The following is a 72,089-nucleotide window of genomic DNA, read 5'->3' as shown; positions in this document are numbered from 1 at the left end:
TGAATGTCACGTCACTTTTTTTCCACTTTTTTATAGAAGAGCGTGATGTCACGGGCGGGGTGACGTAAGCGACCAGGAAGCTGTAAAGGCACGAGCCGTGCAGTTGGCTTCAGCTTCGAGTACCAGAAAGCGCCGGTAGGGGTGCCGGGGGTATGGCCTCGAGATGCAGTGTCTCTTTCCCTCAAGGAACTAGGGTTACATACGCAACCTAGAGATGTTCCTCTTCAGGAACTCGAGGTGCGTCAAAAACGATATGGGGAACGAGTACCAACGCTGCCAGACTACCAAACCCCTGCCTAGTGTGTATCCGAAAAGCACAGCTTAGGACAAGAGGAATAAAGTGCCTGGAGTGACTGGCATGACCGCGCAGCATTGCAGATGTCCAGCATGGACACACCTGCTAGAAAGGTCTTGGAGGCTGCCATACCCTGTGTAGAGTGAGCCTTGGCTCCCGACAGCTGGGGATGACCAGAGGACTCAAAGTGACATTGATAGTCTCAACTATCCAACGACTAATAGTCTGCTTAGAAGCAGGAAACCCCTCTTGGGGGGACCGCAGCATACAAGCAATTGGTCTGTTTTTCTCCACAGGGCAGCTCTGTGGACGTATGCATACAACGCTCGAGCTGGACACACACAATTTAGCTTCTTTTGGTCAGGCTCCCGAAAGGGAGGAGGACAGAAGGCCTGCAGCACTACAGGTTCTTTGGTGTTATAGGGGCCACCATAGGAACATATCCCGCTTGAGGGTACGTATATAAACACTTTGGTCATGCCAGGTGCAAAATCAAGATAGGTAGGGGCCACTTAGCAGGCTTGTAAATCTCCTACTCTCCTCAGAGAGGTAATGGCCAACAGAAAGGCGGTTTTAAGAGTCAGATGTCTGCGAGATATCTTGAATCGGTTTGAATGGAGATTTGCAGAGAGCCTCTAAGACCACACACAAGTCCCAGGGGGGAACACGGGACCGTACTGGAGGTCTCAGCCTCAGCGCACCGTGGAGGAAACGTGTAACTAAGGGGTGTCTTCCCAAAGACTGGCCATCGAGAAGGGCGTGGTAGGCCGCAATGGTGGCCACGTAAACCTTCAGTGTGGAGTCGGTCAACCCTGCAGGGAGCCTGGCCTGTAGAAACTCCAGAACTGTACCAACTGGGCAGTTTGCTGGGTCTAGCTGGCGGTCTCTGCACCATGAGGTGAAGAGTTTCCACCTCAGGGCGTACAGTTTCCTCGTTGAGGGAGCTCTGGATTGGAGGAGGGTCTCAACAACCTCAGTTGAGAGACCAGCTGCTAATAGTTGTGACCCTTCAGGGGCCACACCCACAACCCTGCACAACTCCGGGCGAGGGTGAATTATCGTGCCCTGCACCTGTGAGAGTAGGTCTTTCCTGATTGGTATCTCCCATGGAGAGCCGTTGAGGAGCGAGACCAAGTCTGCAAACCATACTCGGCCCGGCCAGAATGGGGCTACTAATAACAGACGGACCCCGTCCCGGCGTACTCTCGCCAGAACTCCCGGGAGCAGAGCAATAGGGAGAAAGGCGTACAGACGAAGCCTCGGCCAGGTCTGTACCAAAGTGTCTAGTCCCTGAGGAGCTGGATGAACTAGAGAGAACCAAAGGGGACACTGAGATGTCTTTTGAGTCGCAAAAAGGTCTACTTGAGCCCTGCCAAAAACTCTCCATATCTGCTTCATCACCTCGGGGTGAAGCCTCCATTCCCCGGGCCTCGGCCCTTGTCTCGACAGTATGTCTGCTTCCTTATTTAGTTTCCCAGGAATATATACTGCTCTTAATGAGAGGAGTTTGCTCTGGGACCGCATAGGGATCTGGTGTGCCAGCTTGTACAAGGGGCGCGAATGCAGACCTCCCTGGTGGTTGATGTAAGAGACCACCGATGTGTTGACAGTGTGCACCAACACATGGTGACGCTTTAGGTCTGGGAAGAAGTGCTTCAGTGCACGATAAACTGCAAGCATTTCTAGACAATTGATATGCAATGTCAGATGGCGACCACTCCACAGACCACGGGCAGGGTGGCCAATCATGACTGCACCCCAGCCAGTGAGGAATGCATCCATCGCTAGTCAAGTCAAGTCACCTTTATTCAAATAGCACTTTAAACAAAATACATTACGTCATAGCAACTGAACAACATTCATTAGGAAAACAGTGTGTCAATAATAAAAAAAATAGTTAAAGGCAGTTCATCATTGAATTCAGTGATGTCATCTCTGTTCAGTTAAACAGTGTCTGTGCATTTATTTACAAGCAAGTCAACGATATGTGGAAGTATGCATCTTTGAGAGCTATTGTGACAAACCAGTCCTCGGACCTGATCTGACATACAACATGCGTGATCGTGAGCATTCTCATAACTGAGCGATTTAAGACCCTCAAGTCTGTAATCGGACACAACCCCCCATCCTTCTTTGTAACTATGAAATACCGGCTGTAGAACCCGGACTCCCTGTCTTGAGGAGGGACCACCTCGATGGCCTCCTTCTCTAATAGGGTTTTCACTTCCTGTTCCATAACCAGACCTTGCCTGGGGCCGGCTATAGTCGGAATGACCCCGAACTGAATACGGTAGCCTTTATCTACTGTAGGCAGGACCCATTGAGATACATTTGGCAGTAGTTTCCATGCTGCTAAATAATCTACTAAGGGAATCAGTCTCTCGAAACTGACCTCTGGTGTAAGAGGCCCCGAAGGGGTAGCGAGCATCTCAGCTCCGCTACGCACGAGGGCGGAAAATACTGAGAACATTGCTTGCTGGAGGCCGCTGCACCCTGGAACTCTGTCAGGGTTGGCAGACCGGCCCCTAGAGGGTGCTGAGGTGAAACGGGCACCGTGTAATGTGGTGTACGCCGCTCTACCCCAGTAGGGGCCGCCCTCTGCAGTCGTGACTGAAACGTGTCAGGACTTCTTAATCAAGGGCCTCACAGCCTGAAGGACGGCCCTCAGATCCGCCTTAGGCTGGTAAAACCCTGGTTCAGAGTGTTGCCTTGTTGGTATAATTCATATCTAACTTCTCATAGTCAGATAGATACTGAATTTAATTCCTCAGAATTAATGCAGTTGACCAATCAGACGAGTAAAGACGGTCTGGTTTTCGTAAGATTTGCATTAAAACGGAAAATTATGTAATACACGGGTTGCCTCGGCAACATGCGAGCCGCTTAGTCACACAAACAATATTAATCAATCGGAGATAAGTAGCTGCAGCTGCGAGTTAACAGAGGGGGAAGGAACTGCTGTGCATGCTTCCGAACCTCGAGAATGAACTATAAATCTTGGGAATATGGGTGGAGATAGGTAGAGCCGTCTTAACCCCGTCCTTAGATATGTGAGAAGCACAGTCAGCCCCCTTATTTTCTCCCAAGAGCTGACTGCGTGAGCTGCGCTCCTCATTAATGCTGCTCGCGTTGCCTCGGCAACACACGAGCCGATAAGTCACACAAATAATATTAATCTCCTCGGAGATAAGTAGCTGCAGCTGTGAGTTCACAGAGGGGGAAGGAACCGCTGCACGTGCTTCCGAACCTCGAGAATTAACTCTAAATCTAGGGAATACGGGTGGAGATAGGCAGAGCCGTCTTCGCCCCGTCCTTAGATATGCGAGAAGCACAGTCAGCCCCCTTATTTTTTTCCCCGAGAGCTGACTGCGTGAGCTGCATCATTAATGCTGCTCCTTATACAGTTGGGCATAATATGCTTGTGAAACTGATGCTTGTGTAACTGTTTGTCTGTGCAACTGATGCTTATGCAGCTTATGTTTGTGCAACTGCGAGCTCATCGATGCCCTCCATTTCAATCTCCTCAGAGAAAAAAAGGCAGTGCGTCACGGCCATCACTCGGGGAAAAGGACCGCAACACTCTGGCTTCCGCACCCGGAGATCGGGCAGATCTGGCGGGTGAGGTAGGAGATAGGGACGTGCCCCTCTCCATACCCTCCAGCAGATCTTATCTGAGAACCCAGCGATTGCAGGCGCCGCTCCGCCTCGGCGAAAGCAGGACCAACAATGCAAGGAACGCTGGCGAAGACTCACCCTCGAGAGAGTTTTGTTGTGTCAACAGATGCCTCTGAAATGGGCTGAGGTGCTATGTGCAATGGGAATGCTGCATCAGGTTCCTGGACAGGACCCCAACTTCAGTGCCATGTCAATTGCCTCAAGTTGCTAGCAGTATAGCTTCATCTGCACCGCTTCAGGGCCCTGCTGAGGGACAAGCATGTTCTGGCCCGTATGGACAACACTGAGACCATAGTGTATATCAATCGTCAGGGCGGTCTATGCTCAAGCCGCATATTGCAACTCACTCACCATCTGCTCTTGTGGAGTCAGAAGCATTAGAGGTCGCTTCATGCCATTCACATGCATTATGATTGCCAATCATGCAGCTGACGAGCTTTCATTTCAGCAGTCTCGCCCCAGGGAATGAAGACTCCACCCCCTGTCGGTTCAGCTGATTTGGGAATGTTTCAGACTAAGGGCACCCTAGGCATAGACGCTCTAGTGTAGGGCTGGCCACTGGGCCTGCGCAAGTTTGTGTTTCCCCCAGTGAGCAGATGTTGTCCTAGATCAGGGAGGACGAGGAGGCAGGTCCTCATGGTTGCGCCTTTTTTGCCCGGCCAGACCTAGTTCCCTGAACTTATACTCCTTGCGACAGCCCCTCCCTGGACCTTCCTTCTCAGAGATGGGGTACCCTTTGGCACCCACGTCCCGATCTTTTGAACCTACATGTGTGGGTTCTCGACAGGTAACGGAAGGTTTAGGTACCTTGCCACCTCAGGTGGTAGCTACCATCACTTCGGCTAGAGCCTTGTAGACATGCCTGTGTTTTGAAGTGGAACATCTTTGTCACTTGGTGTTCTTCCTGTTATGAAGACCCCTGGAGATGCCCGATTGGGTCAGTGCTTTCCTTTCTTATGGAATGAGGGCTGTCTCCTTCCACCCTGAAGGTCTAAATGGCCACCATTTCAGCTCACCATGACCCTGTTGATGTTAAGTCTCTTGGGAAGCATGATCTGGTCATCAGGTTCCTGAGAGTGGCCAGGAGGCTCAATCTGCCTCAACCTCATCAAGTTCCCTCTTGGGACCTCGTACAGGTTCTATCTGCACTGCAGAGGACTCCCTTCAAACACTTCCTCTCAGTAGAGCTAAAGTTTTTATAATTGAAAACTGCGCTCCTGACAGCTTTGACTTCAGTGAAGAGGGTTGGGGACCTGCAGGCATTTTCAGTTAACGAAGAGTGTCTGGAATTCGGGCCGGTCAACTCTCACATTATCTTGAGACCCCGGCCTGGATACGTGCCCAAAAGTTCCCACAACTCCCATTAGAGATCAGGTGGTGAGCTTGAAAGTGCTGTCCCCGGAGGAGGCAGACCCAGCCATGGTGCTGCTCTGTCCAGTACGTGCGCTTCGCACTTACATAGACAGAACTCAGTGCCTCAGTACCTCATACCAGCTCTTTGTTTGTTATGGAGGCCAGCAGAAGGGAAGGGCTGTCTCCAAGCAGAGGTCATCCCACTGGATAGTGGATACTATTGTCCTGGCTTATCAGGCTCAAGACTTGCCACGCTCCCTAGGGTTGAGAGCTCACTCAACCAGTAGTGTAGCCTCCTACTGGGCACTAGCGCATGGCGACTCACTAATAGACATCTGTAGAGCTGTGGGCTGGGCAACACCTAACACATTTGCAAGATTTTATAATCTCCAGGTAGAGCCCATGTCCTCCCAGGTACCCGCCCCTTCGGGTGAGTTCCTCTGTTCAAAACCCTGGGTTCCTCCAGCACTGTTGATGTCCATCACTTGCGTGCATGCCCCATCTGTCAGCCCTGTGTTGGACAAGGTGCCTCCATATGGCAATCCCACGTGTGTATTTCAACAGTAAGCCTCTTGCTCGGTCATTGAACCCTGCAGGCTGGGTACCTCAGAGTTTCATGTGTATCACCACCACACGGTTGATTCCTGTCTTGGTAAGTCCTCCTACAAGCAGGCGGCCTGCTAGCATACGTTCAGCTGGAATATGCTACCAAGTGCATTCTATGTCAAGTATAGGCCCTCACTCGTGCTGGACTCACGACAGGGTGCTATCACTCACACGGGTCACTGGAAAACAGCCATGTGGCGTTTTGTAAGGGACGTAACATTGAACATGACCGACTGAAAGGGAACGTCTAAGTTACGTATGTAACCTTCGTTTTCCCTGAAGGAGGGAACGAAGACGTTACATCCCTTAGCCACATTGCTGTTCAGCTGTTTGGCCGGGTCACTCAGTGAAGATTTGAATGCGAGTTGCTAGTGTTGCTCCTTATATACCCACACAGTGGGGCGGAGCTTGTGATGCAAATCCCACAGACCAAGGTACACTGTGTACCTTTGGCTCACAGCCACTCGAAGGTGACTGGGCTTTTAGGGAACTCCTTCAGAGAACGAGGGTTACATACATAACATAGATGTTCTTTCAGCTGCCTTCTCAAAATTTAATTTATATGGCAAGAAAAAACACACCTGCTGTCACGAAATTTTGAGAAGGCAGCTGAAATGCATGATTGTATTGTGTTATTGGCTGTTGCTCCAGAATGAATCATGAACTCTGGATCAAACCGAGCGTTTATAGTGACCTGATCTAACCTGGGTTCATAAATGCAAGTGTTGGTACTTTCAAATATTTCTGTTTTGACACAATCTGTATTGTTAAAAGCGCAATATAAATAAAGGTGACCTGACCTGACTGATCAGATTGTGATCCTCAGTAAAAACCAATCCTCACACTCACACTGTGCTCTATCTAGCTGGTTTTGCTGGCTCTCACTCCCCGTGGTTTCTGGCTGGTTTGCGGCTATGAGAGCAGAATTGGTCCTAATGTGCTGGAAGCAGAGGCAGAGCTGGTCTTTTGTTGGAGTCATTTTCTCTGGGTGATGAGGAGAGTGGAACTTAATCATGCATGGGGCTGTGGGATACAAGAAGCCTGATTTTCACAGCAGGCATGAGAGTGTTCAGATGTCAGTGGTAATGTTCAATTTGTAACAGAGAGAGGGAGAGAGAATATATACTGTTTACTCCATCTCAGAATGCTTGTTTTCAGCTGAAATGAACACTAGTGGCAGTAAAACACCAACCATTTTGAATTTTCACACAAATTATGATTACGGAGCAGATTGTCAATTAATAAAACCTGTTTTTCACACACTCCTTTTTTGTACAATATTATGTTATGACCTTTGTAACTTATTGTTATGACCTTTGTATCATATTTGCCTTTTCTGATGTAGTAAACTTGCTCGGGAGTGCACCCGATGCAGCATTCACTTGTCATGAGTTATGATAAAATAGCATTGTAGCTCCAGCAAAGATGTTTTTATCTCACTTTTGTTTTAGTTAACATTGTCAATTAGGTTTAGAGACGGGTTTCATTTCCAAAATGCTACAATATGATCAACAATCAACATGATAAAAGATAAATTATTCACATTTATCGGACAAAACTGAAAGTGCTTTTAATGCCACTCACTTGTCATTTCACTTTGAAAGTTGTTATAAGTGTAAGAAGAATGTCTTATTGTTTGAAGATGAAGTTGTTTTATTCTCAATCTATAATTCCTAAATATTTATTGTCCCTAAAATGACAGTGAAGTTGGGTGATTTCAAGTAAATTTGAAAAAATTTTGTCACGTCAAAAAATCCTGAAGTTGAACCAGTTTACTCTAAACTAGACTCCATGAGTCCTTTAGAGTCCTAAATTCACCCTTTAACAGTACATCTGTCAGTTTTACTAATTGTTGTAGGCTTTAGACTATTTAATTACAATGTGTCATGATGCTCTTGGTGCATTATGAAAGCTATCAAAACAAAATTTTTCATTATGCTAATAGTCATCAGATTTTAATTTTACAGCAGATAGTATGGCACCAGTACTCGCAGCATTGACTCTTGTTGAATCCAGAGAGTAGGTTCAATCCATAATAAAAGTCAATCGTTTAGTGTGACGAGAAATTTTGCTTTAGCTCAAGTATTCAGCGAAGATCAGAATAAATTAGAAGAAACATTATGATGCAAAAACCAACAACAGTCACAGTCACAGACATTTTCACCTAGACATGACTGGATTCTCAGAGTACACCCGCATTATTCAACAAACAATATGTCATTTGCTTTAGCATTTTTGCACAGCTTGTGTGATAAAAAAACGTATGTATTTGATTCCGGTGGGAATCACAAATATACCTGACCCCTTCTGAGAGAAAGTGAGAAAAAAAAGAAAAAAAAAGGAAAGTGACATGACATACAGCCAAGTATGGTGAGCCATACTCAAAATTCATGCTCTGCATTTAACCCATCGAAAGTTCACACACACACACCATGAACATCATTTATGCTGCGGTGCCTGTGAGCAGTTGGGGTTCGGTGCCTTGCTCAAGGGCACCTCAGTCATGGTATTGCCAGCCCAATACTCGAACCCACAACCATAGGGTTAAGAGTCAAACTCTCTAACCACTAGGCCACGACTTCAGAACTAGCTCTGAGTAGAGCTACAGCTGCTGCTGAACAGCGTTTTGTGTGGTTGTATTCAGTTTTACTCAGGCGCATGTGTGTGTGTGTTTCTGTGAGGACGTCTGCAGTAATGCTGAGCCAATCCCTGCAGTGTTTAACCTTTACCATGACTGCTTCTTATCCAGTAAATATGGTCATGTGTTTTTCTATATTAATAATATGTGTGTGATTCATCTTTTTATAACAGTTTTGTTCAGCTGTGCTCTGAAGTATGTACTGATCACTTTTTTAAGATGCATAATTTTACACAAAGCTTGATTTGCATTCTTTCTGAAGCTTGGGGAAGTCGTGGCCTAATGGTTAGAGAGTTGGACTCGCAATCGAAAGGTTGTGAGTTTGAGTCTCGGGCCAGCAGGAATTCTAGGTGGGGGGAGTGCATGAACAGTGCTCTCTCTCCCACCCTCAATACCACGACTTAGGTGCCCTTGAGCAAGGCATTGAACCCCCAACTGCTCCCCGGGTGCCGAAGCATAAATGTCTGCCCACTGCTCCGGGTGTGAGTAATCATCTGTATTTCCATTGGTGCGGATGTGTGTGTGTAGAGTTAGTCTGAAGGGGCAGTACAGTCATTTCTTTCCTGGTCTTCTTCTGCTTCTCAAGACTATCAGTTCATTCCCATATAACTTTGTCACCTGCGCTTATGCCAGGCTTTCTGTAATTGCAAAGCCTCAAAAACATCAAAATCAATCTGCAGAAGCTAAGAAACTAAATGTAGAAACTAAACATTTAGAACAAGTGAGTGTGAATTGTGTGAGTTCCTCAGGGTGTTTGAAAACATTAAAGTGATGTGAGAGGTCAAAGGCAGCGATCTTTCTATTTGAGTGATACTTTGATGCAGCCAATGGCCTGGGTTTAGAGGAGGGGCTATGTTTTGACAGAGAGGAGAACATTAATTAGTTTTCAGTTTGACTCAAATGACTTGCTTTACATTTGACTCGAAGCACTAGACCTGATTTACTATTATTCAGAAACGTTACGATGATTATAATGAATGTGTTATGAGTCGATTAGTGATATACTTTTATGTATTTATATATATATAAAACCCAAATGTCATGTGTCCATTAACCGACATCAGGCAGTCAATATATTATTAAAAATGTACTGACATTATGAATTTTTAAGCATTTTTTGCAATCCATTTGTAATTCAGATAACAAGTAATCAGTTACTAACCAGCACTGATGTGCAATATATATATATATCTTTTTGGGAAGGATGGTCAGGAGACCATTACAATAGTAATATTAGATGGATGGATAGTAATTTGATTATTAACTTGTCAATTATTTATATATATATATATATATATATATATATACAGTGTCTCAATAATGCAAAATGATAGTTAAAGGCAGTTCATCATTGAATTCAGCTATGTCATCTCTGTTCAGTTTAAATAGTGTCTGTGCATTTATTTGCAATCAAGTCAGCGATATCGCTGTAGATGAAGTGACCCCAACTAAGCAAGCCAGAGGCGACAGCGGCAAGGAACCGAAACTCCATCGGTGACAGAATGGAGAAAAAATCCTTGGGAGAAACCAGGCTCAGTTGGGAGGTCAGTTCTCCTCTGACCAGACGAAACCAGTAGTTCAATTCCAGACTGCAGCAAAGTCAGATTGTGCAGAAGAATCATCTGTTTCCTGTGGTCTTGTCCTGGTGCTCCTCTGAGACAAGGTCTTTACAGGGGATCTGTATCTGGGGCTCTAGTTGTCCTGGTCTCCGCTGTCTTTCAGGGATGTAGAGGTCCTTTCTAGGTGCTGATCCACCATCTGGTCTGGATACGTACTGGATCCGGGCGACTGCAGTGACCCTCTGATCTGGATACGGACTGGATCTGGTGGCTACGGTGACCTCGGAATAAGACAGAAACAGACAAATATTAGCGTAGATGCCATTCTTCTAATGATGTAGAAAGTACGGTGTTATGTGAAGTGTTTCCGGTTCCAGTTTACCTAATTAATGCAGCCTAAAAATCCTTTAACGGATTTGGATATTAAAAGCATATTAGTATGTTATGTGTATGCCAGGTTAAAGAGATGGGTCTTTAATCTAGATTTAAACTGCAAGAGAGTGTCTGCCTCCCGAACAATGTTAGGTAGGTTATTCCAGAGTTTAGGCGCCAAATAGGAAAAGGATCTGCCGCCCGCAGTTGATTTTGATATTCTAGGTATTATCAAATTGCCTGAGTTTTGAGAACGTAGCGGACGTAGAGGAGTATAATGTAAAAGGAGCTCATTCAAATACTGAGGTGCTAAACCATTCAGGGCTTTATAGGTAATAAGCAATATTTTAAAATCTATACGATGTTTGATGGGGAGCCAGTGCAGTGTTGACAGGACCGGGCTAATATGGTCATACTTCCTGGTTCTAGTAAGAACTCTTGCTGCTGCATTTTGGACTAGCTGTAGTTTGTTTGGCCTAATGGCCTAATGGTTAGAGGGTTGGACTCCCAATCGAAGGGTTGTGGGTTCTAGTCTCGAGCCGGACGGAATTGTGGGTGGGGGGAGTGCATGTACAGTTCTCTCTCCACCTTCAATACCATGACTTAGGTGCCCTTGAGCAAGGCATCGAACCCCCAACTGCTCCCCGGGCGCCGCAGCATAAATGGCTGCCCACTGCTCCGGGTGTGTGCTCACAGTGTGTGTGTTTGTGTTCACTGCTCTGTGTGTGTGCATTTCGGATGGGTTAAATGCAGAGCACAAATTCTGAGTATGGGTCACCATACTTGGCTGAATGTCACTTCACTTTCACTTTCACTTTCACACTTTCACTTTCACTTTACTAAGCGTGCAGAACAACCACCCAATAAAGCATTACAATAATCTAACCTTGAGGTCATAAATGCATGGATTAACATTTCTGCATTTGACATTGAGGGCATAGGCCGTAATTTAGATATATTTTTTTAGATGGAAAAATGCAGTTTTACAAATGCTAGAAAAGTGGCTTTCTAAGGAAAGATTGCGATCAAATAGCACACATAGGTTCCTAACTGATGACGAAGAAATGACAGAGCAACCTGTCTTAGACAGTTTTCTAGGTTATTACAAGCAGAGTTTTTTGGTCCTATAATTAACACCTCTGTTTATTCTGAATTTAGCAGTAAGAAATTACTCGTCATCCAATTTTTTATATCGACTATGCATTCCATTAGTTTTTCAAATTGGTGTGTTTCACCGGGCTGCGAAGAAATATAGTGCTGAGTATCATCAGCATAACAGTGAAAGCTAACACCATGTTTCCTGATGATATCACCCAAGGGTAACATATAAAGCGTGAAGAGTAGCGGCCCTAGTACTGAGCCTTGAGGTACTTGTGATCGATATAATACATCTTCATTCACTGCTACGAACTGATGGCGGTCATATAAGTACGATTTAAACCATGCTAATGCACTTCCACTGATGCCAACAAAGTGTTCAAGTCTATGCAATAGAATGCTGTGGTCTATTGTGTCAAACGCAGTACTAAGATCCAATAAAACTAATAGAGAGATACACCCACGATCAGATGATAAGAGCAGATCATTTGTAACTCTAAGGAGAGCAGTCTCAGTACTATGATACGGTCTAAATCCTGACTGGAAATCCTCACATATTCCATTTTTCTCTAAGAAGGAATATAATTGTGAGGATACCACCTTCTCTAGTATCTTGGACAGAAAAGGGAGATTCGAGATTGGTCTATAATTAACTAGTTCTTTGGGGTGAAGTTGTTGTTTTTTTTTTTGTTTTTTTTTTTTTTTATGAGAGGCTTAATAACAGCCAGTTTGAAGGTTTTGGGGACATATCCTAATGACAATGAGGAATTAATAATAGTCAGAAGAGGACCTATAACTTCTGGAAGCACCTCTTTTAGGAGCTTAGATGGTATAGGTTCTAACATACATGTTGTTGGTTTAGATGATTTAACAAGTTTATACAATTCTTCCTCTCCTATAGTAGAGAATGTGTCGAACTGTTCCTCAGGGGGTCTATAGTGGACTGTCTGATGTGATACTGTAGCTGACGGCTGAATGGTTGCAATTTTATCTCTAATAGTATCGATTTTAGAAGTAAAGTAGTTCATAAAGTCATTACTGCTGTGGTGTTGGGAAATGTCAACACTTGTTGAGGCTTTATTTTTTGTTAATTTAGCCACTGAATTGAATAAATACCTGGGGTTATGTTTGTTTTCTTCTAAAAGAGAAGAAAAGTAATCAGATCTAGCAGTTACATCGAGTGATTCGTTCGCGAACCGGATATCACTACACTGCAGCGAACGCGCTCACAACAGACCCTGGAAGAGAAGACAATGCTGAATAAAGTCATAGTTTTTGCAATTTTTGGACCAAAATGTATGCACTCTTCGCTGCCTGGCATCCCACAATCCCAACTACTGGTGTCAACAGCTGTCCTGGGTAGAATACACCCATAACTCCCTTCCGGCCTCTGCCACAGGTATGTCCCCATTCCAGTGTTCTGTTGGATATCAACCTCCCTTGTTTCCCACACTGGAACCTAAAGTTGCAGTCCCGTCTGCTTTGGCTTTTGTCCAAAGGTGTCGATGCACCTGCAAGAGGGCTAAGGAGGCCTTGACCCAGGCTAATAGTCGGACCAAATCATAAGGTGTGGCTCTCCACCAAGGACCTGCCTCTCAGGGTAGCCTCACACAAGTTGGCACCCAGGTTCATTGGCCCATACCGGATCACCAAGGTCCTGAGTCCGACAGTGGTGCAGCTCAAGCTCCCTACCACGCTTGGTTGGGTGCACCCTTTTTTCCATGTTTCTAGGGTTAAACCGGTGTTCCATTTCCCTCTTGTTCCCTCTGCCCCCCCCCCCATCTAGTGGATGGCTCCCCGGTCTATATGGTGCGGAAGTTGCTAGATGTCCGATGTAGGGGTCGGGGCTTTCAATATCTTTTGGACTGGGAGGGCTATGGCCCAGAGGAGAGGAGCTGGGTTCCGGCCCGGGACATCTTGGATCAGACACTGGTCGAGGACTTCTACCGGTGACGAGGTGAGCCCCTTCCTGTAGCGCCAGGTGGCATCCGTCGGAGGGGGGGGTCTTGTTATGTCCGCTGTCTGATCACCCTGTTCTTCGGTGTGTGTGTGTTTTTGTATATGTCTGCATTTCATGTACACATGGTGTTTTGTTTTGGTTTTGATCGTTTGTCTTGCACCTATCTGTGGTCTCTGCAAGGAGTGAAATGATCTCCTCATGAAATTAACTCCTCAGGAACTCAGAAAACAGATACCATGCAATAAAACACTAAAACTTAACTGGAGAAGAAATCTAAAAAAAAAGTAAACAACACCTCTCTCCTCGCTCATTTATGAAAGTATAGTAATTATAATTGAAAGTATAGTGAGTCCGGAACAATCAAATATCTAAATTAATATACAATAAATATTTGTGATCATTAAATTTAGGTAATATTTCTAATTAATAACTGATCACTTGAAATTGGAGCCTGATTGAACATGGAGCTAGACTAAAATTTAAACTAAATCCTTATCAATTCAAAAGTGCAAATAAAAGACCAAACACGTATTAAACCTTCGACCTGGCCGCTTGATTCTGCTTTTTTGGGCCGGTGGGTGGATTTCTTTTCTGAGCAACACATTTTTCTGTATAGCTGCATTGGGTAAGATGTGGGTGGCTACAGGAAACAAAACACTGTTGCTCTCATTAAGTAAGAACTGTGCTAATGCCAATGACAAGTCTTACCGATTCATTAAATTTGCAAGTTATAGAAAGAGACACATCATTTACAGAATCTGTGTATGATCATTGGTCCAATCAGAGAACATTCCTGCATGCAACAACTACTATTATTTTCAGCAAAGTGGTAACCACAAAAACGTTACTGAAGTTTTAGAGAACTGAAACATAGGCGATCTGATAGATCTCAGGTACACAAAAATAAAACATTGCATATTACAGCTGAGGCCTGAGCAGCATGCAATGCATCTGCAAGATGAAATGTTCAAAGCGGCCAGTTGATATGTTTTCTATTCTTGAGGTCTGCACAACTTCTTGGTTCTCTAGAAATTGACATGCAAGTAAATAACACCAGTAGGACACCAAATTCCAGTTTAAGGCTATTTTGACTTAGTATTTCATTACTTTGACTTTTAATTTCATGATTATGGTTGTCATAATTTGACTTCTTATATGATAATTTAGCATTTTTATGTGGCAGAAAGAGGCTTCTATATAAATGTCATTACTAAAACAACAATGTGCTCCACGTGTAGGGTGACCATATGAGCCATTTTCCCAGGACGCATCCTTGCCAGGATTTCTATATTGCCTAAAACATCCAAAGTAGTTTGACCAATAACATGCAGCTATGGTACATAATCAACCAATCGTGGTGTGTGAGAAGGTGAGATCTACAGAGAACGATCAGAGCAATGCAAATACACGTACATGTTAGGTGTTTGTTCGTTCATTCAACTTGAAGTGTCGCTGTGCACTGATCATTATAAGGCACCAAAGTACGCGTCCTGGAAAAATGGCTCATATGGTCACCCTACCACGTGTGCTGTGTTGGATGATTATCTTAACATCCTCTTCATGATCTTTATTAATAAAACAACTTTAAACTTTAAACACTGTCACACAGTATTTCAAGTTTTTTACACATGACCTGGATTTTCAAATGTAGTAAAATTTAGTCATTTAAATTCATTTGGGGCAAATAAAAGAGAGTAAAATGTCAATCTCATTTTTGATGATGACAGGGCCTGGATGGATGTCTTCATCGTTGTAGTGACAGGCAGTCATTTGCCACACATCCAGAATATAAACACCAACATCCTGAAAAGCCCACTGCAGAATTCTGTCCAACTGAAGAGAATACCAGTCACTGCCAAAAATATCCTATTAGAAAGACAGAAACCCAACATCAACCCTAAACTTGGCATCACAGTGTGACCTCCTTGTATGTAGACACTTGATACTGTGTAAGCTTACCTTTCTGCCAGTGTTGACAGTCTTGATTATAACTGTAGTTTCAGGTGCCCGCTGTAACAGTGCTAGAACAGCTTTGCGGATCTTTAACACTCTTTGGGTGAAGAAATCCAGAGGGTAAGTGGTGAAATGAGGCCCCAGATTGAATACAATGACCATGTGGGGTCCTCCAGCCAGGTCATCGATCTCATTACTGATGTAGTGCAGATCGGCAAATGCTGTTTTTCGAGTGCGCAGAGGAACACCGTGAGCTCTCCAGTGTAAGTCAATGTTGTTCTCCACATCCACTGCTAGGAGTGGTCCTGACTGATATTGGACATGCAGATTCATCTGCTTCAGCACTGAAAAACATGAAGTGACACCAATAAATACTGTATGACTCTACAGTTCCTGTATGCATAGCATGCAGAGCTGCCAACTTTGGGTGGGGTGTGTTTTGTTATCAAACACACACATGCAGTTAGCAGATTTTTATTTGACATCCAGATATGCTTTAAAGGCACAGTGACTGGTACAGTTTTTTATTATAGAATTGTGTAAATGCTGCAAAGCAAATTCCTTTCCACCATAATAAGAATAGCAATGCATAGAGAGAAAATTACAAGATTTACAAGTCATTACTATGGAGCTCCGATTACTACTGCATTCCCTCGATTTACTAATTTGTTCCCTTGATTTGCTGAATTGTGTGCACGGTTTAGCAAATCAAGGGAACACAATAGTAATCATGTGCACATTTTAGTACATTGAGGGAACGTATTAGTAAATCGTGTGCACAATTTATTTATTTTTTCTTGCATGTCATTTGCGGGGTTCCATACATTACTTTTACAAATAATTGCAAAATTAAATCTATCAGTATGCATTTACAATGGGGTCTATTTATCAGATTATATTTATAATCACTTAAAGCTGTTCATTGAAATCTCACAAAGTTATGTTTTAATCAATCAAGCCGGCACAATAGTGAAGTGACATTCAGCCAAGTATGGTGACCCATACTCAGAATTTGTGCTCTGCATTTAACCCATCCAAAATGCACACACACAGATCAGTGAACACACACACACACTGTGAGCACACACCCGGAGTAGTGGGCAGCCATTTATTCTGCGGCGCCTGGGGAGCAGTTGGGGGTTCGATGCCTTGCTCAAGGGCACCTAATTCGTGGTATTGAAGAGTATGTATATATTGTTCCTGTTGTCTACACTTAGTTATATTGAGAGGATTAGCAAACATGCTAATAAGGGTCAAGATCATGTTATCTGCATCTCCTGCGCTCCATCAAGCCACTTCAATAATATCTTTCAGCACTCAAATTAATGCAGCGCCTAGATTAACTGTACAGCATGTAATACACCAATTTACATTTATAAAGTAATTATTACATCACAAATACATTTTTCAACAACTAAACCTGGCTATGTCTTGAGGCAAGATGGCGCCTGTGTGTTTGGCATGCCGTCTGCAGCTCACGTGTTTTCTTCTCTTTCCGTTCTGATGGGTCGTTTACCTGCTGTACGCGGCTGGTGTACGCCCGTCAAGCTCTCCTAGACATCCGCATCTCCGTTGGGGATTCATTCGCGAACTTTCACTCCGTGGACGTGGAATGCCCACTTCACAAACCATACGAGCCTCCCCGAACCATCTTCCTGCACGATATCTGGCGGTGGCCGCTAAACACCGTGCGGAGAAAGCAAAGGAGGAAACGAGGTAGCCGCGGAGGTTACATGACGAAACTGAAAGCTTATTTACAAGCTGACATTTCGTTTGGACGCAGATCTGTAGCATGGCACCTGCGGGACGTGGTTTACCGATGTATTCGTCCTGTTTTCCCTCCCATCTGAGTCATGCCACTCAGGTTGATCTCCGCAGTGTTGGCCGACTTGCCCGGCGGAACGGACTAAATCACGGATATCTGTGCTCATTGAGAAAAGCACCATCATCTCACGTGTCTATTCCTCCACCTAAGTTGGAGCTAATAAACACCTGCTCCGTGGTGAATAAGACCTTTTTATTAAATTACTTCTACTCCTCACACAACTTGGACACAGAATTATGGATAAAGGTCGGTGATTTAACTCCCTTATCAGAACTGGTTCCAGCAAACTGTAAATTTTTTAACTCTCTTCGTCCTAATGGAAGCGGGGTGGGATTTTTGACGGCTGTACTGCGTTTGAGCTCCGTCACTATATTCTTTTCATTGACTATTTTTAACTTAAAAATCAATTTTATACATCATTGTTTCCATTTATATAATGCGTGAATATATCCTCTATTGTATTCTACAACAAAAACAATCAGAGCGCCTCGCTATCACTAGTTTTATTTTGATCTCCCGGGTCCGCTATTAGCTTTTAGCCAGTTAGCATCAGCAAGCGTGGTTGCTGCTAACTGCGCTTACATTGCTAATACTCTATTCTCACACATTACCACTGCTGTACTCACTGTTACTTGCTTTAATGGCGGATGAATGTCTCCACTCTGTGCAGCTCGAGCTCGAGGCCGTGGGGAAGCAGATTCGCGACCTGGAACATAGGCAGGCCCAGCTGAGAGAGCGGAGAGCCGCGCTGGAATCATCCCGGGCTGACACTCACAAGTCCGGGGTAAGTATACAGCGTGCTGTTAACAGTCCCACCACGTCTACTCCGTGTGTTTCTCTGCGCAGGCCCGGTGCACCCAGGACGCGATCTTCCCAGATGTCCTTCACTGCGACGCCGGGACACCACGGACCCTGGGTGCATCCACATTGGAGGACGCGAGCTGGGTCCCGGGCGACGACTTCTCCCCCTCCTGCCTTCGAGATCTCCATCCAGAACCGCTTCGCTCCCCTCCGCGAGACAGAACGCAACGCTGTGATCATCGGAGACTCCATCGTCCGACACGTAAGTGCTACGTTAGCCGACGGTAAAGTGCACACTCATTGTTTGCCTGGTGCTCGTGTTCTCGATGTTTCTGCGCAGATACCCGCGATCCTGAAGGACGGCGAGAGCCCCAGAGCGGTCGTGCTTCACGCCGGGGTTAATGACACCACGCTGCGGCAGACGGAGACGCTGAAGAGGGACTTCAGGAGCCTGATCGAGACGGTTCGCAGCACGACGCCCGCGGCGACGATCGTCGTGTCAGGACCACTGCCCACGTATCGACGAGGACACGAAAGGTTCAGTAGACTTTTTGCTTTAAATGAATGGTTGTTGTCATGGTGTAAAGAACAGAAACTGCTATTTGTTAATAACTGGAATCTTTTCTGGGAGCGTCCTAGACTGTTTCGCGCTGATGGATTACACCCCAGCAGAATTGGAGCGGAGCTTCTCTCTGACAACATCTCCAGGACACTTCGCTTCATGTGACTAGTAAGACAATTCTCAAATAACCATTATGATGAGTTTTGTTCTAACCGCTTAAATGCTAAAGGTACTTGCGCTGTAAAACCTATTAAGACTGTGTCTGTTCCCCGAATAGTGAGGTCAAAATATAAATATAATGTAGGATCTAGAAAAAATCTTATCGTAATTAAACCAGAAAAATGTAAAGTATATGAACAAAAACAATTTTTAAAGTTTGGGCTCATAAATATTAGATCACTCGCACCAAAAGCAGTTATTGTAAATGAAATGATCACAGATAATAGTTTTGATTTACTCTGCTTGACTGAAACCTGGCTAAAACCAAATGATTATTTTGGTCTAAATGAGTCTACTCCACCAAACTACTGTTATAAGCATGAGCCCCGTCAGACTGGTCGTGGCGGGGGTGTTGCAACAATATATAGTGATATTCTCAATGTTACCCAGAAAACAGGATACAGGTTTAACTCTTTTCAAATACTTCTGCTAAATGTTACTCTGTCAGACATGCAAAAGAAATCTAATGTATCTCTTGCTCTGGCTACTGTGTATAGACCACCAGGGCCGTATACAGAATTCCTAAAAGAATTTGCAGATTTCCTCTCAGACCTTCTAGTTACAGTTGATAAAGCGCTAATCATGGGAGATTTTAATATTCACGTTGATAATGCAAATGATACATTAGGACTTGCGTTTACTGACCTAATAAACTCCTTTGGAGTCAAGCAAAATGTCACTGGGCCCACTCATCGTTTTAATCATACACTAGATTTAATTATATCGCATGGAATCGATCTTACTGCTATAGATATTGTACCTCAAAGTGATGATATTACAGACCATTTCCTTGTATCGTGCATGCTGCGTATAACTGATATTAACTATATGTCGCAGCGTTACCGTCTGGGCAGAACTATTGTTCCAGCCACCAAAGAAAGATTCGCAAATAACCTGCCTGATCTATCTCAACTGCTAATTGTACCCAAAAATACACACGAATTAGACGAAATTACTGACAACATGGGCACTATTTTCTCTAATACATTAGAAGCTGTTGCCCCAATCAAATTGAAAAAAGTTAGAGAAAAACGTACTGTACCATGGTATAACAGTAATACTCACTCTCTCAAGAAATTAACTCGTAGTCTTGAACGCAAATGGAGAAAAACTAACTTAGAAGTTTTTAGAATTGCATGGAAAAACAGTATGTCCAGCTATAGACAGGCTCTAAAAACCGCTAGGGCAGAGCATATACACAAACTCATTGAAAATAACCAAAACAATCCAAGGTTTTTATTTAGCACAGTGGCTAAGTTAACAAATTACCAGATGCCACCTGATTCAAATATTCCACCAACGTTAAATAGTAATGACTTTATGAATTTCTTCACTGATAAAATAGATAACATTGGAAATACAATAGCGAATGTAGATTCTACAGCGTCTAACACTTCAGTTTCATCCATCGCACCCAAAGATAAACTGCAGTGCTTTACAACCATAGGACAGGAAGAGCTAAATAAACTTATCACTGTATCTAAACCAACAACATGTTTATTAGATCCTGTACCCTCTAAATTACTGAAAGAGCTGTTACCTGTAGCCGAAGAACCACTTCTCAATATCATAAACTCGTCGTTAACTTTAGGACACGTCCCAAAACCATTCAAACTGGCGGTTATCAAGCCTCTTATTAAGAAACCAAAACTAGATCCTAGTGTACTGGCAAATTATAGGCCTATTTCAAATCTTCCATTTATGTCTAAAATTTTAGAGAAAGTTGTGTCTGCTCAATTGAGCAGCTTCCTGCATAAAAATGATATGTATGAAGAATTTCAGTCAGGTTTTAGGCCCCACCATAGCACAGAAACTGCACTTGTTAAAATTACAAATGACCTGCTCCTTGCGTCAGACCAAGGCTGCATCTCATTTCTAGTCTTACTTGATCTTAGTGCTGCGTTCGACACCATAGATCATGACATACTCATAGATCGATTACAAAACTATACAGGTATTCAAGGGCAGGCTCTAAGATGGTTTAGATCCTACCTGTCCGATCGCTACCATTTTGTTTACTTAAATGGGGAGTCATCTCATTTATCATCAGTAAAATATGGAGTGCCACAAGGATCCGTCCTTGGTCCCCTTCTATTTTCAATATATATGTTGCCCCTTGGTAATATTATTAGAAAATACGGAATTAGCTTCCACTGTTATGCTGATGATACTCAGCTATATATCTCAACGAGACCAGATGAAACTTCCCAATTATCTAAGCTAACAGAGTGTGTTAAAAATGTAAAAGATTGGATGACACACAATTTTCTCCAATTAAATTCAGATAAGACAAAGATACTAATTATTGGACCAAAAAACACTACACAGAATCTTGTAGATTACAATCTGCAACTAGACGGATGTACTGTTACTTCCTCTACAGTCAGAAATCTGGGTGTTATATTAGACAGCAATTTGTCTTTTGAAAATCATATTTCCAATGTTACAAAAACTGCATTCTTCCATCTTAGAAACATTGCCAAGCTACGAAACATGTTATCTGTTTCTGATGCAGAAAAGCTAGTTCATGCATTCATGACCTCTAGACTGGACTATTGTAATGCACTTCTAGGTGGTTGTCCTGCTTCTTCAATAAACAAGCTACAGGTAGTCCAAAATGCAGCAGCTAGAGTCCTTACGAGGTCAAGAAAATATGATCATATTACCCCAATTTTACAGTCTCTGCACTGGCTACCTATTAAGTTCCGTATCAGTTACAAATTATCATTACTTACCTATAAGGCCCTAAATGGTTTAGCTCCAGCGTACCTAACTAGCCTTCTACCACGCTACAACCCATCACGCACCCTAAGGTCACAAAACGCTGGACTTTTGGTAGTTCCTAGGATAGCAAAGTCCACTAAAGGAGGTAGAGCTTTCTCACATTTGGCTCCCAAACTATGGAATAGCCTTCCTGATAATGTTCGGGGTTCAGACACACTCTCTCTGTTTAAATCTAGATTAAAAACACATCTCTTTCGCCAAGCATTCGAATAATGTATCTTTTTAATTGTGAGTGTAGTCGCATCTGTTCAAAGGTGCATTTTTATTCATTAGCTTGGGTTAAACTAATTTTACTTTGTTGGATCAGCAGCTATGCTAATGATGTCTGTATTATGTTTCTATGTTTCACCACGGGATTTACATCCCGTGGTAACTAGGATTTAAACAAGCTCCAGTCTGGATCCAGAACACCTGAGAAGAGATGATGCTGACCCTCAGAGGACCCCAGATGATGCTAACCTTGAATCAACAAACAGAACTAACAATTATTGCTAAATGTGTGACTGAATCATATAATAACTTAATAATATTGATAGTTCATCGTCTAGCTGACTACATCTTGTATTATTATTATTATTTTAATTTTTTTCTAAAATCCTGTCAAATGTGCACAAACTACTAGCTACTACTAAATATTGTAGAAACATAATTTTCTGTAAAGTTGCTTTGTAACGATTCATTTTGTAAAAAGCGCTATACAAATAAACTTGAATTGAATTGAATTGAATTTTAACTATTTTAAATAACTCTCTCTCCTCACGCTGCCGGCTGGTCCCTGCAACGGCCTTCCCCAGCTTTGAAACTCAGCTTCTCCACCTAGATTGGAATGGTCCCATCTGTATAGGGCTGATATACCACCTTCCACTCTTCACTAAGGATTTTATACTGCAATTCACTGAGTTCATTGGCAACATTGCCACAAACTATGATCGCTTCCTTTTGATGGACGACTTCAATATTCATGTCTGCTGTCATTCAAATTCCCTGTCGCAGGAGTTGCTTGACTTAATAGCTGCTTTTAACCTACTGCAGTGGGTCAAAAACTCTACCCACACTCAGGGCCACACACTTGACCTTGTGTTATCTTATGGGATTGATGTCACTGATATTGTTATCTCTGATTTTCCTCTCTCTGATCACAAGCCTATTTTATTCTCACTGTCTCTTCTGGAGCTTCCTCAACCCATTATTGATCCTGTTATGTCGCGGTTCTATTCTCCTCAGTTCAACACAAACTTCGACTTTTGCTTTACTGAGCTATGCTCTCACTGGCACTAGGACCAACCTTTATCTGACCTGGATGCAGATCAGCATCTTAGCCTTTTAAATTCTGCCTGGCTTAAAGTAGCAAACGTGACTGCTCCTCTTAAGCCTCACAAACCCAAACCAAATTCAGATATGTGGCAAAATCCTGACACTCGTCTCCAAAGACAAATATGTAGGCCAAATAGGCCAAACGCAAATGGAAACGGGACAGGCTAAGTGTCTCCTTCCGCATGTTCAAAGACTCTCTTACAGCATACCAGAACACTGCTAAATCAGCTAAAGCCGCATACTTCTCAAACTTAATTGAATACAATCACTCTAACCCTAAGGTCTTGCTTTCTGTCATTCATTCTGTTTTAAACCCATCTGCTAAATTGTCTGTTGCTTTAGATGCTCTATGTGAAGACTTCCAGAGATTTTTTATTAACAAAATCACTAAATTAAGGAACAGTATCTGCCCCAAATTAACTCTCCCCCCATTATGCCGCGTACCTCCTGTGTTTGGGAGGCTTTTGTTCCCATTAACCTCCAGACACTGAAGGATGTGAGCGACAAGCTCAATACTTCATTCTGCCCAAATGATATCATTCACCCGAGATTTTTAAAATTAATCATCAACTCGGTGGGTACAGGTATGGTATCCCTTATTAACAAGTGTCTAAGCACTGGCTCTGTTCCGGCCAATCTTAAAGTGGCTACGGTCACTCCTCTGCTCAAGAAGCCTTCACTGGATCAATCTTTTTAAAAAAAATTACCAGCCCATCTCTGTCCTACCTTCCATTTCCAAGTTGTTGGAGAAAATCGTATTGGATCAGTTCCAACACTTTTTGTCAAATAACTGTATATTCAACTGTCTTTCAATCTGGGTTTAGGACTGCCCACAGCACTGAGTCCGCTCTCCTGCCAGTGCTAAACAACATTTATCTCTCCACTGACTTTGGAGACACTGTGGTTCTAGTTCTTCTAGATCTGTCGACGGCTTTTGACACCATTGACCACCCTACGCTGTTAGCTAGACTGGAGACGTGGGTGGACATAAAAGGCTCTGTCCTGTCATGGTTCCAGTCTTACCTAACTGACAGAAAGTTTTTAGTAAAGATGGGAAACTTTTCCAGCTCCATGGCACCCCTGAGATGTGGTCTTCCACAGGGCTCTATTTTGGCTCCCTCTATATTTTCTCTTTACATGCTACCGCTGGGCACAATTTTTAGGAAACACTGTGTATCATTTCACTTTTATGCAGACGACACCCAAATTTACATTCCAATCAAGCGCAATAATCCTGCAGCATTAAACTCTGTTCATCTATTCTTAGAAGAGGTGAAGGCATGGCTAGCTCAAAATTTCCTATCTCTTAATGATGATAAGACCGAGGTCATTGTTTTCAGCCTGAGTGAAAGGTCCCAGTGCACATGCCCAGACTTGGGGAGTCTATCTCCCTTTAAATCTACAGGAGTGCGGAACTTAGGTGTTCTTGTTGACCAGTCTTTAAAGTTTGATAAACACATCTCATCTGTAGTCAGGTCCGGTTTCTACTAACTTCGCTTACTATCTAAAATCAAGGGCTTTCTCACTCCAATAACTCTGGAAATGGCGGTTCATGCTTTCATCACGTGTCGGCTGGATTATTGCAACTCACTATATTGCGGTATATCAGATTCTCAAATCTCCCGTCTTCAGTTAGTCCAAAATGATGCGGCCAGACTCATCCATAATTGTTGCAAATATAATCATATCTCTCCCATCCTCAGATCTTTACATTGGTCACCAATCTAGAGATCAGAACGGCTCCCAATCTCTCTGTTTTTAAGTCTCTGGTCAAAACGTATTCTCGTTAGCATATTGATTACTTTTCTTAGACTGTTCTTATTATTTTACATTTGTTTCTTTGATTTATAATTAATCTTAGCTTAGTTGTTCTCTATGTGCTTTTGTGAGTTTTGCTGCTTTTATTTTTATATGCTTGTTCTGTAAAGCACTTTGGTCTGTCTAGCGGCTGTTTAAATGAGCTATATAAATAAATAAATTAACTTGAACTATGTCTATAGTGTTGTAGATGATGAATACACATCTTTATAATATTTTTTCAATTATTGTTATTGTAAATTACTGTCCCTGGATCAGTGGGGTACTCTTCTAATAAAGTAGCAGTGGTAGCGGACAGATTTTAAGTATCAGTTCTGCTTACAAAGATGTGATCTAATCATGTTTATGTGGCAGGATCGACTGAATCCAGTCCCTCCTCCCCAATTTGTTACAATGTCTTTTATCCTTTCTAGTCGTTTCGCGATTGGCTTGTGGTGTTCTTGGTGGCTGTGGCCGGGGAGGTGTGGTTCAGCGAGGTCTGCGACGGGAGAGCAAGTGAGGAGACGAGCGGTGGTAAGTGGGACAATTGAAAAACGATTAACACCTGGCTCTCGTTGCAGTGATTGGCGTGGGGAACCGGTATTTAGGCTGGCTCAGGACCAGTGAGATCAGAGAGAGCTGGAGACTCGTGGGAGCAAGAAGCTGCTGAGCTGCAACCCAGAGATGAAGACTACAGTAGTGCAAAGTAGACGACCTGCAGGCTGCCCCCGATCTGCCAGGTTGTACCAAATACCTGTGAGTATTAAGTGGGGTCAATATCAGGCCTAGGTGGATTCAGGTTGTAACCAGACCTCCATCCATCAAAGCCTGATACAAGCTGGGGCATTGGATACAGGCCACATGGTTAAGATGAGGTGTGTGCACAGGGTTATAGTGGAATACCCCCGTAAAGGCCATAGCCATCCAATTTAGGGGCCAAAAGCATAATGTGGAGGTGGCTGTTAGTCCGCGCTTCCGGCGCCTGCTAATTTTGGGAACCAATTGGCCAGTGTTTGAGCAGTTATTGGAGTGTTTAAAGGGGGGGTGGAATGCTCGTTTTCACTCAATATCCTGTTAATCTTGAGTACCTATAGAGTAGTACTGCATCCTTCATAACTCCAAAAAGTCTTTAGTTTTATTATATTCATAAGAGAAAGATAGTCTGTACCGATTTTTCCCGGAAAAACACGACCGGCTGGAGGCGTGACGTGTGGGCGAAGCTAAAGAATCATGAGCGCCAGTAGGCTTTTGTGTTGAGTGTTTGGAAGCTGTGACTTTACCGTGAGGAAAAACAAACCAAAACAAACCATGGCTAACAGTCAGATTCGGCGTATATTTATGATCCAGAGGCTGAAATTTAACAAGAGCAGCATCAGCAATGACCTCTCTGTGGTATGTACTGCCCTTACGAAAACTAACCATGGTTTTATTATGGTAAAACTGTAGTAACCCATGGTTTTTTGGCGTGTTGACTACCATTTGTATAACCACAGATTTACTTTAGGTTGCAAGCACGCAGATGGGAACCTTTCCAGCCGCGATGACTTTCCCCTGGAACAGTCCCAGGATGAGACCCTCAAACATGCTTTCAAGCAGGTCCGTGCCATCGCTGGGCAGGTTCTCCACCCTGACCGCGCTCTCTCCCACCCGTATTTTGTCATTATTAAGGACCGGTTGTGTCGAGTGACCCGCGATGTTCAGACCAAGAAAGATACAACCCAAATTGTTAGTACCTCGGAGCCACATTGTACACATTGGCACATTGTAATCCTATGGCAGGGCACTTAGGAGTGACGGCAACACTAAATTGTCTAATGACCCGATTCTTTTGGCCGGGCATTCACGAGAAAGTGCGCAGGTGGTGCGCGTCTTGTCAGGAATGTCAGTTGGTAAACCCACCGGCCACCCCAAAACATGCGGCACAACATGATTGTTTACATGTGGTGTTAACTCTGTAGTAGAGGAGGTTCTCGCAATTCTGCACTGTTTTACCATGCCTGGAAGTTACTGCTGCATTAAAAACTGCTCCAGTACCTCACACGATACATACAACACTTAACACGTCCTGGTTAGATTAGTTATAATGAATGTGTTATGTGATTCAATTGTGATAATTTTAGTGGGTTGTGTGTCTTTGTTTCTTAATATTTATTTCATTTGTCTTGTTTGTTTATTTCATTTATCAGCATTAATGTTGTTTGTAAAGTTATTTCATTTTTTTGTTTCTTTCATTTATTAATATTATTGTTTTGCAATGTCAGTTTATCATTTTCTTTTGTGGTCGTTTGTTTGCTTTATCCATACTGTTGTTATTGGTAAAGTTATTTTGTTTTTGGTTCTTGTGGTGTTAGTCTGATTTATGTTGTGAAATTGATCTGTAGTTCATTTGGCTTATTCTGTTTTTGTTTTGTTATATGTTGATGAGCTGAGTGCTGGCGGTGGGGATGGCATGCTCGAGGTGGTGGGCCCTCTTTGGTGTGTAGTGTGGGTACCTTCACCATGTGACCGTTGCGGTGTTGGTTGTGTGGTTGTGCACGCGTGTTGGGGTGGATTGTTTGGATACTCATGCCCGAGTTGCTGGACGCCCACCAGGAGTGTAGTGTTTTAGGAATATGCTGACGTCAGCTTCTGAGTGTTTACTATTTTTGCTGTGAAAATTAATAAATAAAATTTTATCTTTTTTATATGGAACCATTTCTTTGTTTGTTCAGTGCCCGGACCTGATTGCCTAATTCTATAGGAGTCTTGGTGGTTACCTATAGTTCCCCAGGTTAGATAGTCAAATTACAAAACTGCTACATTTACATGAAATAAGCTGCTCCCAAACAGGTTTACATTTACAGACCTGTTGCTATGACAACTCCAGGAGCGTCGAAGGAACCAACCAATCCAAGATCAAATAATCAACAATAAATCCAGCTAACAGAGTTAGCGACATATGAAGAACAGGCCCCAGGGCTACAAAACAACAAACTTTTGATGCTCTCCAGTGGAAACACAAACAGAACATAATAAATTGCCTGTCTCCTCCTGAATTTGTGAGAGCTGGAAGCCCAATAAGTAGCCTTCTATCTCACCTGGTAGTTCATTCACAAAGAACTCAAACCACTGTCTCAGAGTTGAGTCTCCCATCATGTAGATGTCTTTGTCTTTCAGGCACTCTGTTATCTTTTGGGTTGTAAAATGACGGGTTCTACAGACAAAAGAAGTCCACACATCATTCAGGTAAAAGCCGTCCGGAACTGGAGTGTGTAAACCAGGATGACATTTCTCTGTTACATCTGGAAAATGAGCAAAATGTAAGGTCTGTAAAAAGATGAGTTTTGACTATGTAATTAGCTTCTCTTTTTATGTGCGACACATTTCCCAGCATCTCTATTCCTCTGGGTTAAACTCTTGACCAACATACCAATATTTGTATTTCCATGGGAAGGAAAAATTTTGATGATGCTCTTATCGCCACTGATATCTTTGTTAGTTTGCTTCCTGCCAAAGAGAACACGTTTGTCTGTCATGCTGCCTTCCAGCAATGCATTAAATCAATCAAGTATAAATTAAATCAAGAAGCCATTGATCTCACATAAGCATCTTGTCTTTATAAGTCAAACTGTCTGTATAACCACCCATAGAGTGGTACACAAGGGCACTGCATGGCAGTGATTTGGGTCTCTGGCATCGCCATGTTTCTCCAGAACGGGGATCGTTGTATTCACAGCAACAGTCTCCAGTTCTTATGCTCTCTAGTCCATTCTTGTCCCACTTCACATTACACTTTACCGTTTCACTCAGTCTGGTCTTATCTGGTCCTGGTCCCTCATAATATCCATAAAAGTACACTCTGTCAGAGTCAGTTTCTCTGTGACGCTTCAGGACCTCCACAGCTTCACTGGAGTGAATCAGACGCACAGCCACCTGAGCTTCACCGACCCACGGCAGGAGGAAACGCACACGGTAGGAGCCATTGCACAGGTCCAGCACCTCCCCAAACACACTGGCCTATGATAGAGGAACATTCTCAGGTGCAGAGCTTAAACACAACAGCTAAGCCGTTCTAGTAAAATAATAATGTGTACAAATACCGACCTTAGATTTAGACCAGAACAGCTTGGCCTGAAAAAAGTCACCTCCATAATGCTTGAATTTGTTGTCAGAGTCCTTCGCGTGTACTGTTACATAAAGCTCCTCACCAATTTGGTAACTCTCTTTCAGGTTCTCTATGATGAAAGTGGTGTGGGCTGGACTAGTACTCATGGACACACTTGTGATTGATCTGTCAGGTTCTTCCCAGTAAACAGCCTGCTGTAACCTAGAGTAGGCATCTAAACTGATTCCTAATTCAGAGTAGAAAGAGCTTATTTGTGTCTGAAAGTTGATTCCTGCAGGAGACCTGGCGTTTGAAGAGTTGTGGCAACTGTGTTCTACTGAGTGCAGAGACAAAAAGCTGGGTAGAGGGCGTTTCTCTCTTTCTTCTCCCATAAAAGACAAAACCTACAAATACACAGTAGATGGTTATTATCATGCTTGTTGGGAGATCATTGAATTAGCATTGTTTTCTAATCATTCAAAGAACTGCATGCATGCATAAAAATAAAAATAAAAGATTTAAATGTTATCTAGAAAGGGCATGCAAGCCAGGACTATATGCATGGGCCTGACCATTGCAGTCGAGTTTCATTTCATTCAGCAGATGGTAAAAGTTGCACACTTGCATGCATGTTTTTAGAGAGCCGAAACAGTAGTACTAGCAAACTGTAAAATATCTCAAACCAAAAAACATTCTGGCCTTGTGTACCAGGAAAATACTTCAGATGGTCACACAGCAAGATAAAAATGTATTTTCTTTAACTCACCAGAAAAAACAAGACTACCAGTAGACACAGCCCAGTAAAAAGCTTCCATAAACAAGATCTTTCCTTGTGAACTGTAAAATCAATATTATAGAATAAAGTTTACAAATGTACAAATAATTATATATAAGCCATTTACCCAAAAGACTAAAGGAAAATATAGTAAAATTTGTCTTGCTAACATTCATGAGCTACCATTTAATAAGTTAGTTAAAGTTGGTAAAATGGGAATGCATACTAACTTCATAGAGAAAAAAAAACGACAGCTGAATACAGTAAAATTAATAACGTCATCAGAATCGGCACACTCGTTTGCAAAATGGGTGTTAAAGTGTTAGTTCACCCAAAAATGAAAATTCTGTCGTTAATTACTCACCTTCATGTGATTTCAAACCCATAAGACTTTTTGTCATCTTCGGAACACAGATTAAGATATTTTTGATGAAATCCGAGAGCTCTCTGACCCTCTGTAGACAGCAACTCAACTGTAATGTTCCCAGGTCCAGAAAAGAAGCAAGGACATCGGTAAAATAATCTGTAAAATGTGACATCATTGGCTCAACTGTAACTTTACGAAGCTACAAGAATACTTTTTGTGCGCAGAGAAAATAATTTATTCAACAATTCTTCTCTCCCTTTTTTATTTTATGTAAAATAATTTTGTTTTAAATTCATTTTAAATAAGTAATTTTTTTTAATAATTTTTAATAATTTAATTTTTTTAAATTGCTTGTTTTATTCTATTATTATTTTTCTGGTATTATTTTTCTTCAGTATTATTTTACTTTCTTTTATGTAAAGCACTTTGAATTACCATTGTGTACGAAATGTGCTATATAAATAAACGTGCTTTGCCTTGCCTTGATAAAAACATCAGACCAAACATTGGAATGACATAAGGGTGAGTCATTAATAATAGCATTTTTATTTTTGGGTGACCTTTAAGTAATTAAAATGTAATTACTAAAGTGGTAGCCTACTTCAAAACAATGTTGGCAAATTAATAATAAAAAAGTCTCACTTTTTCTTATGTTTCTCATTAAAATTTATTAAGGAATTAGTGTAAGTTGCAGTTATAGTGTCATAGAATATCATAGTTCTAATAATAATGGTGCATATTGTAATGCAGTGTTACAACGTTCCCCACCTTGCCTCCTAACTGTCCTATGAATACTACGACCTCGTCTAACATACCCAGTGGCATTAGACAAAGTCTCCACTACAATGGGCTAGGTGCACAAGATGGCGCCAGTGAGCTTCAGTGACGCGAGTGTGTGCATACTTATTTACGGTCCTGCGACGCTCGCATTTACTATAAGGGAAACTTACATACGAAACTTGGCTAGATGTATATAATTAATGTTTTTCAAATTTAACAGCGAATAGTGGTATATCAAAGACACGAGGAAACATCCTCCCTAAATTTTTGCGTACCTCTGTGTGGAAATTAATCAAGATACAACGCGGAGATTGCTTTATTCTTCTGTTGATTATGCGGATCAGCGTCAGTTTCAGGTTTATCAATCCACAGGGATTTCTTCCTTCAAACACAAACCACTCAAATATGCAATACTTTACATTTTCGGAGAGCTGATTTTGTTCTGACTGTTATCTGAGTCATTCCACGAAACCGGTACGATTTGGACTTAAACATTTTTAGATTTTTTACCTATATATATTACTTTTCTGAACACACCACAACATTAATGACATATTCAACTCCCAGAAAAACATATTTTCCCACCTCAGACATCAAATCCCTATTTATTATTAGTTACTATTTTAAAGTAAGGGCACTATTGATCTTCAACCCCGTTATGGACACTATGGGAGCTCTCTGAATATGATTATAAAATTTATTTGTAATGAAATCAACATTTTCCTCTTATTCAGATGTCCCTCACACGTAATTCAATAATTGCAAATATAAAAGTTACATAAAATCTCACTTTTGCTATACTTAAGCCTGAAACGGTCACTTTTTGTGACAGCAACCTCATCATTTTTTTACCAAAGTTGTGGTTTAAATTTAGAATTTGAACTAAAATCAGTATTCTTATTATTGCTCTGAACATTTCAGATTGAGTTCAACAAATATTAAATTACTTTATCATAAACGTAAAAAAATAATTAATAAAAACTTAAGTGTAACAGGGTTGAGACTAGGGTAACGGGGTTGAAGATGGTAACAGTTTAACTTATAAATAGTTGTTTTTTACTCAAACTCACTGTAATATTTTCTATAAACACTGCATTTCAATATGTTACCAAGAAAGACAACAAATATAAATTACAATTGAACTGAGTTTTATTAACCCGACTGCAGGAAAAACAACAATAACAGCTACAATAGAACATTATAAACTGACAAATCGGACTGATCTGGTTCTCAACTTGTCACTTTTGCAGTTACAGTATTGTTCAAAATAATAGCAGTACAATGTGACTAACCAGAATAATCAAGGTTTTTAGTATATTTTTTATTGCTACGTGGCAAACAAGTTACCAGTAGGTTCAGTAGATTCTCAGAAAACAAATGAGACCCAGCATTCATGATATGCACGCTCTTAAGGCTGTGCAATTGGGCAATTAGTTGAAAGGGGTGTGTTCAAAAAAATAGCAGTGTCTACCTTTGACTGTACAAACTCAAAACTATTTTGTACAAACATTTTTTTTTTTCTGGGATTTAGCAATCCTGTGAATCACTAAACCAATATTTAGTTGTATGACCACAGTTTTTTTAAAACTGCTTGACATCTGTGTGGCATGGAGTCAACCAACTTGTGGCACCTCTCAGCTGTTATTCCACTCCATGATTCTTTAACAACATTCCACAATTCATTCACATTTCTTGGTTTTGCTTCAGAAACAGCATTTTTGATATCACCCCACAAGTTCTCAATTGGATTAAGGTCTGGAGATTGGGCTGGCCACTCCATAACATTAATTTTGTTGGTTTGGAACCAAGACTTTGCCCGTTTACTAGTGTGTTTTGGGTCATTGTCTTGTTGAAACAACCATTTCAAGGGCATGTCCTCTTCAGCATAGGGCAACATGACCTCTTCAAGTATTTTAACATATGCAAACTGATCCATGATCCCTGGTATGCGATAAATAGGCCCAACACCATAGTAGGAGAAACATGCCCATATCATGATGCTTGCACCTCCATGCTTCACTGTCTTCACTGTGTACTGTGGCTTGAATTCAGAGTTTGGGGGTCGTCTCACAAACTGCCTGTGGCCCTTGGACCCAAAAAGAACAATTTTACTCTCATCAGTCCACAAAATGTTCCTCCATTTCTCTTTAGGCCAGTTGATGTGTTCTTTGGCAAATTGTAACCTCTTCTGCACATGCCTTTTTTTTAACAGAGGGACTTTGCGGGGGATTCTTGAAAATAGATTAGCTTCACACAGACGTCTTCTAACTGTCACAGTACTTACAGGTAACTCCAGACTGTCTTTGATCATCCTGGAGGTGATCATTGGCTGAGCCTTTGCCATTCTGGTTATTCTTCTATCCATTTTGATGGTTGTCTTCCGTTTTCTTCCACGTCTCTCTGGTTTTGCTCTCCATTTTAAGGCATTGGAGATCATTTTAGCTGAACAGCCTATCATTTTTTGCACCTCTTTATAGGTTTTCCCCTCTCTAATCAACTTTTTAATCAAAGTACGCTGTTCTTCTGAACAATGTCTTGAACGACCCATTTTCCTCAGCTTTCAAATGCATGTTCAACAAGTGTTGGCTTCATCCTTAAATAGGGGCCACCTGATTCACACCTGTTTCTTCACAAAATTGATGACCTCAGTGATTGAATGCCACACTGCTATTTTTTTGAACACACCCCTTTCAACTAATTCAACTAATTGCCCAATTGCACAGCCTTAAGAGCGTGCATATCATGAATGCTGGGTCTCATTTGTTTTCTGAGAATCTACTGAACCTACTGGTAACTTGTTTGCCACGTAGCAATAAAAAAATATACGAAAAACCTTGATTATTCTGGTTAGTCACATTGTACTGCTATTATTTTGAACAATACTGTAGATATGTTCGTGTTTGTGACCTATTTTGTTTGTTTGTGTATTTTTGTACTTGTTTGAGTGTATATTAGTATTTATTTAGTTTTCATGTTCATGTTTTCTGTAATGTTTACATTTGTGTGTGTGTGTGTGTGTGTGTTTATGATTGTATGGTTGTGTTTGTGTACTTGTTTGCATTCTCGGTACATTTATGTTGAGGTTGAAAAATCTAGGGGTTAATAAAAATTCTAAATGTAACTAAAATAAACTAAATTAACTCGAATTAAACTACATATTCCTATATGGTTTGACTTGTTAAAAGATTTCACGTCCATTTGACCAGTAAATGAACTTTTAGCTAACCTCACGATCACAGGCCTAAACCATAAAGTTTAAATTGTACCCCTTTGATAAGTGAATACATAAAATGTTTTAACTTTAGCTGACCTGCAGCAGACCATTTACAACACCAGAACCCCCCGGAAAACTAATTAGATAACAGTTGAGTTGGAAACCCCAAAAACCTTTAGATGTTTTACTATCTTCGCTGACATTGTCATAACAGTAAACACAAAGACATCAGATTCCAGACACCAGACGCGTTTCTACGCACTACTTGAGATGAAATATTTAGCCTCTCCTGTAATGTTGTTAAAGTTTCTTTGGCAAGAAAATCAAAGACATTCCAAAACATTTTATTCCAGTTAGATTTGTGTATGCCTAAACGCATGTTTTAATTGATATAGCAACGATATAGCAATGATAGAAGTTAATACTGACAAAATAAAAGACGTATTCAAGGATTTAGACTATTAAAGTATGTGTGAGTGACTTATTAAAATGAAATAAAACAAAAAAAAAATTTCCAACAAGGAATTTTTGTTGAGATGAAAATAAAATGGTATAGGTTAACCTAATTTTAAAGTAAAAACATCGGTCTAATATTAAAACCAGGTAGAATGTTTTCATCAAATAAGAACTGATGTGTTTTTATTAAAAACGTTACTTTGTTTAACTCTTTTAACATACATTTAAACCTTTGTGACCAACGTTATTAGGGAGGTGTTAGGGGGATGTGTTAGTGGGTGTTTTTTCTTTTTTATTCGATGCTTTAAACATTAAAAACATAAAGGCGTACATTACTGGTAGATTTACAAATACGGTCTGAGATTACACTCAATTTTGGTTCACACTCTGTACATCATAAAACAAAATAAAATGTAAAATAAATAAAACAACACTGAAGAAAAAGATAAAGAACGAAAAAGTAGGGGAGTAACAGATTTTCACATTAAGAAAAACCAAAGTCCTTTAATGAAGAATACAAAAATCTTGCTTTGAGACTTTTCATTTCTTTTAACGTCTCCAAATACATCACAAATTCCTCTTTAAATGCCACTAAACGTGAGGATTTTGAAAAACATACATTTATGAATGTAGAATTTTGTGCCAGAAGTTAATATTGACAAAATAAAAGACATATTCAATGATTTTGGTTACTAAAGTAAGTGTGAGTGGCTTATTAAAATAAAATAAAACATCAAGGACTTTTGTTTAGATGAAAAATAAAGAGCATATAGTTTTAAAGTAACTCATATACATAGATGTATCTAAAGATCCTGAAACAGGACACATATGTTCCAAGTGGGTAGATATAGAATACCTGAAAGAACATCTAATCATGCGTCTGTTTATACTACATAAATGATTGTCATATTTTTGGCTCTTCAGTGGGTTGAACACATTAATATACCTAAAGTAGTCATATGTTCAGACTCATTTGCAGTACTACCAAGTTTAAAGTGTGGCGAATCTTCAACAAGACAATTTGTCATTCATTTTACAGAGTTTGTTCAGAATACAACCAAAAACAAATATTTATTTTGTATAGATACCTGCACATATAGGAATAGAAGGTAGTGGATCCGATAAAAACATTAAAATGTCAGACATCAAATTTAATGAAAGGAGAATTTTGGGGATAGAAAGGAAGCTCTCGCCATAGAATTGGACACATTGCACTTAATCAGTCATTATTTATAAGAGGAAAAACATGTGTCTGGACTTTGTGTTAAATGTGATCTTCCTGAATCAGTTGAACCTATTTTAATAAAATGTAAAAGATATGACAACGAAAAAATACAACTTACTTACACTTAATATAGAAATAAACCAGATCTCATTTTAGAAAATGTTAAATAAAGATGTGACTATAGAAATGTTTCAATGATTAAGTATCTCAAAGAGTTGATAAACAGGATTTAAAGAATCACTACTAAGTTTGTCACGTTTCAATCTGAGACGAGATATTTACGATGTTTTTACAGGCGTTCGATGTCTTACTAATATGCAGGTACCAGTAATCACACAGACACCAGATGCCCGACCCGGTCACGTTTTGATGTTGAGATGACATCTCTTTCCTGCCATATTGTTAAACCGACTACTTTTAACTACATATGTCTGTTTTATTTACTAGATTACACAACACAAACTTACAAACTGGCCAGATGGAAAGTGTGTTTGTGTGTTAATTGTCATAGCTTGAGAAATTAAGCTTGACAAAAATAAAAGATATATCGACGGCAATAGTCTAAATTTAGACTAGTCGTAGATTAATTAACTTAATACATTAAAAAACAAATAATGCTTTTTCAATGCTGTTTTTATTATTATTTTTTTTTATTTTGTATTTTTTAAGACTAAAAGTAAATAAAAATCACATAAAGCTACATCATTTAAAAGTACAAATTGATCTTATGTTTAAACGGATATAAAGTTTTCACTAATTAAGGATTGATGTCTATTTATTAAAAACTACTTAGTTTAATTATTTTAACATTTAAATCTATTTGATGCTGTTATCAGTCTACAGTGGGGCAGTCTCTAGCGCTGGAGGCGTGGTTTTTTTCCGGAGCATTCCCCGAGCCTCATTCTAAGTGTGTCTGTGATGCTGTCAGGATCCCTCAATAGAGATGCCTTGACACTTTGCTGTGAGATCTTTTTTTCTTTCGTCTAACTCTCTGTCACTAACAGTCTAGATTTTTAAAATGGTGGTTAGTGGTAAAGTACAACATAGATTCGACAAGTTTTCTTGTCTGATGGATTTTATTTTAGATCGCGTAATGCCTTCCATCTTTTTTCTTTTGTTTTAACTTTTTCTCACATTATGACAAACGCCAAGTTTTCTGGTTTGTATCGTCGCTTAACATTCGTTTCTTTTTTAGTTTGAGGTAAGGTACAAATGCTAAATGCTTTCTTTTCTAGCTGGTAACAAAACACCTTTTTCAATTTTTACAAGCTCTCACATCTTTTCACGTGTTGCTTAACGAAAACACATCTGATAGTGTTGACTTCTTTAGTTGTTTTAGATAAATAACCAATAGTTTTCTTAAATTTGTTACAACTTTAACAACGTTTTACACTTTTCCAACTACGAAAACAATCATTACATCGTTTCCACCTCGTATGTGTTTATAAGCTTTTTCTTGAAATGCACTGTGTACTTAAAACCTTAATAAAAAATCCCCTTATACCATTTTCATGATTTCACCCTTTTCAGAGTTTAACAAAAAAGCACATAGATACCAACACATTTTCACCCTCCCTCACCGAAATTCCTTCTTAGGTTCGTAAGTTCATCTTAGGTTCATAAGTTCATATCTAGGTCACCGGGGTGTACAGCGAGGGGAGGGGGTGTACAAACAGGTGTCCAGAACAGATGGCTTTTATGACCCTCATCAATCAAATTGTCGGAGACAACCCACCCTTTATTCTCTCTGGCGGAACTTTGGCGCTATACATGCTGTTCAATCAGGACCACTTCCGTCAAGTATATTTAATGACAATTATAATTGCATACAGTTAGTGTTGGCGGTATGGTTATGTTCTGGGCAACACTCCACATGCCTGTTCATGCAGCTATGCTTGGACAGAGCGGGGAAAGCAGCAAGACAAACCCCCCTGGGGTACAGAACAGAACCATAAGCATACATAATTACAATTCTCAATTACATGAGTTGTAAACAACGAACAAAAGAAACAACAAGTTATATCAGATTACAGGTTCAGTTGGTGGAGTTGGGGTTGGAGGAGGGAGTTAATTGCAAGCAGCAATGCGATGGAGAGACACTGAATAATGGGAATTTAAATAGACCGCAGGAGATAGGTGTCAAGACTGGATTGGTGCACGTCAGGAACAGCTGACTGTCAGCTGATGCAAGCGTGACTCACATGACCTGACTGAACTAACGCAATGCTCGATATTGGTTGAGTTCACCATTAGAGTACCATTTATTCGGATCAACATTTTCAAAATATTACTGTTATTGTGTCATGAAATGTAATTTTAAAAGTATTTCAGGCGTGAATGTAGTTGTTTAAAACTCAAATCTGTTGTTTATTTATAAAGACAGCGCCTATTTAAAAATATGTTTCGCCGATCTCAGAGACGGTGAGCTCCACTCGATCAGCGGGAGCTCAGTCCTCATGTATCCGCAGAGAGCAGCCTCTCCTGGGATAGACCTTCTGATATGTGCCGCTGGCTCTGATGTCTCTTTAGTGGTTAAACATAACATATAATTCAGCTGCTGGGTAAATCTAACAGGTTTTCTTTGGTCTGTATTCAATTTATCTATATGTTAAAATGAAAATAAAAAAGGCAAGTCTATATAATACTTCGTTTCATTGTAATGGCTCTATATAACGTTACACATATCCCTGAACTAAGTACATTTCTGCAGCTGTTATTATGTTTAAATGAAAACGAATGGAGGCAGTGGTATTTTATATCCTATTTCGTTTTATTGTAAATATACAGAGGGGAAAATCGCAGTAGCCAAAGCGATCTGAGTTCACGCAGCATTGGTTGAGTTTAAACACTATTTATTCGGATCATTTTCAAATATTTCTGTTATGGTGTATGTAACTTTAAAAGTATTTCAGGCTGTTGTGTATTTAATACTGTTGTGTGTTATGCTGAGAGACCTCTGATAAAGTTAAGAAACGCGTGCCTTGCCTCGTTATTAAAGTACATCACATAATTGGCAACGAGGTAAAATGGATTAGTTCGTGAAAATGGCACACTTTTCCCAAAGACCGGATGAGTTTAAGCCGGAGCACGAAATGTGGTCTGCCTACGTTGAACGCATGGAGTTGCTGTTCGAGGCTCATGATGTCGACGACGGGTAGAAAGTTCCCGTATTGTTGAGTTCAGTCGGCGCAGCAACATATGGTCTTCTACGCAAATTACTCTCGGAGGATAGACTGACTTTTGCGAGAGCTGTGGAGCTTGCTGTTAACATGGAGACAACCCACCGAGATGCACAGCAGTTGCGGAAAGGTGATGATGTCACCGCTGTTCACAAGGTAAAGGGGAGACAGCGATCGCCTTCAAAACAAGAAGGGTGCCATAGATGTAAAGGAAAGAATCATAGCGCCAGTGATTGTTATTACAAAAATTTAAAGTGTCATAAGTGTGGCAAAATCGGGCATATTCAGAAGGCATGCAGGACTGGGGGGCAGACACGTGAGAGGCAGGAGAAAAGAGGAAAGAAAAACAGTGAGCGAAAAGAAAAAAAAATGACTGTCTACGTACAAGCTGACGAAATAGAAGATGAAATTCTGATGTTTTCTGTGTTCAGTGCAAGTGATTCTGGCCGACGGCCATATAGGGCAATTTTTGATGTAAATGGAAAAAAAGTGCCAATGGAAATTGACACAGGAGCAGGCAGGAGTCAGCATTATCTCGGAAAATGTGTATGAGCAGTCATTCTCACATGTGCCACTGGAGGGCAGCAGCGTCACACTGAAGGGCTATACAGGAGAGACCATTCCAGTGAAAGGACAGTTTATTGCAAAAGTGATTTATGGAAATCAGATTGCTGATCTACCACTCATAGTAGTGGCTAGAGAAGGTCCTTCGCTGTGTGGACTTGCATGGCTGGATAAAATCAAACTGAACTGGAAAATGATTTAAAAAGTCACAGAAAATGTCACACACCTAACAACTAAACCTAAGTCAATCCAAGATGTGTTGGATAAATATGTTGATGTTTTCAAAAATGAGTTGGCAACATTAAAAGGTATTAAAGCAGCAATTTCTGTGAAGCCTGACGCAGTTCCAAGGTTCCAGAAAGCCTGTGTCCTGCCCTTCACAATGAAAGAAAGGGTAGAAAAAGAACTGGAGCGCCTGGAAAAAGATGGTGTCATCAGCCCTGTGAAGCACAGCGAGTGGGCTGCTCCAGTGGTCCCTGTAACCAAGCGGGACGGTGGACTCCACTTGTGCGGCGACTATAAGGTAACTGTGAACATGGCTACAAACACTGAAAAATACCCACTACCACGCATTGAAGGGGTTCTGGCCGCATTGTGTGGGGGGAAAATATTTTCCAAAATTGACCTGGCAGCCGCCTACCAACAAGTCCTTTTAGATGATGAGTCAAAAAAGTATACAACGGTGAACACGCATAAAGGACTGTTTGTGTACAATCGGCTTTGTTTTGGCATTAATTCTGCTGTCAGTATTTTCCAAAGGATCATGGAGAACGTGATGAAGGACCTCAATGTAGTGGTCTATTTGGATGACCTGCTGGTGATGGGCAGGGACGAAACTGAGCATCTGATGAACCTGGACAGAGTTCTACAGCGGCTGCAAGAAAATGGCCTGAGAGTAAAAAAGGCAAAGTGTGACTTGGGGAAAACACAAATCGAGTACCTAGGTCACATGTTGGATGGAAAAGGAGTCTATCCTTCTAAAGATAAGGTCAGAGCTGTGCATGATGCTCCACCACCCACAAACATCAAAGAGCTCAGAGCTTTCCTGGGGTTGGTAAACTATTATGGTCATTTTTTACCGCAGCAAAGTACAGTTTTGGCCCCGCTTTACAGACTGCTGAAAGAGCAAACAAAATGGGGGTGGAGTAAAGTGGAACAGAACACTTTCGATAGGTGCAAAGAAATGTTAGCCAGTGACAAGGTGTTAGTTCACTATGATCCGAACCTGCCGCTTTCTCTCGCATTTGACGCTTCAGCGTACGGAATTGGAGCCGTTATTCAGCACACAACACCTGATGGACAAGAACATCCAACAGCCTATGCTTCTCGTACGCTCTCACCTGTGGAAAAGAACTATTCGCAAATTGAAAAGGAGGCATTGAGTCTGGTGTATGGAGTGAAGAAATTCCATCAGTATCTGTGGGGGCGGAAATTCAATTTAATCACAGACCATAAACCCCTGCTCACGCTGTTTGGAGAACATAAAGGACTTCCAACAATGGCAGCAGCGCGTATACAGAGATGGGCTATTATACTGTCGGCCTATGACTACCACATAATCTATCGCCAGTCAGAAGAACACGGCACGCAGATGGTCTGTCTCGTGTCCCTCTGCCGGAAACTACAGATGCAGGAACAGAGGCAATGACGGCATACCTACAGGCACTAATCTGTGAACACCTGGAAGATGCACCACTAAGTGCAAAACAGATTTCCAATGCAACACGTAAGGATGTGGAGCTATTTAGGCTGCACAGATACATCATGGAAGGGTGGCCAAAAGACGTATCGGAAGAACTGAAAGTGTACTACAAAAAAGAGGAACTATCTGTTGAGCAAGGTTGTATTCTATGGAGAACAAGAGTAGTGGTGCCGACAAAGCTGAGAACAGCAGTGCTTAATGAGATCCACAGCGGACACCCTGGCATTGTGAAGATGAAGACCATTGCAAGGCAATATGTCTGGTGGCCACATGTAGACATGGACGTTGAAAAAACCTGTAAACAGTGTGATAGGTGCCAGTTGGAGCAGCGTATGCCACGTCTAGTCCCTCTGCACCCCTAGGAGTTTCCAGGAGATGTTTGGAAAAGGCTCCACATTGACTTTGCTGGGCCGTTCATGGGTCACATGTTTATGATAGTTGTCGATGCATATTCTAAGTGGCTGGAAGTTTTCAAGATGCCACAAATAACATCCTCCGCAACCATTTCGAGACTTCGGAGACTTTTTGCGTCATATGGATTGCCAGAGCAAGTTGTCACAGACAACGCCACGACTTTCACATCTAGGGCTGTAGTACTCGAGTCCGGTCTTGGACTCGAGTCCGGACTCGAGACATTTTTCTGTCGTCTCGGACTTGTCTCGGACTCGTTGAATTTGCACTCGGACTTGTCTCGGACTTGGCCATTGGACTCGCCAAGTCTTCTAGTTGGTCTCGACCGAGTCCAGCAAAAAAATAAAATAAAAAATTTCTCCTTCAATACAAAACCACATTTGCATGATGTCGCGACTGAAAACGTGTGGAAAACGCTAGGCGCGCCGCTCTCCTTATTTCCAAAGCACTCTGTAGCCTGCGCTTGCGCTCCAGTGGCGTCTGCTGTTGCTGGGCAACCATGACCCGCTCTCCATGATGACGCAGAAGTTTCAGCAAAGAATAAATGGAATTCCAGCACTTAAAATCACTTGCAGTAGCTCTGCTAATAGATTCATTTAAAAAATGGCTATCCTTGTACAACTATGATCATCTGTTTCTCCATCTTGGCTTTGCTTTCAGTATTGTTCCGGGAAAGGATGGGCATGACCAGTGGTGCACTTACTGCGACCTGAAAAGTTTAGATGTTTCTAATTTAATTTTCTACCTGTTAGATTGTGTTTTATTTACGTCTACACCTAGATAGCCTTTTTTTAATCAATAAACGCGTATTAATGTATAGCCTTATGCAACAATTACATATGTAAATTTTAAAAACTTTATATATGACATTACATATTTACATTTTCATGTAACAGCCAGTATTTGTATCTGTAGCAATCACAAAATTTTTCCTATCTGCATTCGGATACAATATCGTACAGTTACTTGATAAGACTGTTATGACTTTTTATATATTTTTTCGTAGTTATCACTGAACAAGTATGTTGTGTTAAACTGAAATAATTATTAATTTCTAAAATAATATTTATCATGCAAGCAGAGAGATGTCATGACAAACGTTTAGTGATCATTTGAACATGACTGAATCCATTCAATGCGCACATTCTCATTACGCAGAACACTTTAAGCTAGTCTTAATGTTAATGAACTTCACTAAACAGATGTGTGTGTTCCGCGCAAACCAGCAAAAGGTAAAGATGCAAACATGTAGGACAAGTAGACAATGTATCCGTATCTAAGCTGATCATTAGCCTACTCTTGAGAGAACTGATTTGGTTTTTGAGAGACTGAGACGCGCAGCGCGGCCGTTTGATTGGTGAGCGCGCTGTGCTTATTCCATTCATTCGTATCATGGTAGCCTAAGCTTTCAATATTTGCCTTTTAAATATATACAAATAATATAACGTGTAGCTATGATGTATTATTATAGGTAAAATTACTCTTGCAACGCTCTGATTTCTGAGAGATAAACAGAGAGGCGACAACAATGCGGTGTTTGATTTGCTCTCTTTTCACTCATAAAGATTACATTCATTCACTTCTGGCGCTGATGCCCTGACTCACCTGTTATAGCAAACACCAGACTGTGTCAGCTCCAGCCGAGTATTCAGGCAGAATTATTCCTTGTGCGTTATTCGTTTTTTAAGTCATTATCCTTGCCATTCCGATTAAGGTATTCGGCTTCAGGCACAACCCTAACTATTACATTACATATTTTATTTTTACTTGTAACATAGATAAGGTCATATAGTAACAGCTCCATGCAATATTGTAATTCTAAAATTCACGTCGTACTTGCAAACACTTTGTATGCGTTATGGTTAATGCATGCTGGAGTAGTCGATTGTTTCCGACAGAGCTAGACTAGTCTATGCAAGCACAAGCACAGTATGACAAAAATTTCGCTGTATTTATGTGCGCATGTCCAGTAGAGCCAAACATATCCATTCTAGCCTTGCTGCGCGCATTTGTCATATCCTGAGCTTTGCGTGTGTCTGTGCACTGTGCCAATTAGGCATAGTCATATACATTTTTGACCACAGATATAATGTCAACAAAAAATAAAGTACATAAAAATTATTTGACCTTACAGTTCCAAACTTTGTTTGTTTATCCAAGTTTAGCTCCCAGGGTTGGACTGGGGGTAAAACCAGTACTCATTAGCAAGGCCCCAAAGGAAGAGAGGGCCCTTGAAAAGTATGAATCTGAAATATATATTTTTTACCTGGATATTTTCATGGGTGGGGGCCATGGGGGCCCATCAGGACTGCCTATGCATAGGGCCCAGGATCTTGTTTACGCCCCTGTTAGCTTTAACCCTAATTATACACACTTGAACCTAATCAAGCTCTTACTAGACACACTAATCTTCCAGGTGTTTTAAGGCCAGTTGGAGCTAAACTTTTCAGGACATTGCCATCCAGGATGTAGTTTGGAGACCACTGTCCTACAGAGTTGTTACTTTGCACATGCTTTTTGATCATTACAAATAATAATGTAAAATGATTTTCTTAGAATAGGAGATATGCTTTCTCTCGCATCACAAACATTATCAGTAGTTAAGTGTGTGGTCTTGAAGAGGACCCTTTTTCCTTTCATTTAGACTCGGTCTTGGACTTGGACTCGAAACTTTTGGACTTGGACTTGACTTGGACTCTAACCTCTTTGGACTCGGTCTTGACTCGGTCTCGACTAGTCCTGGACTTGGACTTGACTTGGACTCGACAAAGCCGGACTTGACTACAGCTCTATTCACATCAGATGAGATTCAGCTGTTCATGAAAAGGAACGGGATCCTTCAAACTACTGGTGCACCGAGGCATCCAGCTACTAATGGCCTCGCTGAGAGGTATGTTGCCACATTCAAAGCAGGCATGAGGAAGCTAAATGGAGAGGATTTGAGTGTTGAGGACAAAATCTCACATTTCCTACTGCGATATCGCACAACTCCCAATAGAGCAACAGGAGAGACACCCGCAGATTTGCATTTGAAGAGACATGTGCGTTCGCGATTGGACTTCCCAAAGACAAACATCGCCATGAAGGTGAGGAGGAGGCAGTATCAGCAGGAGGAACATGAACATGAGAGACAGTTTGATGGGATGATCCTGTGTATCTAAGCAATACTGCAGGGGATCAACCCAAATGGATCCCTGGAGTAGTTACACAACAGACAGGTCCGGTGTCGTACTGGGTGCAGGGAGAGTTAACTGACCAAGTGACCAAATTTTTCACAACCTTTCATTTTTCTCCAAGTGGTATATTAGGGAACTGCATGTCCAAAATTATCCTTCTTTTTGTAATAACTTTCTACAGCAGGGAGACAGAGACATGAAACCACTGTCAATCAATAGAGGGGGAGAGTGGACATTTTTCACAACCTTTAATTTTACCCCTACTGGTAGAAAAGGGAATTGCATGTCCAAAATGAACCTTCTTTTTGTAATAACTTTCTTCAGCAGTAAGACAGGTACATGAAACCAGTGTAAATCAGTAGAGGGAGAGAGTGGACATTTTTCACAACCCTGAATTTTACCCCTACTGGTAGAAAAGGGAATTACATGTCCAAAATGAACCTTCTTTTTGTAATAACTTTCTACAGCAGGGAGACAGAGACATGAAACCACTGTCAATCAACAGAGAGGGACAGTGGACATTTTTCACAACCTTTCATTTTACCCCAAGTGGCTTATTATGGAATTGCATGTCCAAAATTAACCTTCTTTTTGTAATCACTTTCTACAGCAGTGAGACAGATACATGAAACCAGTGTCAATCAGTAGAGAGAGGGAGTGGACATTTTTCACAACCTTTAATTTTACCCCAATTGGCAAATTAGGGAACTGCATGTCCAAAATTAACATTATTTTTGTAATAACTTTCTACAGCAGTGAGACAGAGACATGAAACCAGTGTCAATCAATAGAGGGGAAAAGTGGACATTTTTCACAACCTTTCTTTTTCCCCCTTCTGGTAGAAAAGGGATTTGCATGTCCAAAATTAGCCTACTTTTTGTAATAACTTTCTACAGCAGTGAGACAGAGACATGAAACCACTGTCAATCAGTAGAGGGAGAGAGTGGACATTTTTCACAACCTTTCATTTTACCCCAAGTGGCTGATTAGGGAACTGCATGTCCAAAATTATCCTTCTTTTTGTAATAACTTTCTACAGCAGGGAGACAGAGACATGAAACCACTGTCAATCAGTAGAGGGAGAGAGTGGACATTTTTCACAACCTTTCATTTTACCCCAAGTGGCTGATTAGGGAACTGCATGTCCAAAATGATCCTTCTTTTTGTAATAACTTTCTACAGCAGGGAGACAGAGACATGAAACCACTGTCAATCAGTAGAGGGAGAGAGTGGACATTTTTCACAACCTTTCATTTTACCCCAAGTGGCTGATTAGGGAACTGCATGTCCAAAATTATCCTTCTTTTTGTAATAACTTTCTACAGCAGGGAGACAGAGACATGAAACCACTGTCAATCAATAGAGGGAGAGAGTGGACATTTTTCACAACCTTTCGTTTTACCCCAAGTGGCTGATTAGGGAACTGCATGTCCAAAATTATCCTTCTTTTTGTAATAACTTTCTACAGCAGGGAGACAGACACATGAAACCAGTGTCAATCAATAGAAGGGGACAGTGGACATTTTTCACAACCTTATTTTTACCCCTTAATGACTTTTCTTCAACAGTTTTGATTCAACATACTGGTTGATCAAAACATACTTTAACATTACGACAGAAATTTTTATTTAGTTATATTAATAAAAAAAATTTTATTAATTTTTTTTTTTTGCAACACATTATTTATATTTATTAATTCATTATCTGGAAAATTGCATTTGTGTGTATGTGTGTGTCTATATGTATATGATAAGATTTTTTTATGTATATGTTTTAAGATTTTCAAATCATGTACCTCAAACTTATGGGACATATCTAATCAAAATGTAGCTATGTAAGAGAGAGGGACACATTAATATTTCCTGTTCATAAATGTAGGGGTGTAGTTAAAATCAATCTCGACCAATACAGCAAAACATTTGCAAATTTACAAATAAAATATAAAAGATAAACACACACGCACACACACACACACACACACACACACACACATATTTATATATATTTGAACATCACTATTAAAAGAAAAAAATCCAAAATTTGTTTTTAAAATAAAAAATTAATTAACATTTAACATTTATTTTATAACATGAAATTTAGAAGTAACGGTTCGGGGCAGCCACCAGCCATTGGAAAGTACCCAAAAAATTATAATTATGATACAGTTTTAAGCTTACTAATATTTTACATTTTATGGGGGGGGGGGGTTAAATAAATAACACAAGGATCTTGGTAAATATCTAATGTTTGAATAACTAAATGCATTTTTCAATTGTTTTTTGGTTGTGGGACATTGCTTGGCACCAATCCTGTGCTGCTCATATTCATATCAGACATTTTAGTTGACAGATGAAGGCTGTGATACTGTAGGTGTTCACTAGATGGATAGTATAATAAATGTGAGCAAGGTCCTGCTAAATTCAAGAAGATACAATGACCAACAAATACATAAATTATGTTAGTATGTACTGTAAGTATAGTATTATTTCTGCACTACTAGATCATTAAAATAATTAAAATAATGTTTTTACATAATTACAAGTTTTGGTAGTATTTTAAAAATAGGTCTAATTTGTTAACACTATTTAATGCATTACTATACATTAACTGAATATGAACAATATATATTTTTAGAGCATTTATCAATCTTTTAATGTTTTAATGTTACTTGATTTATTTTTGTTCATTTTGATTCACGGTACATTAACTTATGTAAACAGATACACAAATGAAAGTTAATAATGTATATTTAGTATGCAATTATAGAATTAATACTATAAAACATATTGTTCAAGTTAACATGCACAGTACTGTTAACATATTAAAGGAACATTCCACTTTTTTGGAAAAAGGCTCATTCTCAAACTCCCAGTTTATACCATTTTTAAATCCATTCAGCCGATATCAGGTTTTGAGACCAGCAGCATGGCATTCAGAAATGACCAAAGAGTATGGATATACACAGAAATGTTTTGTTTACTTTAACAACTTTTATAAATACACATTTCTCTGTACATTAGGTCATGGAGAACTATAAAAATTACTTATAGTTTATATATATATATATATATATATATATATATATATATATATATATATATATATATATATATATATATATATATATATATAAAGTAGATATATCTTGACATACAGCACGATCTAAGTTAGGTTATGGTTAAGTAGTACTGTTATTTTTAATCTCTACATTGTTAATACATCAAATAAATGTATGCATATATACTAACAGTACAGACCAAAAGTTTGGACACACCTTCTCATTAGAAGAGTTTTCTTTATTTTCATGACTATGAAAATTGTAGAGTCACACTGAAGGCATCAAGGGCTATTTGACCAAGAAGGAGAGTGAAGGGGTGCTGCGCCAGATGACCTGGCCTCCACAGTCACCGGACCTGAACCCAATCGAGAAGGTTTAGGGGTGAGCTGGACCGCAGACAGAAGACAAAAGACCCAACAAGTGCTAAGCATCTCTCGGGGAACTCCTTCAAGACTGTTGAAGACCATTTCAGGTGACTACCTCTTGAAGCTCATCAAGAGAAAGCCAAGAGTGTGCAAAGCAGTAATCAAAGCAAAAGGTGGCTACTTTGAAGAACCGAGAATATGACATATTTTCAGTTTTTTCACAATATTTTGTTATGTATATAATTCCATATATAATTCCACATTTGTTAATTCATAGTTTTGATGCCTTCAGTGTGAATCTACAATTGTCATAGTCATGAAAATAAAGAAAACTCTTTGAATGAGAAGGTGTGTCCAAACTTTTGGTCTGTACTGTACATTAAATAGATATAAAAATAAATATAAAATAGGTACATATAAATAGTGTTCTTTTTAGTGGATAGCATGTTCTATCCACTAAATCAGAAAGATGTATTTTAATGTTGTCTCATAACATTTTTTTTTCAGGTACCTTTATTTGTAATTGCATAGACATAAAACCATACATTGTTGACAAGGATTGTGCTATATGTAGTGAAGTGAAGTAAAGCAACATGATGGTGAAGTATAATAATAACAAATACTTGGAATTTGTGGAGTTTATCCCATCCACATGCACCTGGCATATACTTTGTATATTTACACATTACTCCTGTCATTGTGTCAACAGTGTATGGTTTATGTCTATCCTTTATGTTTTTGTAAGCATAATGAACTCTTAACTCTACTTATCACAATTTTGTTAGTTTGGACTTAGTCTGTCTTTCATACTTTGTCATTTGACCTATATTTTGTCTCACATTTTGATTACATAAGTTCACCTGTGGTGTTGCTAATTATTTCATTTGTTCTGTCTACGTTACGTTCTTGTCCTTTTAGTTTGACTTTGTCTGGTAATGTTTTAGACCTCATGACTGCTATCTTTGGATACCCTTTTCCTATGTCATGTGGAATAAATACCTTCTGAATCTTCTCCTATGTGCACCTTTTTCTACATCCTAGCTTCAGTGTGAAACTACAAAATATAAGGTTCTTTAAAAGTTTAAAATCTTAATAACTGAATATGCAGTAACCAAACCACAATAAAATAAAATAACTATTCACTCATGCAAATTAAATACATGTAATTAATTAAAATAATTAGTAACACTATATTTCAGAGTCTATTAACTAGTTGCTTATAAGTATGCATATTTATAGAATATTAGCCATTTATTAGTAGTAAGCACATATTAACAGAGGTGTAAAATAATTGAGTAATTTTACTTGAGGCAGCAAAAAAGTTGCGTTTCCCCCGCAAAAAAAGTTTTGATAGAGCCAGTAGCTATGATAAACTGAATGCACAAAATAGTGCAAATAAAATCTGTGATGAAAATTTAAATACTATTAATATTTTTGTGGGACTTTTTTTCACATGAATCTAATTAGTCACAAATAACAATTTATCAATATTTGCTAGGAAAAAACTATAAATGCCCAAAATAAAAATTGAAAAGATTAATTGTCCTTTTAGACAGTGAAGCTGAATAGACAACACAAATAAAGTGGACTTTAAAAACGTTAACGTTGTTTGTATTAATTCTGTGACTCTACTCATTAATTGAACACATTCTTGTATTCTGTTTCGAATATATTTCTAGCCTCTCCATCACATCTTGCTCTTCTGTCACTGTCTTTTGTGAGTGTTGTGTTTGTTTGGTGCCATGTGCTCTCTCCTGTCTTTTTCTGATCCCACCCACCTTGTTACCTCATTATTGTTTAGTTGCTCCACCTGTGTTTCTCAATTGCTCCCGGACTCATTACCTTCACTCCGCACAGCTGTTTCATCCACTCACACACTTACACACACACACACCTGGTGCCCATTGTCAATGAGTATATATTCTCCACTCTCTAACCACTCTGTCAGGCTGTATTAATTGTGTAATGTAAATTGTGATTTGTAAGTGTTCCTGGATACTCATGTTTTTGCATTTTGGCTGCGTCTGCTCTTGTCTCCGTGATTTGTTTCTGTTTTGTTTTGCCTTGTTGGCCTTTTTGTTCTCATTTATTAAAAAGTAATTTATTCCCTGCACTTGGACCCTGACCCTGTTTTTTCCACTGCTCCGTTTCTACCACGCCCTGACATCTTCAAAGGGATAGTTCACCCATAAATGAAAATTATATCACCATTTACTGACCTCTGTCATCCCAGATGTTTATGACTTTCTTTCTTCACATGAACACAAGCAAATAATTTTTATTTTTATTTTGAACATGCAATTCTCTAATCACCCACTAAAATGAAAAGTTGTGAAAAATGTCCATTGATTGACACTGGTTTCATGTCTCTATCTTCCTGCTGTAGAATGTTACTACAAAAAGAATTCTTCAGGACATCTGAATTCCATCTTGAAGCCTCAGAATATAACGCACGAGTCATACGGAAAAATATCCCCCCTCTCTCTCTATATAGATTAACAGTGGTTTCATGTCTCTGTGTCCCTGCTGTAGAAAGTTATTACAAAGAGAAGGTTAATTTTGGGCATACAATTCCCTTTTCTACCAGTAGTGGTAAAAAGAAAGCTTGTGAAAAATGTCCACTCTCCCCCTCTATTGATTGACAGTGGTTTCATGTCTCTGTCTCCCTGCTGTAGAAAGTTATTACAAAAAGAAGGTTAATTTTTTACATGCAATTCCCTTTTTTACCAGTAGGGGTACAAAGAAAGGTTGTGAAAAATGTCCACTGTCCCCCTCTATTGCTTGACACTGGTTTCATGTCTCTGTCTCACTGCTGTAGAAAGTTATTACAAAAAGAAGGTTCATTTTGGACATGCAGTTCCCTAATCAGCCACTTGGGGTAAAATGAAAGGTTGTGAGAAATGTCCACTCTCTCCCTCTATTGACTGACAGTGGTTTCATGTCTCTGTCTCCCTGCTGTAGAAAGTTATTACAAAAAGAAGGTTAATTTTGGACATGCAATTCCCTTTTTTTACCAGTAGGGGTAAAAAGAAAGGTTGTGAAAAATGTCCACTGTCTCCGACTATTGATTGACACTGGTTTCATGTATCTGTCTCTTTGCTGTAGAAAGTTATTACAAAACGAAGGTTAATTTTTGACATGCAATTACCTTTTTTACCAGTAGGGGTAAAAAGAAAGGTTGTGAAAATTGACAACTGTCGCCCTCTATTGATTGACACTGGTTTCATGTCTCTGCGTCCCAGCTGTAGAAAGTTATTACAAAAAGAAGGTTAAATTTGGACATGCAATTCCCTTATCAGCCACTTGGGGTAAAATGAAAGGATGTGAAAAATGTCCACTGTCCGCCACTATTGATTGACACTCGTTTCATTTCTCTGTCTCACTGCTGTAGAAAGTTATTACAAAAAGAAGGTTAAATTTGGACATCTAATTCCCTTATCAGCCACTTGGGGTAAAATGAAAGGATGTGAAAAATATCCACTCTCTCCCTCTATTGATTGACACTGGTTTCATCTCTCTATCTTCCTTCTGTAGAAAGTTATTACAAAAAAAAAAGGTTAATTTTGGACATGCAATTCCCTTTTCTACGAGTAGTGGTAAAAAGAAAGGTTGTGAAAAATGTCCACTCTCTCTCTCTACTAATTGACACTGGTTTCATGTATCTGTCTCACTGCTGTAGAAAGTTATTACAAAAAGAATGTCAATTTTGGACATGCAATTCCCCTTTCTACCAGTAGGGGTAAAATTCAGGGTTGTGAAAAATGTCCACTCTCTCCCTCTACTGATTGACACTGGTTTCATGTACCTGTCTCACTGCTGTAGAAAGTTATTACAAAAAGAAGGTTTATTTTGGACATGCAATTCCCTTTTTTACCAGTAGGGGTAAAAAGAAAGGTTGTGAAAAATGTCCACTCTCGCCCTCTATTGATTGACAGTGGTTTCATGTCTCTGTCTCCCTGCTGTAGAAAGTTATTACAAAAAGAAGGTTAATTTTTGAAATGCAATTCCCTTTTTTACCAGTAGGGGTAAAAAGAAAGGTTGTGAAAAATGTCCACTGTCCCCCTCTATTGCTTGACACTGGTTTCATGTCTCTGTCTCACTGCTGTAGAAAGTTATTACAAATAGAAGGTAAATTTTGGACATGCAGTTCCCTAATCAGCCACTTGGGGTAAAATTAAAGGTTGTGAAAAATGTCCACTCTCTCTCTCTACTAATTGACACTGGTTTCATGTATCTGTCTCACTGCTGTAGAAAGTTATTGCAAAAAGAAGGTTAATTTTGGACATGCAATTCCCTAATAAGCCACTTGGGGAAAAACGAAAGGTTGTGAAAAATGTCCACTTTTCCCTTTCTATTGATTGAAACTGGTTTCATGTCTCTGTCTCACTGCTGTAGAAAGTTATTACAAATAGAAGGTTAATTTTGGACATGCAATTCCCTAATAAGCAACTTGGGGTAAAACGAAAGGTTGTGAAAAATGTCCACTCTCCCACTCTATTGATTGACACTGGTTTCATGTCTCTGTCTCCCTGCTGTAGAAAGTTATTACAAAAAGAAGGTTAAATTTGGACATGCAACTCCCTTATCAGCCACTTGGGGTAAAATAAAAGGATGTGAAAAATGTCCACTGTCCGCCACTATTGATTGACACTCGTTTCATGTCTCTGTCTCACTGCTGTAGAAAGTTATTACAAAAAGAAGGTTAAATTTGGACATCTAATTCCCTTATCAGCCACTTGGGGTAAAATGAAAGGATGTGAAAAATATCCACTCTCTCCCTCTATTGATTGACACTGGTTTCATCTCTCTATCTTCTTTCTGTAGAAAGTTATTACAAAAAGAAGGTTAATTTTGGACATGCAATTCCCTTTTCTACCAGTAGTGGTAAAAAGAAAGGTTGTTAAAAATGTCCACTGTCCCCCTCTATTGATTGACAGTGGTTTCATGTCTCTGTCTCCCTGCTGTAGAAAGTTATTACAAAAAGAAGGTTCATTTTGGACATGCAATTCCCTTTTTTACCAGTAGGGGTGAAATTCAGGGTTGTGAAAAATGTCCATTCTCTCCCTCTACTGATTGACACTGGTTTCATGTACCTGTCTCACTGCTGTAGAAAGTTATTACAAAAAGAAAGTTTATTTTGGACATGCAATTCCCTTTTTTACCAGTAGGGGTAAAAAGAAAGGTTGTGAAAAATGTCCACTCTCGCCCTCTATTGATTGACAGTGGTTTCATGTCTCTGTCTCCCTGCTGTAGAAAGTTATTACAAAAGAAGGTTAATTTTTGAAATGCAATTCCCTTTTTTACCAGTAGGGGTAAAAAGAAAGGTTGTGAAAAATGTCCACTGTCCCCCTCTATTGCTTGACACTGGTTTCATGTCTCTGTCTCACTGCTGTAGAAAGTTATTACAAATAGAAGGTAAATTTTGGACATGCAATTCCCTAATAAGCAACTTGGGGTAAAACGAAAGGATGTGAAAAATGTCCACTCTCCCACTCTATTGATTGACACTGGTTTCATGTCTCTGTCTCCCTGCTGTAGAAAGTTATTACAAAAAGAAGGTTAAATTTGGACATGCAACTCCCTTATCAGCCACTTGGGGTAAAATAAAAGGATGTGAAAAATGTCCACTGTCCGCCACTATTGATTGACACTCGTTTCATGTCTCTTTTCTCACTGCTGTAGAAAGTTATTACAAAAAGAAGGTTAAATTTGGACATCTAATTCCCTTATCAGCCACTTGGGGTAAAATGAAAGGATGTGAAAAATATCCACTCTCTCCCTCTATTGATTGACAGTGGTTTCATGTCTCTGTCTCCCTGCTGTAGAAAGTTATTACAAAAAGAAGAATAATTTGGGACATGCAATTCCCTAATCAGCCACTTGGGGTAAAATGAAAGGTTGTGAAAAATGTCCACTCTCTCCCTCTATTGATTGACACTGGTTTCATGTCTCTGTCTCACTGCTGTAGAAAGTTATTACAAAAAGAAGGTTAATTTTGGACATGCAATTCCCTTTTTTACCAGTAGGGGTAAAAAAAAAAAAAGGTTGTGAAAAATGTCCACTGTCCCCCTCTATTGATTGACAGTGGTTTCATGTATCTGTCTCTTTGCTGTAGAAAGTTATTACAAAACGAAGGTTAATTTTGGACATGCAATTACCTTTTTTACCAGTAGGGGTAAAAAGAAAGGTAATGAAAAATGACAACTGTCGCCCTCTATTGATTGACACTGGTTTCATGTCTCTGTGTCCCTGCTGTAGAAAGTTATTACAAAAAGAAGGTTAAATTTGGACATGCAATTCCCTTATCAGGCACTTGGGGTAAAAAGAAAGGTTGTTAAAAATGTCCACTGTCCCCCACTATTGATTGACACTGGTTTCATGTCTATATGCCCTTTATCTAAAAAGCTATTACAAAAACACCTACTGAGCTATAGCAAAAAACGAAGAAAGTTTGCACTTTCTCCACGGTCCCTAACTGAAGGCTCTGCTGAGAGCGTTCTCTCCCGGCTTTTTGCACGTTGCGACGGATTGCACGGGGCCGTGCTTATTATATCGAGGGAAAATATAGAAAAAGAAGGATGTGAAACATGATCAGCTTTGCCCTTTTGGCGGTCACACTAAAAGTTTTTTTTTTTTTCGCACTGATTCAATGCGCTCTAGCTCGAAGATTTTGTATGACGTTTTTTTGAGTCAGAGATGAAGTATTACATGTCTGCTATCTGGTGCAGGGGAGATTTTTTTTGACACCCTATTTGACAAAATCGGCCGTTTTATTCAGTGCCGCATCTTGTCGAGTAAACTCGACCGTGGCGCCAAGAGGGTTAAACAGATAGTTCTGCTAGTAAGTGAAGCATTAAAGCCACCTGAACTGCTAAATAACAGATTTGAGATTAAAGTAATAGCAGATCTGTCTTATTTAAGTAAACGCAAACAAATTGAGATGGAAATGTACTTTAACCACAAATTTTCTTCTACTTGTTTAATTAAATGTTAAGCAATATCTTTAAAAGATTTAAAATTCTGACACAGTTTTGTCTCTAAAGAGTGTTGATGTGACAACTAGATAGCATACATTTTGTTATGCTGCATAGCAGAAATGTTTGAACCATGTGACCATGTGGGTTACAACGCTGCTTTAGTTTGTTTCCCACGCAACCCCCATATCTTCCTGCGCATGCTTAAACCAATTGCAATTCAAAAGTAAAAACACTGTATATATATATATATATATATATATATATATATATATATATATATATATTTATATATATATATATATATATATATATATATATATATATATATATATATATCGTACATAACGTATATACACACAAACTATATGCACGTAATTTTTTAGCAAACAAATTAATGAAATGTTTTTGAAACTTACAGTGCTGTTGCTGAATTTCAATATCCATTTTTTGAGGTCATGTTTTTGAAAGCATGCAGGAAGTTCCCAGGAAGTTTTTATTTGATGCCTAATTGTTTGTGCATTTCAGCCTTCCAGTGTACATCTTGCTTTGTACCTTCTTTTCGTATGTCTTTTCCTTTTCTTGGCAGTCCCACCCACAAAATACTGGACCCTATGTGAACAAAGTGAAAGTAAAAAAAAAAAAAAAAAAAACACAACCTTTTTGGCATCTGAGCTAAATATTCTCTCAGAGACAACAGATCTACTTCAACATATGCTGATAACAGTCAAACGGTCTCGGTTTTAGTGAGGCACATTATGGCATGGAGATAAAGGAATCTTTTAATAAACTTACACACATAGACCATTCAAATAACATTAATCCAAGACAAGGAACTGAATGACACCGAAGACTTTTAAAGAAGGGGAAACACAAGAAGCAAACTAGTCAGTCTCTCCACGATTTTGCCGAACTCTTTTCTGATTTTTGTGGCCAAAAATTACTGATTTTGCTGCGGCTTTTCTCAAAAATTGTGGTAATGTTTGCGACATTTCTTATTGTTTTGCAGTGAAAATATAGCACAGACCACATTCTTCTAACACTGTTATGACTTTTCTGACTTCAAGAACCACTGTAGGGCTCCAGACTAACATTTGAGGACACCAGCACCAGTGCCATAAAGTTCTAAAAGAAAGACTCGGGAGGTGAAGATAAACTCAAAAGTATTTATTTACAAAGCCAATACAAAGAAAATAATTATTTTGTCGTAGGCCCCATCTGTAGTTTGAAATCAGACGTTGTATTTTCCAGCTAATCCTGCCGAAGATGAAGGGGGTTAACCTGGAGGTATTGGGGAGGATGGAGGGAAACGTTGTGGCAATATCTGCAAACAACAACAACAACCTTTATTTATAAAGCACATTTAACACAATAAAAATCGATTCAAAGTGCTGTACATAGTGCAGTAAAAAGAAAAATGAACAAAAAATTATACATTTCCAAAAGCTAAAGAATAAAAATTTGTTTTTAGGCTCTGAAAATCTATCCACTTTTGACCAAAACATTTGTTACTTTATGTGAATGTATACATTTTTAAATGGTTTCTAAACAAATGTCCTTTGTAAATTTGGCCCAAAGTAACCAGTGATAAACACTATATGCTACTATGTTTTCATCTGCTTATTTATTATAGTCAAAATAATCCGGCAATTATGTTTTTTAGTAATTGAATTCAAGATGTATAAGATCAGATCAATGAGGCTAACTTGTGTGCCATATATGCAGAAATTATTAGTAGTATTTCTACTGTCTGGCCATGTGCGAGCGAGGGCTATAATCAGCCCAAAGTAGTGATTGAGCGCTTACACTATACCATTGAGCTAGAGGTTGACAAACGATAAATCGGGCCGATATTTGTCCTTTTTTTTATATATATCAGCATCGGCAGATAGGACACTGTTGAACACAGGGCGCAGGAGTCTCGTCCTCTTTCTGCATTGCGCCGGCGTGTTTAGTAGCTACGATTTAAAGTGGAGTGGAAAGTGCTTCTGCCGCATGTGAAGGACCCCGTGCCAAAACTTTTGGAAGATTCAACAACAGTCCTGGGAGATAAAGGTAGTCAGAGAATTTCACTCTGTAAATGGGGTGGAGAAGTTGGCAGCTCTCACAAACACTGCAGCGTTACTCCGTTATTGTGTTATATTCGGTTCCCGTGAAAAACTGTTCCCGTGGGTGGAGTTTACATGAATATTCATTAGTCCCCTAATCAGTACATGCTCCTCAAATTGCTACTTGGATTATTTTGAAAAGGTAACGAAGTGTCTATGTTAAGCAATGAAGCAGTGTAACAGTGTCAAAACAATGCAGTTTGTGTAATATTAATTCTGTAAGCTGATTTGCTTGATTGATTGCAGGCACACAGAAAAAAACAATAAGCGCATTACCTATGCTAACCTTGGGATATATAGTTTCTTAATCATATTGTTTTATGTGTTTAGCTTTTTATACATTGCATTTGTGGGGCATTAATTGCTGTTTGAATAGTATGATTAGCTAAGTTAGGCTACTGGTGACTATTACTGCAGTGTATTCATGACAATGCTTGAAACACATATATCTGCAGCCTAATAAATATAGCTATAGGCTAGCTATCCTGTGTCATTTATAAAAAGTTTAGTTTGTATGTAGCCAGTGTTTCTGTTACCCAAATAAGTCACATACATAGGCTACTGAAAACAATTTTCTTGCAGTGAAAATGTCAATATTGTAATCAATCTGATATGAAATAGATTATATAAAAAGGTGAATAAACCTTAAAGTATTGTTCTGATGCAGTCTTCTTGGACATAGGTCAGCAGCTACTCCAAGAATATTATTTTTACATTTGGATAAGAAATCATGTGTCTCATCATCACCAATGTTATGATATGGCTTTGATTTGCTTTTGTGATGTTTCCACATATATTGATCCTCATGTAAAGTCCCTGTCTGTTTCAGACTGGATGAGAGAGCTGAAGTCACTGGTACAGTAGCTGATCATTGTATGAACTGGACATACATGGAAGCTGTTCTCAACGAGAGACAATAAATATCTCAGACACTCACCTCATTTTGCATTGCTTCATTCCATGCATACTTTCACACAACTTTCCTTGTCTTTTCAATTTGAGTTAAATTCATACACAGTAAATTTTGCAGTGTTAAATTAACTCTTTAAGAGTTAAATTTAACACTGGACCCGAGTGTATTTGGTCCCACTCAGAATTAGTGATAAAATGACTCTCGTCACAGTGTTCAATTTTCAGAGTAAAATTAACTCTTTTTGGAGTTAAAAATTAACACTGCTTAACACTGAATAGTGTTGTTACAATTTAACACTGAAGGAAACTAACTCTGAATAGTGTCACCACAATTTAACACTAAACTAATTTAACTCTGAATAGTGTCACCACAATTTAACACTAAACTAATTGAACTCTGAATAGTGTCACCACAATTTAACACTAAACTAATTTAACTCTGAATAGTGTCACCACAATTTAACACTAAACTAATTTAACTCTGAATAGTGTTACCACAATTTAACACTTAGGGGAAATTAACACCAATTAGTGTTATTATTTCACTTTTGTAGAGTTTATTTAAATTTTCTTAGTGAAAAACTAATCCCACTTAGTGAGTACACTTTTAAAACCCATTTGGTGTCGCTATAGGTTAAAATGCTGATCAAATAACTCCAGAGAACAGAACAGAAAACAACTTCAACGTACCATTTAAAACATTTATTAAAACATGGTCAGGTTTAAAATACATTCACAAAAAAACATCACATCTGCATAAAATGGCAATAGGGCACTATATGCAGCGCAGAATCTGTTGTACCATACTTCATTTGGAGATCAAATGGTTTGAAATAACACAGCTCGTTAACATTCACTGACTTTAGAATTCTGTCTGGATGCATTCTGACTGTAAATGCATGGTAATGGTCATCAAAACAGAGTGTTTCCATCAATGTTCCACATAAAAGTACATTTTCATCTTTCACAGCAATAGTCTTGATCTTATAAAACACTGGCATCTCACATGCTACTTCAGTACAGATAATAAAATCAGGGCGATACTCTGTGCCATGATGTTTGATCCATTTTACAGAATAGACACTTTCTGATATATCCACTCCTAGTTTGGAAGCCATCTCCATGCCACCTTTAAGTTCATCGAGTTCCACCATCTTCCCTGGACCAAGAGTCAATCTGTACTGGCTAAAAGACTCCCAGTGCATTGCCATACAACTCTGGTGCTTGTTGGCCAATGTTTTGGTGATGTTTTTGAAGCTTTTTAATTGAGTTTTAAAAAATTTGTGTTTAGCTTCATAACACATGCACCACATGTGCAGACTTGGTCCAATTTTTCTTATACACTGTGGGTAATGTATCATTATGTGATGCTTTGGTAAAAGATTTTTTTCAGGAAATAATTTTTTGAATAACTGGTGATGTTCTATTATTAAATGTTTAAGATAAATGGTCATGCCTTCTGTTAGGACTGGTGAGAATACAATGTTAACAATCTGCAGAAGTAAAAGCAAAAGACACCAGTGTTTATCATCTCTCTGCACTAAATCACCAAATAACAGTGGCATGTTGCGCAACAAGCACCAAGATTGTATGGCATTTAAACCCAAATCATTGCTTCCACCAAACAATTTGACTGACGGAGGACGGTTCTTCTGCTGATTGTAACCATAATCAAAAGCATGTATTCTACCAGCAAGATCATCAGCACTCAGAAAATTATGCTGAATGTACTGCAAAACAAGTTTTACCTCTAGCTGAGCGACACCTTCGAGAATGTTGTGCATTACATCCACAGCAAAATTGTTGGCTGTGTTGAAATACTTCAGTGAATTTAACAAACAGACCCGTTTGACGCCATAAACATGAGGGAGTGTAGAGTCGTCCTGTAATCTTTTACAGTGCAGAGCATGCATCTCAGTTGTTCTTAGTACAACCTCAGGGTTATCTTCAGAAAACACAAACTGAAAGCGATCTTTTTCAAGAACACAGAAACGACAGCAATATTGAGCCCCAAATGACTCCAGAAACCCTAATAAGCTGTGTAAGCCAAGGTTATCCCCTGTGACTTGAACAATTGTACCCCTAATACAACTTCCACATAATGGATTCTTAACTCCCTCAATCTCAAGCACTTTTAGATCATTTACTAAAGGCTCGATTATAGAATTAAAACCATACCGTCTTATATCCTGTGCATGAAAGAGAGCACATAAATGAATATTATCTAATGATGAGTTAAAAATGGGGGGGAAATTCCTTAATGTAAAATAGATAGCACCCAATTTGTGTATACCTTTTTTGGAACCCAAAGGGTTAGCGGTCTCAAAATCATCATAAAATAACTGAATTTGTAAGGCATCTTTGTCTGTGTAAATTAAAGGATTACTTTTGAAATGTGCTGCATCACTCAAGTCAAAATAAACGCCTTCCTTTGGAACATGCCTGGGTTTAAACAAATCAGTAAGATGCCGATTTTGTAAAATGGCCTTTAGGGTTTCTAAAATGGGAATATAAGCAAATTTATCTGTTACAACAACTTGATCAAATGTTCCTGTGGTTTTGTTTCTTCTGCTGTCAAATCTTGTGCCAAGCACTATTTCAGTTGGTTCAACATTTCTCTGTAAAGAGTCTCTTTCGTTTGGCTTCCGAATTCAAGAAAGTGAATGGATTTTCCAAATGTTCAATTGAATTTTCTATTTTCCTTTTAGTAGCAATGTCATGTGGAGGCAGACAGAGCAAAGCTGCATCCTTGGCCTGACTGTGAATCTCAAAAACAATTTCCTCCATAGATGAAACAAAACCACTTACAGCAGACTGACTTAACCCAGCAACTTTTAGTTCCGCAACAGCCGAAGCACACATATCCAAAGTGCTCTTATTTGACATTAACAATACAGATGTTGTGGCTACCTCTCCAACACTGCCAATCTGATCAAATGTTTGAGAACTAATTTGTTCTTCTTCCTCAGCAGTCTCACTGTTGTCAATGGTATCAGAATTCTGGTCACTTTGCTCAGTATGTTTTATATGCAAATGTTTCCTAAAACCTGAAAAAGTACCAAACACAGAACTACATCCTGTCTCTACACATTTAAGGCGAAGATTCTTTCCAGGAACAAAACCATGAACTAATCTTAGATGCCTGAGAAGTATTTTTGAACCAGATAACTCAGCCTGACAAACAAAACACTTCATGAGGGCAGAAAAACTTTAGGCCTAACTAAGCAACCTTGCTCTAACCTCAGCAACACGAGGACTCTCTTTCACTTTGCCAACATCTATGTTGTACACAGTGGTCTGAATGAAAGTGTACATGTTGTGTAGCATAATGTTGTAAGAGGTGCCAAAAACAAAGTGTGCCTTAAACAGCTCGTCAAAAGCACCAAGAGAAGAGGCTGACTTGCATGGAATGGCATGCTGATCAAGAACGATGAAGTACTGGTGAATTGAACTCTTCTGAGGTCCCACGGCCAGGAGGTAGGGCTGAGCAATAGCTGCAATTTCTCGAAGATGCTCCTCAATGTTTGTTCCACTCTGAGAAAACCAAGCAAATGCAAGAGAACTATCACCAATGTGTTAAAAATTAAACCGAAGAACAAAGTAAAGAAGAAAACAAAAACAAACCTTCTTAAAGACAACAAGGTGTTTCTCTGCTTGAGAGGCAGATACCTTTCCTGGTCTTTTCCGGCCTTGGGCAGAAGGTGGGATCAGATGCAACAGAAGTATAATTGAAGCGAGTTCACTGTCCCAAACTGTTTAAACACACATTATGTAAGAAAAATTTGACCACTAATACAAACTGGAAGTTTGAGAACATAAAAAAAAAGGAAAAAAAAAAGTATGGGGACTAAATCGTTCACTTTCAAGTTCCTTGGAAAATTTGTTCAATACTATTTCAAATTAATATTTCAAGTGAAAAATGTATCTTAAACATCTTACCAAAATTAGCACCCTCTTCTGAGTCACCAGTAGGAGATTCAGCTGCTAGTAGAAGTTCTTCCAAATCACTGGTGCTGGGAAGCTTTTTGCACTGCTGAATCACTTTTTTCTTGAATGCAGTGGTCCAGTTCTCCAGTAGCTTTCCTGACACTCCTTCTCCAAACATCAGAACAAAGTCTTGCTCAATCTAAGAAGAGGCAGAAAAGGATGACCCAAAATATTTTGTTCTAAGTAATAGACAAATAATTATATAAACCCACGTATGCATTGAATAAACATATTTAGACATCAGTAAATTTTGTTGTAATGTTAAATTGATAAAAACGTATGATTATAAACACTTTACCAAGCCTTTAATGTCTTTGAATCGTGGAAAGACCGTCAATATATCACTTGACTGCATGGGGTCAAGAACCATGTTGCGGCGATAGTCGAATGTCAATTTCATTTTCTTCTTGATGGCGTCCTCATCAGAAGAATGGCTCATGAATGCAATTGCTTTCTTGCATTCATCCTCACTCAAGATGGTCTCTGAATTAGGGCTGCACGTTCTCAAGTTTTTCATTAACCGTTAACCGAGGCCCTTAGCGGTTAATACTCGGTTAACCATAGTGTGCCATAGTAACCATAACCATAGTAATTTCCGGACATTGGCCGAAAAAAAAAAAGGAATGTCCGACAAAATTTAATCTCTCCGGTCAAATTGTCCTATTAAAACTGCCTAATAATGCCGCCCATTAACACAATCTGAATTTGAGAATAAGCCTAAAATGTATAAGGCAAAAGGTAACAAGCAGACTCCGCGGCCGCCTCGCTAAGGCTATGACTATGACTATGTTTGACACGTACAATATTTGAAAATCGATAATTATTTATTTATTTATTTAAATTACATTTATATCTGAATTTATGTCAACCTATAGACTTTCAAATATCAAAATGTCATGAATTAATATGTATTTTTGTACAAAATGACATATAAACATATTTTCCTATTATACTTTGCCTGAAAACGCTTCCAACAAGGCGTCGGTTCTATTTCTAGCATGCACGCGTCGAGCCGCGCCTGAGCCGCGCGTCTCACGCAGGCAGTCGGCAAGCTCTAACCTGTTAACATGGGAACCGAATTAAAAACAGACACGCCACGCATCCAGTGTGTCCTGACCGGCCTAATGATGCCCGGGTGTTGGCTGTTGAGATTACAACAACGAGGTTGTACTTGAAGTATATCTAAGCACTGTATTGCAATACTTGCATTTTGCCCCGTCACTCGTATTAGCCCGCTTCATATTAGAAAAATGACTTCTTCTTGTGGACATTACAAATGTCTGGGAGCGCTCTGGCGGTCTCTGGTGGTGCAAAAATGTATTACAACTAAATTCAATTCACGCCATTGACGTCACTTAACCGAGCAAAATGTTTCACTCGGTTACACAATTTTTAACGGTTAATCGGTTAACCGGTTAACCATGGACACCCCTACTCTGAATTAAACTCTGACTGCCGTCTTACAGTTGGTCCACCAGACCCCCCTTCAGTAGACGTTCCTTTTGACGAACAACAAAACATTTTAAAAGCTTCAACACTGCTTAAAGAATGATAAACGAAGTTTAATCTTACAAAGGAAACTTCGTAGCAACAGAACTCCCATGAAAGATGACAAAAAAATATATTTATAAAAAAAAAAAAAAAGGTAGGAGATTTTCAACCTGTACCTTCAAATGATGCACGTCGTTCTTTAGCTAAGCCTCTCTGTATAGTTTTGATTCTCCATGCCAAGTACCCAGTACCGCTTTCGCCATCATAGTAATGTTCCTTAGAAAGAGAAAAATCAAGATAAAAAGTATATAAATTCAACAGCAAAATACACCACCTGTCCCGAAGTATGAAAAAATTTCAACACAGAATTAGAATTCAAAGCGGACACTAACGTAGCCATTTTTGGAAAAGGGGTCACTGAGGTACGGGAACAAAGCCACAATTCCTCTGGCATATTTTTCTTTCACCTGCCTTGTTGGTGACGTACTGCAGTAAAAAATAAAATAAATAAAATTTGTGTCTTTTGCCTGACTTTAAACAACATCAAGACATTTTAAAACTAGAGACCATTAATACACCAGGTGATGATTATGAACATTACCCATTCTTTTCTGTCATGTAAGCTGCCAAGATATTAACCATTTTCCTCCTTGTTTCATCCCCCAAAGACTTAGTTCGGTTGTACTCCGTTATTATACACTCCCCACCAGATTTCTGGACAAGAATGGTTTCCACCAACTTAAAGATTATAATAAAAACATATATATAAATTAGTTTTCAAAATTGTAAGTCTCATTGATCAACTTAAATCAATAATAAATATCCCCAAAAATATAAAAGTAAAAAAAAATTTGATACCCACCTTTTTAGCTTCTTCGTCTAGCCTCATTCGTTTACTTGAAGAAGTTTCTTCAATAATGACTGTGTCCTGTGAGTCACTGGAGTCCACGGATGGAGTGCGGGACCGATTTGATTGCTCATGAGAGGCTTGTGGAGAAGCAGAATCCAAGTCTGGTTGCAGATACATTTTTATGGGGAATTATTGTAAATTAGAAGTATTAAATACATTCCAAACATGTAATGAAATAAATACAAACCTGCACCATGTTTTATGGTAAGAACTCCAACTGAGGGATCTCTGACTATATCCTCAAAAACATCACCATCCACCTCAGTCCCTGACTCATCAAAAACCTTCACATTCTCTGGTACAGCTGGGACACCAAACTTTAAAAATGCTGTTAAAAGAAAAAAATATATATATGCAATTTTATGAGAAAGGATATATGACTTAAAAGGTTTTACATAGCGAAGATGAACTTTGAACATCAGGGCACATGCAACATTTGACTATTCTTATATAAAATTATAGCCATCCATCAAGTAACATTTAAATAATACAAAAAAAAAAAAAAATCATAAAATAATACAATGAAAGTATATATTTATTTACCAGCAGATAGAAATTCCTCCAGGCTCAGCTCTGTTATCTTGACAAATTTTTGGGCATCCCCAAGTTTCACCTTAACCAGCATGATCTGTAAGAAGTGAGAGTACTGTACAGATTACGGTGTAAAATGGTTACCTCAGTATCAGTTTATATGATTAGATTTAGAATAAGTCATACAAGGTAGCAAAAATATTTCACAAATACTTTAGTAAATACTTACATTGGTTAGTGTTTTAGTTTTCACTAAGTATTGGCATACATTTACTGATTCAAGTTGCCTAAAATAGAGAATTAAAACATCGACAATACATCAATGACACGCCAACTATACCAACTAACTTACACGCAGTTTAAAAATTAAAGCGCATTTTCATTATTTTCTAACGAAACATACAGCGTTTGAACACCGTCAATCCTTAAAATAGGTTGAGGATCACTTTAAACACCTAACATGTTACCGCTCAGGTCAGCTAATTGTGTCTAACAGCAATAACAAACTTTAATACCGAAAAAATTAAGGAAGGTTCCAGAAACAATTTAGCGGGTGTTTTTTCCTTCGTTGAACAGCGTTGCATCAGCACCATCTCTACGCCCATAGCGCCATCTAACGTGACTTATAAATGCGATGGTGGTGATCAAATAAATGTCCTCACAAAAAGTTTAAAATTTCGTTGGACACATTTAATTTGCGAACTGAACTTTTGCAAAAATAGTTTATATAAAATTAAAACAGTTTATATATTATGTTATCATATTTATTGACTTTATCAAACGTCGTAATATATGTTCAAAAATGACCTACGTCACATCATCAACAATTACATGAATTACACGTTAAACATTGTCATATATGATACAAACATCCACAACCTAAGCTGGAACATCTCAATTTCAACCATCCAACACATAAAAATGTTGATGCCTCGTTGTGACTGTTGGATAATTCAACGTTAAAATAACTAAATCATATTAATGGCATAACAGTGCCAAATGCAACTGACGGGAAGAAAAAAATTAAGTTAGATTATTGGCATAATTTAAGCTTTTCCATTAGCGCTACAGTGTGACGAAAGCAACTCTCCAACGTATCAACTTGCCACAAAGGTACCTAATCGGTATTCCCGAAATCAAAATAACAAAACTACACAAATTGCATCAAAATATATCCTATGCAGTAATGTAAGCATATTTATTCACATAAAACATCAAAACTACGTTTTAGTATGTTACTTAAAAGAGCTTACCTGTCTGTTGGAGCAAAAAGAAAATGGCGATTAGAAAACTACTCCAGTCCTGTTCAGATCTTTGCAGGGGGTAGATTGAGGGGCGGAGCTTAACAGAGTAAAGTTAACGACGCAGAATTTAACTCTGATCATTTTCACCAACACTAGGGGGTATCTTTCACCAATTGTTGTTGAGTTTACTCTTTAAGAGTAAAGATAGAATAACACTGCTCGATTAACACTGCTGATTTTACTGTGTAAAGCAATTACTTGTGTACTTGTCATAGTAACATTTAATGAATGTAATATTTATGTGATCTACAATATCATTTTTTGAGTATAATTTTAAACAGTAAACATACTTAAAGATAACATGTTATTTCTTAAACTGCATGCCATTACTATTAATACACAGAGAACTGTCAACATTAAAGAGTGTTGTTAAATTATTGAAATATTAACTTTAATTAATCTCAGAGGATATTAATTTCGGTAAGTGACAGGAGAGCAGAGTTTGGCTGACAAAGAAACATTCGGGTTTCATTGTATGTAATAGTTGTAAAATGTGAAAAACTATTTTGAATAAGATTTTCAAATAATAAACATTATTTACACAAAGGATCTCTATTCACTATTCTTAAACATGACATGATGAGATTGTTGTTCAGTGCCTATGGTCAAAGAACAGACACATTGTATGCTTAGACATACAGATACAATGCATGCAATGTATGCTTTATTCATTATTATTATATTTATTATCAGTAGTTCTTTCTCAGATTGTCTAAACCGTTCAGCTCTGTATTTGACTGTTATCTCAATGCAATAAAGAAAAATGTGTCCATTTTAAAAAGACTTTCATTTAAATATAAAAATTAACTCACATGTTGTTTTAATGTTGCATGACTCACTCTGTAAAAGATACTTTAAAACCTTAGTAATAGGAAAAAATATGTGACAGAAGTAAATTTGCATTTATAATCATAAATACACTGATGGGGCTGTGAAGGCTGGTAAAAACTGGTTATAAAAAGAAAGCATGACACAGGATGCTCACACCGATTTTATTTAGACACAGATACATTTGTAGTGGTTTGTTTCAGGTTTTGTAAACAAATTGTACTAGTCTCTCTCCAATGGCAACTATGTAGTCTAATCAAAGCAAACTATTGAAAACAAAGCCCCCCCAGCCGGCACATGACCGACCTTCAACGTTGAAATATGGTTGAAATAAGGTCAGTTGTGGTTTCAACGTTGAAACAACGTTGATTCAACGTTTAAAGCTGAATGGTTGAAAAACATCCAGCACATGACCAACTTTCAATGTTGAAATATGGTTGAAATAAGGTCAGTTGTGGTTTCAACGTTGAAACAACGTTGATTCAACGTTTAAAGCTGAATGGTTGAAAAACATCCAGCACATGACCAACTTTCAATGTTGAAATATGGTTGAAAAAAGGTCTGTTGTTGTTTCAACGTTGAAACAATGTTGATTCAACGTTTAAAGATGAACTGTTGAAAAACTTCCAGCACATGACCAACTTTCAACATTGAAATATGGCTGAAATAAGGTCAGTTGTTTTAATGAAACAACTTTAAAAATGTTTAATGCTAAATGGTAGAAAAAGGTTAACAAGCTTTTAAATTATTTATATTAAATTATTTAAATTAATTATTTTAATAGCATTTTAAAATATTTTAGTCATGATACCTATTCTAAAATCTAAAGGTATATGTTAAATATTATTATCATTAACAACAATAAAACTATATACATTTCGCTGCTTTATCACACTGAAACAACTCCCATTGGTAGTTTTATTTTATTACTTCTATCATGATTGGTTAATCTGGCTGTCATTCAGGAAACTGGACAATGAATCGGTTCGCGCCTTTCTACATTTAAAAATATGACCGTTATTGTCGTCTTTCTGTGAGTGAGGCGGCTAACTGTGAGCTGCTGCTCGTTATAACTGACTGCTCTATCGGTCCCGAATTATTTCATATTTGCCTGTACATTTTTTATTTATTTTGAGCGAATTTGAGTCTTGACATGTCAATGGAGAACAAAAACTGTGAACACAAGAAGGGTCAGGTGTTCTGCGAGGTCCTGAAAACATCCTGGCAAAATGAGGTAAGAAAATCGCTAACGTTATCTTTATTATCTTTTGAAAATAGTAAAGTATTACCAGAGTTTACAAATGGGTAGTTTAAAGGACATGTAACCTGCAGATAAATAAATACCCGTGTGTCTATTTTTGCATTGCTTTATCACAGCTGATCAAGTTAGATGGTTTAGAGATTTTCCCATATTTTCCTGATATGTATCCCATGCATTAGGTGTGTTATATATGTTTGTATTCTTATAATAGTTTCAAAGTGTTTTCTGAAACATGTAAGTGCAAATGTCGGTATTTAAATAATATAATTTTAATGAATTAATGAAAATGAATAAATAAATAAAAGGATTGTTTAAAGCCATGGTTCTCAAAGTGTCAGGCCCCCTCTAGTTGTTATGCAGGTGAATCACTAAATTAAACTAATTAATGTTAATACATTTTAACTTAATCTTTGAGTAAGTTTTTTTTTTTTTGCACATTTAAGTATGTTAGAGTTAAAGTACAGTAAAGCTTTGTGACTTTTGTTACATAATTACATTTAAAATTACATTTTAATTTAAACTTTTTTTTTATTTACCTGTGTATGTAAGCACAGTTGTAGTGTTAATGTTCAAACATGGTAAAGTGTCTGACAACAATTAATATTCTTATTAGAATAAAACTGCCTCATTTTTTTAACTGTAGACCTGTAGCTGAATAGTTTGGCCTACTACGCTGCTGAAATGTAATGTTGGTCATTATGGTGCAACTTAATATTTAATAACAAATATTTTCTGAAGTGGTACTTGGTATAAAAAGTTTGAGAACCAGTGGTTTAAAGAAATGGTATAATATGAAATCCTGCTTTTTAAGAACTTTTCAGTAAACCATTTCTTCTTTCCCCTTGTAGAGTCATCGAGGATCCAGCTTGTTCTTGAAACATTGGTAAGAAATTGTTCATCTGCTACATTGCACTGTCACTTCTGCTAGAGATGCTTTGAACTTTTGTGATAGGTTTTGATTGTACTTAGTTTATTAAAAATTTACTGAATTAGATTTTATTTGTTTTACTACACTGTATTACTAGTGTTTTGATTAAAACAATGTAACTGGGGGTTCTGAAAACACTGCTTGTGAATAATTTGTTAATATTGTAAATTTTCATCTGAATACATTAAATAAGTGTTTAATGAATAGTGTTGTCCACTTTGTTTCCAACCTCACTGTCACTGAACTGTAAAGTGAAAATATTGTGTGATTTATTTTGCATTCAGTTTTCAGTTAAATATATTTCACAATATCAAAGTTATTGTGAAACATTGTGGACACACCTAAACTCATTGGTTAAATCTTATGTTCCCTCCAGAAGTTTGCCCTCTGCAAGTGAACGATGCCTTGTGGTGCCATCCCAAAGAGGTTCATAATCACTCTCACGGACCTTTTCCTGGACTGTGGCCAGCTGGTGGAATCACCTCCCAATCTCAATCCGAACTGCTGAGTCTTTACTCATTTTCAAGAAACATTTTAAGACTCATCTTTTTCACCGGAACTTACCCAACTAATGCTAGCACTTTTCCTTCTTTTCTTGTCTTTCATAAAAAAACAAAAAAAACCTGGCTATGCGTTCTGTACTAGACTAACTGAGACTTGTCATGGCACTTGTATACTGTTGTTGTTCGCTTGTACACCTGACTGCTTCTGTTCTTCTCATTCGTAAGTCGCTTTGGATAAATTAGTCTGTTAAATGATTAAATGTAAATGTTTATACAGGACGGTACAGAAAGTGCACAAGTGGGAGAGAGTGGAGGGGACGGCGTCAGAATGGACCTAGCGCTGGGACTCTTTCAAGGATCACCCGAAGCACAACCACACTGTATACACTAAGGCTGCTGGTTCTAACATTTTAGAGTCTCCTGCGGTAGAAATCTCATTCTGCATTCCCCACGGTAAAGAAGACACAGTCCGGGGGGGTTCCCATTAGAAATCAACTGGTTGAAGGTTCCCTGCTCATACTGTGCAACACATTTTCACTGCACAAATGTGCACAACTTGAAATGAGACACATTACTAAAACATGTTTTTGACAGAAACTGTAGTTTTCCACCAAAATAAAAGATCCACTGGTTTCAGTCATAAAGGTACAAGGGTTTGTCTTGTAAGTGCTGCAAAAAATATGCATTTTTGTGCCGAATTATTTTACAAAAACCTTTAAATATTATTGTATTTGGATTGTTCTACTAAATGTTTTTAGCATTACCTCCATGCATACTCTGCATAATAAAGTGTGGGATTATTTTCATCTGTTTTATACAGTATGTTTCCAAAATTTAACCGCTGTTTGACAATTTTGAGCATGTGGTAGTTTATTGAAGTTGTTTGTAAAGCCATTGCTGCCAGTCATTAGATTTTTAGCCTTGCATGTACATTGTTGATCTAAATGCCAACTAGGATCTAGGTGTATTTATACACGGTGCAAGGTACGACGGGGAAACAACGTCGTGTTATCAACGCTGATTAACTTTTCAAAATCAACACCTCATTCAGCTTTCATCCCAGGTCTGCAGCACGACCCTAATTCACCCATAATGCAGGTAAGACGGTGAAACAGCGTCGCGATTTCAACGGTGATCCAATTTGCAAAATCGAAAAGTTATTCAACGTTGATTCAACGTCGGGATTTCAACAGTGAATCAGCGTCGTGATTTCAACCATACATCAACGTCACGATTTCAACGGTGAATCAACGTCGTGATTTTAACGTTGATCCAATTTGCAAAATCGAAAGGTTTTTCAACGTTGATTCAACCATGGTACCTGACGTTGTTTCAACGTTGAATCAACGTTGAAATGCCGGCTGGGCCACAAATGAAATGTTTTAAATGTTTTAAATGAAAGTTAAATACACCAAACAGTAAAAACTATATTAGGTCAGATAGGTTAAATTAGCTTATTGACTGTTTTTCTGTGTGCCTGTAATCAATCAAGCAAAACATGAAAGACAATTTATCATATTACACAAACTATCCATTGTTTTGGCACTGTTGTAGTTAATCCTAATTAACGCTTAACATTGACACTTCGTTACCTGTTCAAAATAATCCATTAAATCAAATAGAGATTTGACGAGCGTGCACTGATATTTTCAGTTCCATTCATTTGCACGTTGTTTCAAGGACACGCCCATAATAAGGGAACTAATGAATATGCATGTAAACTCCACCCACGGGAACATTTTTTTACGGGAACCGAAAACCGTCACCGTCCCGCTCACAGACAGCACCGTGCTCGGAGAGACAGCTGTCCTGGAGCGGCCCAGAACCGTGAATCACATTTGTTTGGAAGCATGGTTTGATGCAGACAATAACCAGGTTCCCATCCAACTTATTTACATTTAGGGATGTCAATATTCGATAATTTCCATGATCGATCGTCAATTAAATTAACGATCAACTAATAACCTTAATGCTGCAAAATGCGTCTGGAGCGGTATTATTATTATTATGTGCAAAAGCTTGGGAAACAAAAAAGCTTTCTCATCCGAATTAAAGGGATTTTAGTCTGAATAAAATGCTAGTAGCAGGACTGTAAAATGAATAGATGTGATTATGATCATTTGATGAAATGAAGAGAGCGCGCCATTGAGATCATTTTAATATGTTGATTGTTTCCCGTCAAGGA

The 72,089-nt window shown here is 39.0% G+C and overlaps 3 protein-coding genes across 8 annotated transcripts; all 3 read right to left on the bottom strand.

Moving 5' to 3' along the window:
* Nucleotides 1-14,625: 14,625 nt before the first annotated feature.
* On the bottom strand, nucleotides 14,626-55,750 carry LOC113112082 (NXPE family member 3-like). The gene is made up of 9 exons (XM_026277473.1): nucleotides 55,561-55,750; nucleotides 30,035-30,193; nucleotides 29,662-29,732; nucleotides 28,895-29,299; nucleotides 28,392-28,807; nucleotides 28,221-28,297; nucleotides 27,889-28,092; nucleotides 15,516-15,853; nucleotides 14,626-15,422 (listed from the first exon to the last, which is right to left on the bottom strand). The coding sequence occupies exons 1-9, from the start codon at nucleotides 55,586-55,588 to the stop codon at nucleotides 15,228-15,230; spliced, it is 1,893 nt and encodes a 630-aa protein (XP_026133258.1). The 5' UTR covers nucleotides 55,589-55,750; the 3' UTR covers nucleotides 14,626-15,227.
* A 2,859-nt stretch (nucleotides 55,751-58,609) lies between these two features.
* On the bottom strand, nucleotides 58,610-62,750 carry LOC113112079 (uncharacterized). Of its 2 annotated transcripts, none has more exons than XM_026277466.1 (4): nucleotides 62,447-62,750; nucleotides 62,101-62,287; nucleotides 61,786-61,913; nucleotides 58,610-61,695 (listed from the first exon to the last, which is right to left on the bottom strand). In XM_026277466.1, exon 4 carries the CDS (start codon nucleotides 60,072-60,074, stop codon nucleotides 58,908-58,910), a length of 1,167 nt encoding a protein of 388 aa, XP_026133251.1. In that variant the 5' UTR covers nucleotides 60,075-61,695; nucleotides 61,786-61,913; nucleotides 62,101-62,287; nucleotides 62,447-62,750; the 3' UTR covers nucleotides 58,610-58,907. The 2 variants fall into 2 exon arrangements, with proteins under 2 accessions (XP_026133251.1, XP_026133252.1); XM_026277467.1 differs by having other exon boundaries at nucleotides 58,617-61,695; nucleotides 62,447-62,742.
* A 718-nt stretch (nucleotides 62,751-63,468) lies between these two features.
* Nucleotides 63,469-66,580, bottom strand: LOC113112080 (uncharacterized). Of its 5 annotated transcripts, XM_026277469.1 has the most exons (9): nucleotides 65,596-65,996; nucleotides 65,310-65,367; nucleotides 65,093-65,177; nucleotides 64,737-64,877; nucleotides 64,502-64,650; nucleotides 64,241-64,377; nucleotides 64,032-64,125; nucleotides 63,816-63,915; nucleotides 63,470-63,647 (listed from the first exon to the last, which is right to left on the bottom strand). In XM_026277469.1, the coding sequence occupies exons 3-9, from the start codon at nucleotides 65,172-65,174 to the stop codon at nucleotides 63,580-63,582; spliced, it is 771 nt and encodes a 256-aa protein (XP_026133254.1). In that variant the 5' UTR covers nucleotides 65,175-65,177; nucleotides 65,310-65,367; nucleotides 65,596-65,996; the 3' UTR covers nucleotides 63,470-63,579. The 5 variants fall into 5 exon arrangements, with proteins under 5 accessions (XP_026133257.1, XP_026133254.1, XP_026133255.1 ...); XM_026277472.1 differs by having other exon boundaries at nucleotides 63,469-63,647; nucleotides 64,241-64,353; nucleotides 65,310-66,000; XM_026277470.1 differs by lacking the exons at nucleotides 65,310-65,367; nucleotides 65,596-65,996 and adding an exon at nucleotides 66,334-66,580.
* Nucleotides 66,581-72,089: the final 5,509 nt, after the last annotated feature.

This window comes from Carassius auratus, chromosome 12 (genome assembly GCF_003368295.1).
Source record: "Carassius auratus strain Wakin chromosome 12, ASM336829v1, whole genome shotgun sequence".
In the NCBI taxonomy this organism is placed as follows: domain Eukaryota; kingdom Metazoa; phylum Chordata; class Actinopteri; order Cypriniformes; family Cyprinidae; genus Carassius; species Carassius auratus.
This window is presented reverse-complemented; position numbering and strand designations above follow the sequence as displayed.

What these genes read in the sequence shown, in the direction of transcription:
- LOC113112082 (XM_026277473.1), bottom strand. Translation starts at nt 55,588, where the DNA reads ATGGATATTGAAATTCAGCAACAGCACT. An exon ending in TGAAATTCAGCAACAGCACT is followed by an intron (nt 30,194 to 55,560) that starts GTAAGTTTCAAA and finishes CACATTTTACAG; the next exon opens with ATTATTTTACCGATGTCCTT. An exon ending in CTGTCAACACTGGCAGAAAG is followed by an intron (nt 15,423 to 15,515) that starts GTAAGCTTACAC and finishes TCTTTCTAATAG; the next exon opens with GATATTTTTGGCAGTGACTG.
- LOC113112079 (XM_026277466.1), bottom strand. Translation starts at nt 60,074, where the DNA reads ATGCATGCTCTGCACTGTAAAAGATTACAGGACGACTCTACACTCCCT.
- LOC113112080 (XM_026277470.1), bottom strand. Translation starts at nt 65,174, where the DNA reads ATGCTGGTTAAGGTGAAACTTGGGGATGCCCAAAAATTTGTCAAGATA. An exon ending in TACCATAAAACATGGTGCAG is followed by an intron (nt 64,651 to 64,736) that starts GTTTGTATTTAT and finishes ATCTGCAACCAG; the next exon opens with ACTTGGATTCTGCTTCTCCA. An exon ending in TACATGACAGAAAAGAATGG is followed by an intron (nt 64,126 to 64,240) that starts GTAATGTTCATA and finishes TTTTTACTGCAG; the next exon opens with TACGTCACCAACAAGGCAGG.